The sequence below is a fragment of the Cryptomeria japonica genome, chromosome 9 (assembly GCF_030272615.1).
Source record: "Cryptomeria japonica chromosome 9, Sugi_1.0, whole genome shotgun sequence".
Classification (NCBI taxonomy): Eukaryota; Viridiplantae; Streptophyta; class Pinopsida; order Cupressales; family Cupressaceae; genus Cryptomeria; species Cryptomeria japonica.
In genome coordinates, this window is record NC_081413.1 from 460442594 (window position 1) to 460514682 (window position 72089).

At 34.8% G+C, this 72089-nt stretch overlaps 1 protein-coding gene across 1 annotated transcript; it reads left to right on the forward strand.

Annotated features, from left to right (window-relative positions):
• The first annotated feature begins 21584 nt into the window (after positions 1-21584).
• Positions 21585-34077, forward strand: LOC131071661 (UDP-glucuronic acid decarboxylase 6). The gene is made up of 14 exons (XM_058007595.2): positions 21585-21740; positions 22523-22647; positions 24536-24622; positions 24943-25030; positions 29131-29222; positions 31329-31393; positions 31508-31596; positions 31683-31760; positions 31889-31982; positions 32699-32765; positions 32999-33062; positions 33172-33212; positions 33476-33586; positions 33675-34077. Exons 2-14 carry the CDS (start codon positions 22546-22548, stop codon positions 33747-33749), a joined length of 1053 nt encoding a protein of 350 aa, XP_057863578.2. The 5' UTR covers positions 21585-21740; positions 22523-22545; the 3' UTR covers positions 33750-34077.
• The last annotated feature ends 38012 nt before the right edge of the window (positions 34078-72089 follow it).

Below are 72089 nucleotides of genomic sequence, written 5' to 3' on the forward strand. Positions count from 1 at the left end.
AGTGCACATTAGAAGAAATGGAGATAGTCAAGTGCGAATTAGTTAAAGCAAATGTACATCACTAAAGTCAATTGCACATCATTAAATTCATTTGGGCACTACTTAAAGCAAATGTGAATTAATAATATCAATTGTGCATTACTAAAGTCAATTGTGCATTAATAAACTCAATTGCACATCATTACATCAATTGTGAATTATTAAAGGCAATTGCGCAGAAATATAATCAATTGCGAATAGATCGAAAGGCAATTGCACATTAATTAAAAATTTTGGCTCTAACATCAACGTGGTTTTTTTTGGAAAAATAAGAAAAAATGAGCAAATTTTTTGGAAAACTTACCGAGCCTCTAGTGTTGGGTAGTCTCTGGTATGCACGCACTCGATCAGACATGTGCAATCTCTCTCTGTGGTCCGCCATCAGGCTCCAAAGTCACAAGAAAGCTCTAACATCAAGACAAGCTCCACAAAATCAAATGAATGCAAATGACCAAATGAAAGGGCTAATTCACTATTTATAGCTCACAATTAGGGTTTTTACCATTCTGATGGTCGTGGTCCCCTTGAACTTCAATGCACTTGTAGCATAGTCAAACGGACTCGAAATTGCACGAAACTTTACATGGTTGCTTACTACCATGGTATCGAAAAAATGGTCTCAATTTCATAATTTTCTGACCACTTTTTCTGAGGGGGCATATTTACACTATAAGCATCACCAGAGCATTCTGGGGCAGACTTTTTCATTTTCTTTGAAACAACATCGTCTCAACATTGTGTCAAAGAGGGGCAAATGTAGACATTGAAAAATATCTTTTTCATCATCACTAATTATTCGTCCTAATTAATTAAGTAATTATTTAATTAAGCTAACTCAATCATCACATTCAACATTACTAATCATTCAATTTCTATCCTTTAATTTATTAATCAATTAACCCTATCTCAAATATTAATTAAATATTATTTATTTAATTAATCATGATTTATTCCTTAGTTAAATAATCTTTATTATTTAATTAATCTCATTTATCATGTTTAAATAATTTCATTTAAATTAATTAACTTATTCATCCAATATCCCCAAATTCGAATTTCAAATAATTCCATCTAATTTCATTTCTCTCAAATTCACAATTCCCCAAATGTGGATTTCAATTAATTTCATCTAATTCCAAGTATCAAATTCACATTTCACCAAATCTGAATTTCAGTTAATTTCATGTGCATTTCAGCATTCGAAAAACAAAATTTAAATCCAAATTGAAAATGAAAATCAAATTCAACTTCAAAATCCTACAACACATGTTGAAATCATAACTGATTGATCAAATCAATTAACTAATTAGTTAACTGAGTTAACTCTTCAATCTCCCCTTTTCACTCCAAATCACTTTTTCTGACTGATCAATCAGTCTAGTCAACTGAGCAATCTATTCAGTCATCTAATCAATCTATTTAGTTGACTAGTCAATCAATCTGAGTTAACAAATTAATCAACTCTGTTAACTGATCAATCTAAATCAGTTCACTCCCAATCAGAACTTGAGTTCAAATCCCTCCCCATGTCTCATGAAAGTGTATATAAAGAACATCAATTTCTCATTTCAAGCTAGATCACACTCTTCGAAACAATTGTCAACTTATGCAAGAATTTTAGTGCAATACCTGAGAGCCACCTTCACCGACAATTTGGAGAAGAAGAATGGAAGCACAAATCTGGAATAGGGAGTTTGAATTTATTTAAATCTTTTGATTCTAGCATTTATTCTATTGCATTATGTTTAAAATCATGTTGGATTAGTCAAGTATCTGTGATCATCCTTATTTCCTAATTAGCATATTAGATTAATGATTTCGAGCATGAAACAATTTCTACTACCTTGAAGTTCTACATGACTTTATACTTGGTATATGTTATAGCTGCCATGAGGAATTTTCCAAGTTTGTCTACAGAAGGTGATAGAAGGTTTGTCCCTGTTTTGAAGTACTACCCACAATTGACTTTGAAGCAAAGTCAATATCATTTTAGAAAAATCAATAATTCTTTCTTTGGTCATTTCTTTTGTTTGTTCGATATATGTCTAGAAGATAAAAGCATTTCAGATCAGGCTTGGAAAATAGTCAATAAATATGGATGTATTTTTCTCCAATTTCCCACCTTCACTTACCTACTCGAGTTGGTTGTTTTGATGACCAACCATTCATGCTTCCCAGGTATCCATCTAACAAAATTGTCTTGATAGAATTGGCATGACAAATGATATATGTTCATTAGATGTAGTCAAGCTCACCTAGGTCAGGTTTCAAATTTTCTTTGTCCATTGGAAGGTATTCAATTGATTTAGTTTTCAAAGCTAGGGCCATGGATGAAGAAATGCGAAGAGTTAGTATGAGGTTTTTAAGAGATTGAAAATATTTTGATTGTAGGAGTATGAAGAATAAATTGAAAATATCTTATACTCATGTTCATAGGATTGAAGATATTTGAAGAGAGATCAAGAAACTTGACTATTGCCATTTTACCAAAGAGAAAATAATCAATCTCAATTTGACCAATGTACCTAAATCTCTTGATGATGATGAAAATATTCTTGAGCCTGTATATGAGGCTAAAAAAATTGAAAGTGCTCCCCTTTCTTTGATCCAATGGTCACAAAAGAAAGTTGTTTCTATAAAAAATATTTTTTAAAAGATTCTTGCAAATACAAATATGTGGCTCCCCTCAAAGGGCATTCAACTTAAGGAGTCCACTACAAGATCAAAAGAAGATATTGCTAGACCAATTGGGAGGAAATTAGAATCAAGGACAAAGAATAGACAAGATCCCAATGCCCCAACTATTGCTCCTAGATTCAAATGCATAGTGGAAAAGTACAGGTAAGGAGCAAGCTGAAACATCTACTCTGAGTATCCAGGAAGAGAAGGAGTTGGAGGTATTAGGTGAACACTTAGAATTTGAACCTCTTGATTTAGACTATGAAGCATTATATGGTGAAGATCAAAATGAAGACCAACCCATAGAGGAAGAGCATGGTGAAGGTCAAGAAGAAGAATTTGATGAAGAAAGCTTGCCAAAAACTTCAAAGGGTGTAGAGCCAAAGAATATTCTGGAGCAAGTTTCCCAAGTACCTAATATGGTAACAGTCACTTCATCCTCACATGTTTCTGTTTCTACCTCTACACCTTTTTTATCAACAATTTCATATGTACCCACAACTTCTGCTATTGAGTCAAGACCAACTATAATTACCCCTAGTAATGTTATTCATGTACTTGCTAATGAGTCTACACTACAAAGTCTTCAAGCTAACATTGTTAATGCTTTCTCATCTCTACTAGAAGTAACTTCCAATATGTTAGATGATTTTGATCAATTTTTGGTAGAAGAGCTATCAATTGAAAATCATCTATCTATAGTTGTTATCACTTCTACTTCACCTATAGCGGCCATTGTTTCTCAGAGTCAAGGGGTTTCATCTTAAACATTAGTTTATGGTTCTAAAATTGTTTTTGTACTTCCACCATGGCTACTTTCAAATACTCTTAAAAGGAAGAAACAAGAAAATTCTACTAATGATTTTAATTTTGGTCAATTAGTTCCTGTCAAGCCAAAAACTACCAAAAAGGCCAAAACTATCTCAAGAGTGAGAATTGACTAGGTTAGGAATAAGTATGTTGAGATTGCAGAACCTCCTTTGGATAAGAATGCAAATGAAGTTCAAGCAGAGGATTACACTATGAAAAGAATAGATCTTGGCAAAAAAACTCATGATGGTGCCAAGAAATATTCTTAAGAGGCCTTGTAGTCCCTCATTGTTAGATATGATGAGGAGAAAGTTAAGAAATAATAAGCTCAAATCTCAAGTAGAATTTCTCACGAATGTCTTGATTAAAATCAATGTCTATTGAGATAGTTGAGCCAATAAATTCATCTATTGATGAACGAGCTATTAAGCAAGTTGAGAGACTCACCTTAAGGGGCACAACAATAGGTGTGTGGATGGACATGATGCAAAATCAAGGAACACATCTTTTGACTTCAACAACCAAGTTGATTGACAACATTCAAAGCATTGAATCTAAATTCGATACAGTGTTGGAAATATTAACACGGGGTATTGAAACACATAAGAATAACTTTGAGTATTGGCTCAAATTGAGAGATTTCCCTTTGGATGTTCTCGTTGACAACAATATTGTCCCTTCAAGGAAATTCTATGTACAACATAAAAAACTTCTAAAACATAGAATGGAAGTTTTAGAAGAATTAGTTGAAGATATAAAAAAGGCAAGGAAAACCAATGAAAATACTATCAAATAAATCCTAGCCAAGATGACAGAATTTCCTTGTAAAATGTTTGATGAAGAGAAAAATCTACTACTCCTGGATTCATGTATTTAGATCTTTAGTTTGTTCATCGAGGAAGAAGTTGAGTGAGAAGATTTATCACTTGTCTCACTTGATAAGCTGGTAGCAATTCAAGATGTTTTGGATGATCTAGAATCTCTCTCAAAGAGGTCTAAGAAGAAATACCCTCTATTGGAAAACTTAGTCACCAAAATACAAGTTATCTCCAGCTATGAGAATGAACCTCATGATGCTGAAATTCAAGCTTCTCTAAGGAAGTATACAAAATTTCTAAGGAAAGATGGAGATGACGAGACACAAAATGGAGCTCCAACGACTTAGTCATTTTTATACATTTTTAGACTAGTGTCATTTTGTAGTTTCATTTGACATTTCAAGTGTCATTTTACATGATAGTTTTGCATTTAGGAGTGCATAAGTCCTAAGTCAAATCGAACTCTTTCTTTGACTTAGTCTTAAATTAGTTGCAACTTTCCTATTTTTTCTCATTGCACCACACCTATATATATGAGGGTACTCATTGTAATGAGTATCTTTTATTTTATGCAACAAAACTCTGCCAAAGTGGAAAGCAAAGTGAGACTTTGTATTCAAATTGTGATTTTGCAAGCTTAATCAAAGAAGAAGGCAGTTTTGACTCTCAAGCTTTGTGTTGAGATCATCTTTGTTCACGATATAGATGTTCTTATGTAGTTTATATTTTATATTCTTGGAAAGATTAAGTTGAGTAGTATGAGTTATGATATATCAAAGAGTAATTTGAATTTCTATGTAGACTTTGTGTTACTTTGTGAATTTGAAAGTAGGAATTGTGTATGGATCATAACTCAAAAACTTTCTGCTTTGCTTTATTGTTCTTGGAGAAAGTTACACATTGTATGCAAGTAGCAACTTTGAGATTTTGTGCTTCATTTTTTACTTGAAAAGTATTAGTTAAAAGGAGTCATTTGTAAAGGGTTGATAGGATAGTGGTAAAAAAAAGACTTTGAGCTTCATTATTAATTTCCCATCCCATAAGTTATTTTCAGAAAAGGAAGCAATAGGAGGTTTTGTACTCTTATGGACACTTTGCTTCTAATTAGTATATATTTTTGAATTATTGTAAGTGAGAATTGTTTTTAGTCTTAAGAAACAAAAATCCATTCTAGATAGTGTAATAGTGAAAACATTAGGGTTTCCAACATTAGATGTATGAAAACTACTAATATTTAGACTTAGGGACCATTACATTAAAAGAGGAGTGAACCTAATTGATCTTGTAGCATCATAAATTGTCACTAGGCCAATCTACACATCATGTTTGTGCCCCTACTTTAGCGAGTCTCCCCCTTATCTCCTATCCGTGTTCATTCAGTTCCTTTTCTCCAATTTTTATGCCATATGCACCTACCAAATGACTCTTTGGAGGGGTGTCCTCCTCTCCAAGCCTTTATTTTGGTCCCTGATTGAGGACCAAAGCGCTCGGCTCCCTGGTCCCCCTCAATGGGACCCACTTTTTAAGAGAGGGATGAGACCTATCTCTCTGATGAGAAATAAAATTGGTGGTTCTATATGACCTTTGGAGGTCGACATAATCGGTAAATTGACCTAGAATCTCACATATAAAGCATTTTATCAACCTAATTTCATCCCAATAAGCTTTTGAAGCCTCCATATCCAAGAAATCAAGCATTCAAGCATTGAGGCATTCATCATCAAGCATTTCAGAGATCTTCAAGGCTGCATATTCTTCATTCATTCATTGTGGAGAAAAATTACATCATTCATATGCAATCATGTGTGTATGATTAGGGTTTTGTCATGTTCATGCCATTTCATACAACATATGCACGATTACATTCAAGAAGGAAATAATCATTATCAGTCATTACAGATCTTAGGTATATATTTCCATTGTTTATTTCAGTATTTACAATATTTCATCCAAGGTTAATTTCTAAATCGAGGTTTGACTTACGAAAACCCCTATTCCCAACCTATTTCCCCTTCTTTCTGTGTGTAGGAAGCAAGTATGGAGCTGCAATCTTCAAGATAAGCTTTATTTATAGAGACAAACAAATTCTCCTTTGGACAACGAAAAGTGTGGAGGACTGGTGTGACGGGCATAATGGTCCTGACATTTTAGGAGCTCCTTATAGGAACAAATCCGAATACACTTACATTGCCTAGATCCATATTTGTGGCTCGATCCAATGATTGTAGCTCACCATTCACACATACTTACTTCAATTCCAACACATTTACCCTAATCTTAGCCTTTTCACAATTCAACTCAAAAGAGGGTAATCAATTCAAAATCTAGTAAATCCAATAGAACTCTCAGACCTACCCTTGCTAGTTTGTGGCTAGATCTATTGGGTTTACCTCTCTTTAATGTAATGGTCCCTAAGCTTAAATATTAGTGGTTTTCATACATCTAATTTTGGAAACCCTCATATTTTCACCATTACAGATCTAGCCTCAAACTAGCAAGGACAAGGCTGAGAATTCTTATTAGATTCACTTTGGGGCTGGTCCTGTTTTCAGTTAAATTATGAAAATGTTGAAATTAGGGTAAATATGCTGAAATTGAAGTGAAAACACATGAAGAGTGAGTTATAGTTATCGGATCGAACCACAAACCTGGATCTGAGAAATGCAAGAGTATTTAGATCTATTCATAGAAGGAGCTCCTAAAATGTCGAGACCAAAATGCCTGTCATTCTAGTCCTCTACACTTTTCACAGTTTAAAGGGGAACTTGTTCATATTTATAAATAAAGCCAATTATGAAGATCGCAGCTCCATACCTGATCTTGCACACATTAGAGAAGGGAAATAGGTTGGGAATAGGAGTTTGCCTTAGGTCAAACATCGGTTTTGGAATTAACCATGAAATAGAAATGAAATGTAATTGAATTGTAGTAATGGAAATGATCTCCTTCTGAGGGAAATGTTGAATAATATTTGAAACAAAATTTTGTGCCTTTCAATGGAGTTTTGTTTGTCTCCATAAGGAATTAAGGTTTCATGAAGTCTTCAGAAACATAGAACATGAATGTCAACTCCAATGCCTGAATCTTGACCTTACTTCTGCTCCAATGCTTGAAAGAAGACTAATTTCTTGCTCACTTGAATTTGAATGCTTGATTTATTGAATTGATTGTATAAATATCTTATGTGGTCTTTAAAATGAGAGGGGTAGACCTTCTTTTATACATTATTGTCGAAAAAAAATATTAATTTTCTAACATGAACCAACATGGGATCGAGATTCTCACCCAAATGATGATACCATTGAGGGGCACCAAAATGGGCCCTGATTGGGAGGGCACTTTAGTCCCTGAGGACTAGGGCACTAGTGCCTTGGTCTTGACTAATCAGGGACCAAGAAAAGAGGGGCAAAAAGGGTGCATTTTGGAAAAAATGAATTATTTGTATGGTGTGAGCAGAAGCAAGGTACCGATTAGGCCTTGGGACATGAACACCAAGGTGAGGACAAAATTGTAAGGGATTACAATTTAGGACACTATAAAAAGAGAATTATGAAAATAATTACTCTGAAAAAAGAGAGTGAAGTGATTGTACCATCTCGAATTAGTGTGAAGTTAGCAAGTAGAATAGTATTACATATAGTTTTCTATAGAAAGGGGGAGCCTTCCCTTATAAATAGGAGAGACCGTATCTAGCCTTTTGAGAGGTATTGTCTTGCATATTGTGGTGAAACCCACATTTTGTAAACCTGCTTGAGTTTACAAAAATTTCACCCAACAATGCCCATCATAATATTCAATCAATCTTACATTTTTGAAGTAAACTATTCTCACCATTCTCTTTTGTGCAAGTTATTTTTGTCTTACTAGGTTATTGGTGGTGTTGTGGAGTCACCTAGATCTACTTCAATAGTCAAATCAATGATGTTGTATTTTCAGTCAATTGTGTCAAAGGTTGACTTAGATGCGTTGAACCTTAGAGACATTTTTCTTGTTGCCTCGCTTCATGTTGTCGAGACACATATATTCGCCTCTTGATACACCTATTGCATGCACACTTTATTCATGCTCACACACTTCCCATATAAGCATACATATGTTGCACCTTTGGAGATGTAGTTAATTATTCAATCCTAGCTTCCCACCTCCTCTACTTTGCAAGGTTCATCATTGTATATTACACACTCTCATTTTTATATGATATACATTATATTATGCTTATTTTTCTTCACTAGGGAAAGGTTATTTAGTTGCATTTAGATCTTGTCTTCTCCAACATGATCAAAGTGTGTGATTGCTTGACATTTGTGGCTTGACAGATACTAGCATTCTGTGTAGAGATTACATTGATTCCAACACTTTGTAGTGTTGTATTCTCCTTCATTTTATAAATAAAGAGCACATGTAGTTGATAAAAATGGTTTTCTATAGTATACAAATGCATAGATACCCAAGAACTATTATATACTATTATAGCTTCATCTAAAGGTAATGTAATAAAAGTTGACTATTTAATTGTTCATATACATCCTATTTTTCTACTTCAACAAGATACCTTGCCCATTCTCATTCTCTACTTATTGACCAATATATATTAGGAAAGTTAGAAATTCCTATGTGAGATAGTAAAATACTATATCCCATGTAAATTGTCATAGGACACCCTCTTGTCAAATATTATGAAAAGAAAAACTCAACTAGAAATATTTTTTTCTATTTATGTTTCTTGCATCATCTTTTAAAATTAAGCTTTATTCATACCTCAACATGCATTAAGCTTCACCTTTGTTAGAATATACTTATCATAACCCATGGCATGATTACCATGAATAAATTCTTCTTTTATTGTCTATATTATCACTAGTTTTTCCTTTTTATCTATGATTGTTTTCATAAACTTTATCGACATTTTTTTCAATGGTGTCAAATTTTAGCTACATCTTGTCCCTGCCATATTTTCAACTACAAATCTTGTACCTATGTTCTATGGGAGTTTCATCATTATTTTCATTCTCCACTAGTTTAATACATGTGTACTTTGACACTAAATCAATCTAAAAATTCCTTGACAAATCCTAGGCGTGTTCCAATTTATATATACTCCCTTTTTGCACAGGATTTATCATCATCACTTTTTGAGTGGACTTTATTAATATTATCATTTTTCTCTATCCTAGGACTCCTCTAGAACATCATCATTGGCATTGTGAAGAAAATTATTAGTACTTGTCCTTAGGCTAGTTCTATTGCAATCGTTGCACTCAATTTTTGTTAACTTGTAACTATTCAATTGCGTTTCCACCAATTAAAACTATGATTTTTTTTCTTTTGATATTTTTTTTCAATTTTTATAAACTTAAGATGCATTATTTTTAAGTTTCCAAATTATAGAAATTATTTTTCTCCAATCTAATTAGCTAATTTAAATTTTACATCTTATTACCAGATTTCATGGATCCATTATCTAAATGAATTTTTTCAAGCAAATTTTTTAGGTACATTAACATAATATTTAGTACATTTAAATTTGTTTGTTTCTTAGGTTCTAGACTCAACAATGATGCCCATTTGGCTCTGATGCTCTATTAATAGGGTTGAGTGCTATATTCACCAAAATTTGGGAAGGAACTTGTTGTTCATGACTTTAATACCATGTTGAAACAACTAAAATACAAAAGCAAGTTCAATGATATCTTCCAAAAGTGAACAATGAACACAAAAAAATATGTCTATCAAATAAAATGAGAGTGTGTAAAATGTACAACAAGTGCCTTGCAAATGTTTGAGTACCCTTCCAAATGTGCAACACATGTTAGCTCATATGAAAAGTGTGAGGGCATGTGTTAAGTATACATGAGATAGGTGTATCAAGAGGTAAGTATATGTGTTTCAGCCACATACAATGATATTAAAAATAAAAAAGTTCCTAGGTTGATACTTAAAAAGTGTGAATAGGTCAACCTAGATAGAGTGATATGCTAACTAGTTTAATACTGACCCCATTTATGTTAAAAATTCCTAAGGAATTTTCTATTTCCCACCCAAATTTAGATTTGTAATTTACACAATTGACCCTATTAAATTTCTTAGCTTATGGAAATGAATAGAAAATGTTTTAATATCAAATACAAAATTGAGGTTAAACCAACCCTTCCTACTAACTATTATGTGTTGAATTAAAGTATAAAATATTTGATTTTCTACCTTTGGATTTGTATTGAAGGATTAGTTTCCTATTTCATTTATGCATCAAATAATCATTTTATGCACACATCATCATTCATGAAGCATAAAAACTAGAACATTCATTATTGCATTGCTTGCATCATTTTCTAGGACATTCTTTACATGGTTGAATGTTATTTTCAATTTTCTTAAATATCATTAAACTCAGTATCCTAGAGATTTTGACTAAATGAGATTCAATCATTGCCTACAAAAACCCCACAAAGGTGTTCCTAAACATCACTAGTTACCTAGAATAAGTCGAATGTAGGAAAGTCAATTTAAAACAAATATTAGAAAGTTCAAAGTTGTGAACCTAGGCTAGGTATATGCTAAATCATTTGTGTGACAACTCCTAATTTTTCTATACAATGTCAAATCAAATACATACCTTGCCCTACATTTTCAATTGATTGGATTCTAACTAACTATTATTTATTCATTTATTTTATTATATTACTCCAAGTAATTTTTGACTCAACTCATATATCTAAACTAATTATTTATTGATTGCTTCATCAATTTAATTAGTGTTAAATTTTTATGAGTGTTTTATCCTTTACAATTACTAATCAAAACTAAATTTGATACAACAGGAAAAAAACTTAAATTGTAAAATACAACTTACAATTGGAAAAACGCCATCAAATTCCAATCTTTAGATTACTTTACATTTTATTTGTACTAAATTGATTATAATCCATACAACAAAAAATTGAGTCATAAAAAGTACTTTATTATGTCAAAGGCATTCCCTATATGAACTCAATCTATGGAGAGACTTGCAAGACCATTGCAATGTCTAGAGCCATTTGATCATTTCAATAATAATTTTTTAAAATGATATTAAATATTGTAAATTAGTATGTATTTCTCTAATAAATATGATAAAATTATAGAAAAACTTGCACACAAAACAAAAATCTTAAGTTTATTACTAAATTAAAAAATAGTTTCTATATTCATATTAAAGTTGGATCATTCCAAAAATAAGTTTCTAAATTAATATTAAAACATAATCATAGTCTAATATTTGAAATATTCTAAAAGTAAAAAAAATATTATAATCTAAAATTAATATGTATTTCTCTAATAATTATAATAAAATCTTAAATTTACTATTAAATTAAAAATAATTCACTATATGAGGTTGACCCCGTGATATGATGGTGAAAAAGTGGCATTGTTAATGGTGCCATGAAAGTTGAAACCCCAGAGAGAACGAAGAGAGAAGGAAGAAAAGGAGGACACAATATAAGAGGAAGGAGAAGGAGGACGTGCCAGCCAATTTTCTTTTTCATTATATTAAAAATATTTAAGATAATATTTAAAATATTTTAACAATGAAAAAATTATTTATAATCCCATCTTTAAAAATATTTAACAAATATTATAATATTAAATATTATATTGTATTTACTTATTTAATTTATTTTTTTACGACATATATAATATTATAATTATAAAATTATATATAAAATATAACAAAACAAAATTATAGGATGTGGTTCAAAATTATAATATCTTTTAAATTAAACTTTTATCTTTTGAAGTCACAAATCTCTCTTATCATTATCACAATATTTATTTTGTTTTTAATTTCTTGTAAAAAATTTGGAAAATTTATTTTTATTTCTATTTCTCAAAAAATTAGAAAATACATTCTTACCATTGTATTTTTTTATTTTTATTTGAGTAGCTTTTTAAAAGTTACCAATAACATAATATTTTATAATTTTATTATTAGATTTTTGTTTTTATGAAGAGATCATATCGGTTTTATTATTATACTAGTTTTCATTAAGTAATACTATTGAAATGAGTTTTTGTTTAATTAATTACTACTAATTAGATTTTAAATAAATTAGAAGTTCAATTTTTATTTATTTGAATTATGTTAAAAATCATTTATTAAGAATTTGATTTGCTACTTAGGACTTTATTAGTACTTGTCGTAGCCAATACTATTGCATTCACTGAAGTCCAACTAATCAATTAGTTGGACTTCAAACGTTATCATTTTCGCTTTCAAAATAAACTTGGTTTTTGTAAAGTTGAGATTTATATTTTTAAATTTAAAATATTTTAAAAATTATTTATCTACACTATGATTGGTTTAAAAATTTTGGCATTATAGGAGCAAAATTTTAGGAATGATAGATTTTTTAGGTTTCTTTTGAATTTTCTTTGTATTTCAAAAAAAGAAATGTCTATTTTAAATTTTTTTTTTTGGTCGGTAATTACTTTTGACTAGAGCTTGAACTAATGAGACCACATTTTTTAGGGGTCTCATCCTCAGTTGTTACAATGTTCATACACCCTTATCTCTCCATGATGCCTTTCTCAACCTTATATCTTTGAGACCAACAATGCAGAACTGCGAGCAAGGTAGCCCAGTAGGGACCACAAACAAGTAGAGGTGAAAGACCCACGTGGGTCTGATACAACACCGCCAGTCATGAAAGACCCGTGTGGGTCGCAACACACGCCTATGAGTAATAGGGGTCACAAGCACACTAGCCCAACAGGGGTCAAGCATAGTCAGTCAAACCATGTACGCCCGCCAAGATCACCTGTATGTCCTCCAAGAACAACCGCCATAGAGTCCTCCTACCAATGTGGGATCAAATCGGTATATTCAGATACTGCTTTGGTCCAGGCATGGATTTGAACCTTGGTTGCACCACAAACAATGCAACCATTTCACTACCAATAGGTGATCCCCATTTTTTTTCATTTTTTATTATTTATAATATTGTGAATAAAATATTTTTTTTAAATAGATATATAAATTTTAATAATTCTTTTTCATCTCAAAATATAGATAATAAAATCAATTATAGGGATTTGATTTAGTTAAAATTAGATTAAACTAAAAAACTATTATATGTATTCTTTATAATTATATTTTATATATCTTTTTGAAATCATTCCATTTTTTAATACTTTTTGAAAGTTATAATTTTTTAATTATTTTAATATATACAAAATAATAGAATAACTTTTAATCATAAATTTGAATATTTTTCAATAAGTTATTTAAAAAATGTCTATTTTGACTTTGATAATTATTAATAGTTATTTAATTAAAACAAATTACAATTAATTTTACATAAACATAAAAAATAATATAATATTACACTACAAATTAATAATTAAATCTGAGATTAATTTTATTATTATAATAATTATTATATAAAATTTTAATTTATAATTATATAAAATTTTAAAATTAAATTAGGATTATGCTTTTAAGAAAATAACATATTTTCACTATAATATTTGTACTAGTATACCCATTTTTAGAGAAATATAGGTAAAATACATCGAAAGATATCATATTTGCTCATTATTCCACTTTAAAATTATTATATTATTATATTATAATTAATATTAAATTATTATTATATTATGAAATTGTAATCAATATTAAATTATTATGAAGATATTACTATATTTTTATATTTCTATTAAACTCTTCACCCAAGCAAAAAAAAATCTATTAAGACTAACTATTATTATTATTATATTATTATATTGAATGACATAATTACAAAGTTAACTATTAGTATGATGGAGATAGATAAAATTAATTATCATAGTGAGAGAGAGTGGTAGTTGAGAGTAGATAATAAATAAAATGTTTTTTTTTGCTTTTCATGCATTTAAGTATCACAAACACATCAAAATTAACGATTCTAGTTTTTATTAACACATATTTATGCATCCATTACGTGTGACTGTAATACGCCTTTGGCATTATTATATTATAATTATTTTATTTAAATAAGAGTTATAATTAATATTAAATATGTTTATACTAATTTAATTTTAAATAAAATAAGAGTTATAATTAATATTAAATATGTTTATACTTATATAAAAGTAACATAACAATGATTCAAAATTAAATATGTTTATACTAATATAATTTTAACATAACAATGATTCAAAATTATAATAATTAAAAATTAGACACATTTTTATTACAATTCATATTATAATAATTTAAAATTAGAACACATATTTTTATTACAATACTATGACGACAAGTACTCGCCACTACGTGACACTTGTTTATATGATTGTTATATTTTTTAATATAACATAATTTTTTGATATTATCAAAAAAATTTACACTTTATAAATTTTTTTTTTTTTTAAAAGTAAGAAATTGATTTGCTAGTTAGATTATAAAGACAAGTGCCTATTGTAATAAAATTATTTGCTGTAATTCTTAATTATTATAATTTTAAATTATTGTTATTATAAAATTATATTATATTTTGGTAATATTAACTATAACTCTCACTTCAATAAGATAATATTAATAGTTATAATATAATATAAACGTCGACATGTTAATGAGCCTCTCGAGGTTGATTTGGATTCCAAGGGGAAGGAAGTTGTTGATTGGATGAAACCGGATGTAGGACAAGCGAAAGTTAACTTTGATGGGGAATCAAGAGGGAATTCAGATCCTTCAGGTGTAGGATTTATGTCAAGAGATTGGAACATAAATGTTTTGAAAATTGGAACTAAAAGATTGAAGGAAGGTACAAACAATGAAGTCAAAATGCAAGTGACTTTATTAGCAGTCAAGATGGCCAAGCAATTATCAGTATCACAATTGCATTTGGAGAGCAATTTTGTAATTGTTACCAATGCCATTATCTGGGGTGAAATTCCAACATGAAAATTAAATAAATATGTTAAAATTATAAGAAAACTTTTAATAACTTTTAAGGGTTTAAAAATTACTCATGTGTTGAGAAATAGAAACATGGTGGTAGATAGGTTGTCGAAGTGGGCGTTGTCATTAATGGAGAAGCAAACAAAATATTAATGGGAGGATCTCTAAGAGATCCAACTTGATTAATAGTGATGGGTTGTACGCCATCAACTGCAACAACCATAATGGAAAGGTGTCTAGTTTAAATGCGATGGGGTGGATATTTTATTTTAAAGGCATTTTGGCTATTTTTTATCGCACAACTATTTCAAATTGGTGTAACGTGGCATGTAGAGGGTTGGTGGTGAAGAGTTGTACGATGGAGGCAAATTTTATCCTATTTTTGATATTAAAAGCAACCAAAACTAGGGGGCTGACCCAGATACAGTCACATTAATAGTAGATGAACAACTGTTAGCAGAAAAACAACAAAATCACAGCCTCCTAAAAATTTCCTCTATCAAAAAATTTAACCATACTACCCATATTAACAGAGTTTATAAGAATCATAGTAAACAGTAAAATATGCCATGCAAGGCTAGAGATAACCAAGTCCAAGATTAACTAGCAAGGAATATAACCATAACTAGAAATAGTTAGGCCACCTAGGCCATCCAAAAACTCAAAAAATCACCAAGTAGCTAACATCCCTACTTCTTTTTGCCATCACTCATCTTGGGTAGGAGCCTCCTAGCCTATTCTTTGGTGAGAAATTTAAAGAGGTCTTTGTAGTCCTCTTCCTCCTTCCTTTTTCCTTTCTAGGTGTTTTCCTGCAAAAGACACATGGTGGTCGCAGAGCTGTGCATGACTGTCAGCGTGAACCTGGTGACCTCATGCGGCCTTTTTTTGGTGAAATTAGCTCTGCTAACAATTTCCTGCATTTTCTCGTTCAGGGCATCCACTTTCTTCTCCAAATCCAGCAACTTGCCCTCTGCTTCCTCCTTGATACTGCTAGCTTCCTCCATAATCACCATTTTATCAAACCCGAGGGTAGGGGATGGAGAATTGGCCCAAGACTTGGGTTCAATATTCAGGTTCATAGAGTTTTTAGGGCTCTTAGAGACATGAGTAGAGCTATCATTATGAGGGGTTGAGGTAGAATGAGATGGGGCCGCATTACCAGAGGGGTTGGTATCCCCCGTATCATGGGATGAGGAGGGGTCCTTTAAGGGTTTCTCTTTTTTAGGGAGTTTGGACGCTAGTTTCACAGAGTGATGGGGAGTGTTGGCCACTTCATTAATGATCTCCACATTGGAGTCAATTTGTTGGATTTTCACTTTCTTGGACTCGAAGGGTTTTGAGTCCTTCGAGTGGTAGACACACTTTTTTGTTTTTCTTGCTGGAGGAGCCTAGTTCGAGCATAAGAGTAGGGATTTTTTTAGGGTTGGCAGTAGCCATGGGCGAGGACTTGTTTTCAGGCACGTTTTGGACCGAAATCGTGCGGGGAGGGCAAAGGGCCAGATGGAAATTATACAGGCGAAGGACAAGGCCTTGATGGAGAATAGTATAATCCTATTTTTTCTTCTTAGCTTCAACAACATCTCTCACATTAGCAACCATAGAATGCAATAGATAAAATGCAATAGAAATAAGATCCCTATTCCTAAGATGACTAAAAAAAGGGAGGTGGTAGTAATAGACAACCCCATACCACCCTTCGAGAGTAAAATATTTCATAATGATGTAGCACACCTCGTCCCATGGCAATGGAAGCTCCTCACGATTAAATCTACCAGCCCGCTTCACAGGATTCTCACCATCGTGGAATAATTGATTCAAACTAGTGGTGTCTGAGATACGACTCTGCTTTTTCCATTTTCGGCCATCCATGGAAAGGCCCGTCACCTAAGTAATAACCTCCTCGTTCACTTCAAACGAAATGCCACCCATAGTGACCCTTCTATCCTCCCAGGAAGCCACAAACTATTTAGACAATCTCTCGTCATTGCCTTTCATACTCTCCATGAACTTATCAATTCCTCCTTCTATGCACATAAACCAAACCACCGACCTGGCTTTGAAATCATCCGTTTTATCCGGTTCAAGTCTCAGTCTGTCACCCCCCATAATTGCTTCCTCCTAGCTTACCAATAGTAATGAGAAGCAGGGAAAAGAAAATACAGAGCCGCTCAAGAGCCAAAGTAAAGTCCAGAAATAGACCCAGCAAAATTTGATATAAAACAGTGAAATAATCATCGTGATTATTGCAAGTCATGTTTAAACAGATCTCCCAAGCCTAAGATCTATTTCGCTCATGTGAACCATCAATCCACCCAATGTTACTTAGCCGAGATAAGCTATTGCCTTCATCACCACCAATGTCATTCGTCCAGATGATTAAAAAAATATTGCTTTCCCGATATTGGTACTTCGCAAGTAGATAAAATCATTATTTAATCCCCTTAATTTATTTTGGGAATGATGACTAGGCCATATACAACTACGTGGCATATCCATCCCACAATTGGCGAGTTCCAACTCCAAATTCAAAATTTGGTAATTTATGATCCTCATCAGATTACAACTGATTAAAAGGTAAAGCAGAGGGAGGGGAGTCATCATTAGAATTTTATCCTGTTACTAATAAGCAACAATTGGCATTTTTGGGTCAAATCTCGGAGAAGAGACTACAAAGCATTTACAAGCATGATGATCCTTTGTTTGTGCAAATTTTGGGCATCTTGTTTGGGGAAGAATTTATTACAATAGAGCATTGATATCTAACTAATATCGATATCGTTTCATTGCTTGTGGCATGGGGTTTGGAGCAAGGAAGCAAGAAGGATGTCTAGTGGATCCTAAAGGAATATGTGGATGATGAGTGGAATTTTGGAATGAGGTTGATTCTACAGTGGATGCGTCTTAACTATAGTGAAGGTCTCATGGCACTGAAGGGCGACTGGTTAAAAATTGGAGATCAAAATCCACCGCTTCAACCTTTCATTCAGTGGAGTGAGTCAAGTTATATGGATGAAAAGAAAGTTGAAGCCCATATTGGTTGGAGGCTTTGAAAGATTATCTATGTGAATGGAGACTAGAATGAGATGGTGCTAGAGCAACAAAGGAGTAGAAAGGGAAAGCTCGTGTGAAGTTCAAACTTGAAGATTATTGGGTCAATGGACCCCTCAGCACAACCAAAAACTAGTCTGTAACAGAAATGGGCATTTTTATGGATACTCTATAGGTTTTTTACAGTTCATGTGTGTGTGTGTGTGTGTCTCCAATTTTATTGTGTATAGATGGCCAACTGTTGTAACAATCTCGATCTATATTTCATGTATCTATGAATAGGGAAGCCAATTGATATGGGGAATGTTGCAATGTGTTAGATATTGTTGTTGTTGTTTAGCGTATGGAGAGGTAGGTAGGGTTTGTAGTCCTTTGAAGTTTATAGTTATAGACTTATGAATACTTTATAAAATCTGAAATTTAAATATTAATAAAAATACTATATTACCCATCAAAAAAATATATAATATAAAAAGTATAGTGAAAATATATTTTTTCTTAAGAATGTATTCCTAATTTAATTATAAAATCTACATAATAATAATTATAATAATAAAATTAATCTTAAACTTAATTATTAATTATTAGTTTAAGATTATATATTATTTTAATTATATTAATTTAATATTAATTAATAATTGCTTTTAATAAAATAACTATTAATAATCATAAAATTATATAATATAAATAATAAAGTGAAAATAAGTTGTTTTTAATGACTAAATGAAAAGTATTTAAATTTATGATTAAATGTTATAAAATTATATTGTATATATTAAAATGATAAAAATAGATAGTTATTTTTTAAATATAAAGAATCTTAAAAAAAGCTTATAAAATCTATCATTTCTATAAATTTGATCTTATAACACCAATTTTTTTCATCCAACCATATTGTAGACAAATAATTTCTACTTAAAAAATATAAATCTTAACTTTATAAAATCCATGTTTATTTTGAAAACACAAATAATAATTACTTTTGATTGGTGCAAAAAATCGATTAATTAGGCTTAAGTGAATGCAATAGTACTAGCCTACAACAAGTACTGAAAATAAATCTAAATTTAATGATAGAAATAATTTTTTTTATTTAAATTTTTTTTTTTTTTAGCAAGATATCCTTATCAACAATTTATTATTTAATATTTTAAAGAAAGTTTTAAGAAAGATACTTTTATCCATATCATTCTTATACTTTTTAAATATTGATAAAATACTTACAATTTAAAAATAAATTTTTTAATTTAAGTAAACAACGACTAAACTTATTGATATATAAAAAGTAGACAAGTTTAAATTCAAATCGCATGGAGTTTTTATTGATAAAGGTTTTTCAATTCATTTTGTAAGTGTGATACACCTCTTGTTGTAATTGTGATGGACCATGTCAAAATCTATTAAAACAATTAGTATGACATATGATATCCAAGTTGACAATACAATATGGTCCAAGCTCTATACATCTTTCACCTTGCATGATAACTATTCTAATGGAATTGCATCATACACATGAATGAAATAGGATTTTACATGACTGCTAAATTAGGTAACAAATCATACCTTTCATGTGCACTTTAATAGTTTAATTTTAAATTAATATGAACTTAGATTGATTAATTGAGAATGAAATCGAATAATTGACAAAAGAATATATATTAAAATTAATTAATTAAATTTGATTAGATATACTTTGACTTTAATGTAATGTCAATCTTGATTATTTTGATGTTGACAAAGATTTAAACTTTCTCTCTCTCTCTACCTCTCCTTGCATCTCTATCTCTCTCTACCCCCTCTATATTTCCCATTATCTCTCTCTCTCTACCCCCTCTATATTTCCCATTCTCTCTCTCTCTCTCTCTCTCTCTCTCTCTCTCTCTCTCTCTCTCCCCCTCTTTCTAGCTCTTTGTTCTCCTCCCTCCCTCTTATTCACTCCTCTCTCTCTATCCATATATTTCACTACTTCTATCTCCCTATCTCTTTATTTCTCTCCCTATCCGTCTATATGCCTCCTTCTCCCTTTTTATATATTGAGCTATCTCTCCCTCTCTCCCTATCTCTCTTCCTTTATTCCCTCTCCTTGCTCTCCCTCTCCTCTAACCATCTCTCCCCCTCCCCCCCTCTTCTCTCCCTTTTTTTTCCATCCCTCTCTCTATCCACCTCCATCTCTAATTCCCTCACTTGCTCCCCCCCCTCTCTCTCTCTCTCTCTCTCTACTTCTCTTTGTTTGTCTATATCTCTCTATCACTATCTCACTCTCCCCTATCTCCTTATATCTCAATTTCTCTATATCACTTTAGTTCACCATCTATACATCTATCTCCCTCCCCCTCTTCCCATACATCTCTCCATCTCTCTCTATCTTTAGATCTCTACCTCTACCTCTGTATGTCTCTCTATCTATTTGTCTCCCTCTTCTTCTCTCAATCTATCTTCATCTCTACCTCTATCTTCCTCTCCTGCCTGCTATCTCTAGACATGTCTCCCTTTCTCTCCCTCTCCCTCTTCCTAGACATCTATATCTATATTTCTTTTAATCTATCTTTATGTATCCATCTTTAATCAATTCTCCCTCTATCTCTATTTGGTTATCTCTCCATTCTCTACCTCTCTCTATATATCACTTTCTACCTCCATCTTTAGCTTTCTATCTCTCTCTCTATATTTCTCTTTCATCTATATCTATCCCCTCTCATCTCTCTCCTCTTCATATCCCTCTCCTCCTTCTCCATCTCTATCTTCCTCTCTATCTATATCTTCATCTTCTTACCCCTCTTTCTCGCTTCCTCTCTCACCAATTGACCTCATGTAATACACAAATGTATGCAAAAAATAGACTAAATTTTTCTCTAATTGATGTTTCACACCTCTTTGACGTACCTATTGCACACCAAAATGCAATTACTAATTTTAAAATGTAAGACTTCTACTAATATTTAAATTGAATATACATATACTTTGATAATTTTTTTAAACATAATATATTATTTTTTTTAAATATATAATATAATGTAAAACTTATAATGATATTTAGACTGAATATACATATACTTTAATAAAAAACCCTTTACGCATTCTATTCATTTATTAAAAAAAAATGTAAATCTATTATCAAAAATAATAAAAAATTAAAATCAACCATACAAAAATTTAAAATGATTAAACCCACTCTCTCAACTAAAACCTTCTATTCTATTCTATTCAATCGAACAATTGGAAGGTACATTGGGGGCCATAAACCCTTCAAATAAAGCATATAAAACTCTTATATTTAGGTAGCTAACAATTGAGGTGACGTGTTACCGAGTGAGGATGATTATCCACCAGATCTCACTACAACGATAAATACAAACAAATTCTCCAACAATAGCTGAACCTTCTTCGGATCTGCAACAGGAATAGCAGAAAGCAGAACACCCAACTAGAAGGTAACAGACTCTGAAATAAAAGATATTTTTTAAGTGTTCCAGTAATCAGTCTGTCATATTGTACCTCGGATCTGTTAGGGCAATCGCCATGCATTAAATTGAAACTCTGTTCTTTTGATGATCGTTATATGAAAGTTTCAGGTATAGTTTTAGGTCGAATTTGCATTGCTTCAATTTGTTAAGTTAAATCTACGTAATTCTATTGAGATAAATCTCAGCACTTCTAAATCATAGCAGATCTAGGTAAGTTGGATGTATAGATGTGGGCAATTTGTATTCACAAATACTACATTAAGGTTAATTTTCATATCATGCCAAGTGAATGGTTGTTATTTAATCTTAAAGAATGATCTTGTGCTGAAATTGGGTCGATGAGTTTTACGGTTACTCTTATTTATGACATATTCAACTTAGATCAGTTTCGTAAAGTTTACCCACATTTTAGTCAGATTAGAGTATAGATTTTATCCATATTTTGGTCTGACGAATGCATAAATTCTAACCATATTCTAGTCTGTCCAGTCTGTAAACTTTTTACCCATTTTCAATTCAGATCACTCTATAAATTGTACCATATTTCACTCAGATCAATCTGTTTAATTTGGCCTGTTTTGGGGTTTTTTGAGGAAACCATGAGAATGTTCAACTTGCTGCGAATTTTCTGCTGTGGAAGTGTTGATATGTTTATAAACCTGCTGTTTTGGCATATAGTAGTGAAGAGATTCTATTGTATTTGTAGTGTTCTAATATGAGCTGTAATGATTTTCCTATTTAAAATTCAGGTACAATATAGGGGAAGGTAGCTATGGCTGCTGATTCATCAAATGCAAATGAAACAAATGCTTCTCAGACGGTGCATAGACCTCCTCCATTGCCCTCTCCCTTAAGATATTCAAAATTCTCACAGGTAAGAATTTTGTTTGCATGTTAGAAATTTTTTTTGTGTGTAGATCAGATTGAGGTTTTCTTTATCTAGGATTTAATATCATGTTCAGTTTATGGTGAATGGCTATGAGGCTAGATCATGTTATTCTGTATTAAGGGTCTGTTAGATAATATGTGATAATTATGGTAACATTTTATAATAATTCTTTAACATGATGACAGTTTTGTATTGAACGTATGCCCTGAGACTTGGAATTGCTCTTGATTAGGAATAAGATTTAGAAATATCTCTGTCAGTTGTGTACTACATTGGCAATGCAGCCGGAATGCTTAATCAATTATGTATATAGAATCTTTAGATCACCGGAAGGTGCTGATTTTCTGTCAAATAAATTCAATAGTACTCTAGAATTTGAAGTTGGAAAGCTATTTTCTTGAATTTATGTTGTGCGAATGGCTATTTCCCTGCAGTTTTGTGTACCCTGAGTTAAAGGTAAATCTTCTTTTATGTTGTGTATTGGGAGGAGCATGTTCTAAAAATTGTGCTTGTTAAGTCAGAAAACTGAAATTGCATTACATATTCACAATATATGTGAAACATTCACAGAAATTCCTTAACATTGTTGTTTAGTTCTTTTCAAGTTTGGAATGATCAATACCTTTAAACAACTTAAAGTTGGATGACGAGTAATAGTTTATTGGGATTGTGTTCTTGAGTTGCAATCCATTAAAATAAGAAGCAAATCATCTTATTCCGTGGAATAGTTTGTCTTATGCTTCTTGAATTGTGAATCTGTGATGCATTCCATTATTTTTTTGATTTACACCTTCAATTCCATGAACAAAATCTGTAAGCTGCTAATTTTTTATTTTCAAAATTTGAATTTTTTTATTAAGATATTTGGCTTTTGAAATGACAATAGATCTACTATCCTAATTATCACGCAAGCATTAGAATTTAGTGCCGTTAACTTTCACATAACGTTAGTCAATTCACAGAGACCAGGGAACTCCTGTATAGAGATGAGAAACCCATCCCTGTACCCACAGCTTCTGTTGACTATGTGTATACAGTATAGATGCACCCTAATATATTTACTCCTGTACTGTGATTTGCAATAGCATCTACATCCTGGCATGGGTGGACCTGCACCTGACACCCATGTTTCTAAGCGAGTGAGCAATTTACATAAATCCCTGTATAAATGTTTACCATTAGTAAACATTTAAAAACAAGAAAATATTGAAGATCTAGAGATTACGAATTCTTTCAATTGTTATGGGCTGGCGGAATTCACCTTGTTTCATATGCTTATGCTTGCACATGCTCATATTTGTGTCTCTAGAAAATGAGTTTTATTTGAATTATAGGCATATGAGGGATCACTACATGTGTTGCTTTAGGGAATAATTGTTTAATACATATATAAAATCAAATGTATAATTGTTTGCATTCTTAATCTTCATGCAAGCATCACCGTTGAGTAATCTTTACAATGCTGTACTTAACATATGTAAATCCCTATGTATAAGTGTTCAATATATAAAAACATGCTTGCTGACAATGGTGAAGAACAAGAGATTATAATTAATTCTAATTTCATAAACAATGATAAAGACCAAGAGAGTGTAACTAGCAATTCCAATTTTGTAATTGCATAAATTCTCTTTGATTTTTATATATGTGTGTGTAAGCACATACTCTCATTTGCGTGTACACTGTAAACAGAGCTATTATGAAGAAGCACAACAATCAGTCAATGAAATGCTTTGAGAAAAATCTATGTATGATGCATCTATGAGATTAAATATATGATTGTATATTACAAGTCAATGTTGGCTTGGTTTAAAGTTTGAATTATTTTTGTCTATGGACATTCTAAGAGTAAGTTTTGGACTCGTGATGACAGGCAAAGCTGCGAATTCTGGTGACTGGAGGAGCTGGATTCATTGGATCTCATTTGGTAGATCGGTTGATGGAAGCTGGAAACAATGAGGTGTCTTTTTTTAAATTCTCAATCTTAAATTATTTACTTTTCTACATACAGGACAAAGCTCATGTGCTGAAAACATGGCTCTACACATCCTTAGCAATTATATTGTCATTGTTGTCTTAGATGATATTGTGGGACATGCCTATTGTGGTCTCTAATATTGTTTGCATTTTGAAGCTTGAAGTAGTCTGGCTTTCTTCCTTGAAATTAAACTTGTATTTATAGAATCTACCAAATAATAATGATTTTATTGCTGTTCTTTATTTTTGGAATCAATTTGTGTTTTACTAACAATTTTTTTTATCACCATATCTAATGGGCAGGTGATTGTTGCTGATAACTTTTTCACTGGATCAAAAGATAACCTCCGGAAATGGATAGGACACCCAAATTTTGAACTCATCCGTCATGGTATGTTTTTAGTTTTTTGATGGGATTGAACTCAATTCTCAAGCATCCAGTTAAAATTTTGAAAGCATTCGGTATTTGTCTGTTTCATTTCTGACGTTAGCTTTTTGAATTGGAGTTCAGTAAAAAAATTCCAAAGAAAACCTAAATTTAATGACTTAAGCTATTAGATCAAGATGTGGCTGACCTCAGCCTTTCCCAAGCTTTGATACAATTTCAACAGGATACTCCTTTATAAGGGTGATGCAAATGTTGTTACTGTTTTTCAATTAGAGTTGTTCTACTCAGATGGTTCTTCTGTTCTTTCAGACACTTGGAATTCATGAAAATGGCTATTCATTATGGATGACCAGTTAATACTACATGAATTATCTAGATCGAAATCACTTTTTAGATTGAATATGGAATCAACAGCATAAATGACATCCAACCTTTAGGGTCTGACAGCCCGCAACTGGTGGGGTCAAAGCTTGTTTGTGCTATGTTCCATGGTGTTTCCAAGGTGGGGATGGAAGGAAATCCAGGAATGCGTTTCCAGGATGGCAGGGGCAGGAGGTATTTTTTAAGGGGACCTCAAGGGATGGCAATGTAAAAATTGTAGAAAATCTAATTTTTAAATCATTCATATTGCAAGGCAGTCATTATATTCATTATAGAACCACATTACATGAGTTGAACTGGGTATTCACATGATAATTGACAATACAATTAACAAAATTTCAAATGCAATCTTCACTGGTTGATGGGAAGAGAATTTGTGCTGATAAAGGAAATGAATCCAGCAATGATGAGTCTGTCCCTGCTTTTATGTTTCGAAAGTGACCTTCAGTTTTTTACTTTTTATTGTCGTTCAGATTCTCTTTGACAAACTTCTGGATTCAGTCTTTGCTTGGCGTATTTCTGGACCTTAATTGGAATGCATTAATCTACAGGCACAGTTTTGCCCATCTTCAGGCAAAACAGATTGCTACACTTCACAGAATTGCAATGCAGAAAAGATGAGATCCTTTTCTATTGTTCTACAGATATATTTCCCTGATTGTCCCATGTTTGAGGGTTTGATCTGTTCCAGGAATTGAACCATTCAAACAGGGTAGTGACAATATTTCAACACTTCACAGGTTTAGAAACAAATTCTCACTACCGTACATTAAAAAAAAGAAAAAGAGAAGAGAACAAAAATAGTAAGAAATTTTCTTTTGTTTCAATGGCCTTGCCTCCACCCCTTCTATATTTTTTTTTTAAACTACACTACCTTGCCCCCCATCGCTGAGATGGTTGAGGGTTGTCAGAGATTTCCCTGGATGTCATCAGCTTTCTTGGCTTGCCTCCTGGGTGTTTCCAAAATGTTTCTGGTCTGGCTAGAGGCTTGGGAATGGCTCTGGGGATGTTTCCAAGGCATCCCTGCATCCCAAAAATGTGACAGGGATGTGGAAGCCTGGAAAAAATTCAGGTTTTCATCCTCATGTACCACTTTATTTACACTCTTTCTCAACCAATGGGTGAGGGATGGATCAGGTCTATCATGTCATATTCTACTCGATTACATCATTGGAGTGTTGTAGAGCATTTCCATTGGAGCATAAACTTCAGTAGAGCAGTATAGGTTTCCACATAAATTAGTTTCTACTATAAAACAGAAGCCTGGCCAATAAATTACTTAGCTATTCTAGTCTCGACGACCCAACCAGGATTATTTCTTGACAGCAAGTAAATTCTCTTCAGCAGGACAACATCTGAGGACGACCACAGATGAAGATAGAAGTTGAAATTTGATTATTTGATTCTTTTAGAAAAATATGAATGGGTCAGCTTGTGGTCTTGGTCTTGATAAATTTTAATGCTATTCAGAGATTCACGAATATTTTGTATATTTTGTTCGTTAGTTTCTTGTACATTTAAAATGATCTTAGATTAGGTTGGAGCTGCACTTTGGGGCATATCTATTTAAAGTGATAAACAACACTGAGGATGACCACAGATGAAGACAGAAGTATAAGTGAAATTTGATAATTGACTCTTTTAGATAAATATAAATGGTTCAGCTTGTGTTCTTATAAACCTTAATATTCAGAGATTTATTAATGTGATACTCAATCTTCATGATATGAGGTTTTGTATATTTTGTTCATTAGTCTGTTGTCCATTTACAATGATTTTAGATTAGGTTGGAGCTACACTTTGGGGCATATCTATTTAAGGTGGGTAGCTTTTAAGGTCATTACTGTGTGAGACACCAGTTTTGCTCCTAGGTTTTGATCTTATGACCAAGCTCAATGGTAAACCCAAACCTGCGAAGCTGCCTACACCTGTGGTACATACATTTAGAGTGTGACCCAGCTTACTGTACATCGAGATGAGGGCACATCATCTATGCCTTTAACTGGTTGAACAAAGATAAAATAGGTTGCAAATATCTTCTAAAGTTCTGCATTTCAAACTTTTGCAGTTGACATACATGTCATTCTACATAAAAGTTGTTGGAAGTATTGGTATTATCTATATGGATTTCCATGTCATCTTCACTCGTGCCTTGGGAGCTCATTGTGAAATTGACACTGCATTTCACAAAATAAAAATAAAAATAAAATCAGCCTTGTTTAACAATATATTTTTAAATTTTTTTCCTATTCATCTCAAAATGTTTTGATGTTGAATCTTGAGGGCATCATTTTGCTCTCAAGATTCAACATCAAATCTCATTTTGAGTCTTGAGATGAATAGGGAAAAAAAAACCAAAAATGACATAGAACAATGAAAATAAGAAAGTAAAACAAAAAAAAAACAAGAAGTTGAAAAACCCTACCTTGTGCTTGAAAAATCTCTCCAAAATGTAGAAGAATCTTCTTCTTCCTCTTCTTCTTGTTTCTTCTAGCTCCTATCACGCTTGCAGTCACTTTTCTCACCCCTTCAATCAATCTTCTTCAAGTATTTCCTCCTCTTCAAGTTGCTGGAAAAAAAATCAGTTTTCCAAAATGAGAGTGAAATCCAAAATAAACATGCTTTTGTGTTGTTTTGGGGGGTAGGGTGGGGCTCACGTCCAATTAGGGTTACCCCTTAACCCCCCCCAAAAGGCACATGTTTTAAAAAAAACTTAAAAAAGTGCCTTTTTTCGCGTGGGAACGCGGGAGACGCCTGGGCGTCTCCCCGTCCCTCGAGAGACGCCTGGACGTCTCTTGAGGGACGGGGAGATGCCCAGGTGTCTCCCACAGAGACGCCCAGACGTCTCGACGTCTCCCTGGGAGACGCGGAGACGCGGGGACGTCTCCACGTCCCGGCGGCGTTTGGGTGGCGGTGGCGGGACAGCGAGGGACGTCGCGTCCCCGTCCCCCCGTCCCCGAGACGTCTCTGACAGGGGGATGCGCCCAAAAAGGGGGGGGACGCGTCCCCGTGGAACACTGAAATTAAGGAAATATTACTGTTTGTTTTGATTTGCAATCACCATTGAACAATTTGCTCTTTTAGCTTTTGGTTTGTAATTATCCTTTGATAGTTATTAAAGAAAGTACAAGGAGTTCTGATGCAATAGGATTTGGATGCTAGCTGGAAATTTTCCTAGCCTTGGCCCATAGAGCTGCTTTAACTGCTATAGATGTAGTTTTTACCACTGTATTCATAAACTTGTTTAGCAATTATAGGCTTATTAAGGATTTACTCTTAAATGTTCTAAGTTATGTTTATCTGACATATGAGAAAGCAAAGTGCAATCCTGCAATTTGTTAGTGTATACTTGTTTCTATTTTTCTGAAACAAAAGTCATGAGATTTAAAAAATTTTCATAAGAGAGGAATTTTTGTTACACTATGACACGCTATATTTACGTCAAGAGACATCTCATAATTTCTTAGTGATTTGCATGCCAGTTATTGGTTTCTAATTTTAGATCATGGAAATGATATCGTCTGTTTTTGAGCGTTCAAGTTATTCCGTGATTTCCTTTTTCTTTTATTTTGGTGCTAGATATAGGCCTAGATTTAGCTGGATATGTCATGATGTATTTCCAGTACATTGGTACTACTGATAATGAGCTAGAAGTTAGAAGCCCTTGGTTCCATACAGCTCAGATGGCATTTCTACTGTTGATAATGCTTTGTATTTAACAGATGTAACCGAGACCTTGTTGGTAGAGGTGGATCAGATATATCATTTAGCTTGTCCAGCATCTCCTATCTTCTACAAATACAATCCTGTGAAGGTATGTGTTATGGGTTTTTGCAAGGTTTTTTAATAATATACACTTCGAATTTAATTGCTTAGAACACAGGCAATGGTTCTTTTAACTATATATTCCTTGAGCTCTTTTGACCAGTTAAATATATCACTTTGTTGCAATTATCTGAAGAAAAATATGCGGTACATTAAAAAAGCCACTTGCAAAAATTTATCAATTATCATTTAAGACATACATTGCTGAACATCCTGTGGGCTTTTTCTACAAAGTACACTTCTACCATAGATGCTAGAATCCAGAACTTCGGTCAGCTCACAATTGCATCACTGAGAATATGAAAGGTGTTCCAGTTCAATAATTATTATTTGGCACTGCAATTATTTATTTAGTTTTCTTCATTGATGTGGATTTTAGTTTGCTCAGGTCCTATTAAATTTGTTCAATTGTGTGCTAAATTTCTTGCCCAAGAAAATATTGCTTTGGGTTCAGGGCTACCTTATCTGTCATTCAAGTTGGCTTCTAACTGGGCTAATTGAGAAAAGGTTCTTAATGGTTTTTATCCAGTCTCTTTTGTCCTAGTCAAAACTGCCATAACATCTGGAGTTTCATGACTATTCAAGATGCAGTTACCATATACATTCTTCTTCATCCTGCATTATCCAGATTAAGCATTACCAAGATTAAGCATTACCACTATTCTATATAGATATTTTCTTTTTCCTGAAAACTCTTCTATCTCCATTTGTCTAATTAAATTTTTGTGTTTGTGATCATTTATTGCCTTACTATTTTTTCTTTATGATCCTACTTTAATGTGTAAATAAGTACTGCTTCCTTTTTGATTTTGTAGTATTCATGCACACCATATAATTTGTATGCAAAAGAACTGCTCCACCTTAGCAAAATGCAATCAACTTTTGAACTATGACGCATTATGATTAATGACCAAATTTACCTCAATTGCCCCACATCTTATTTGATCTTTAGCAGCATCTCTGAATTCATGATTATCTGTAATTGCTAAACCCTGATCTTTAATCATACTATCATAGAAAGGTCTCATAGGAGTTCCAGAATGATCTGATTTGGGTAAAACCGTAAAGGTATCTTAAAATTTCTTGATAGGTTAACTACAAAATCATATCTACTTCATTGTGCATTCTTATTTAGTCATCTCTAAACAAATCATCTTGGCCCCTAATATCTAATGTCTTAAATTAGTTATTAGGTCTACCACCTTAGTTGTCTCATGTTTATGTGAGTAAATTTTTAAAGATGCAATGTGCCTCAAGGAATTTAGGCTGCACTATTTCTATGGTTCAAATTTTTATTATCCTGCCATCAATAATATCATTCATCTTATTTAGAATTATCCTCAAGTTCCCTTAATAACAATCCTCTTGCATCCAAATTACTTGAGTCTTGCATAAGACTGTCTGCCTCTGCTAAATTATTGATATTGATACCCTAAAATAATAAAATTCTAAATTCATTTGCATTTGTAGCTACTATTAGTTTTGAAGGTCCCTCAGCATCTTATTGTCTTAGATCACACATTGAGGAACCATGAAAGGCGAACTTCATGATATCATCATTCTAGGGAGACCAAGTTGACCTGGGGTGAAATCTTACCCTCTTGAACTGTCCTGGACCCTTCCTATAACCATTTCTATTAACGTTATAGAAGAATCTTCTGGTTATGTGAAATTCTAAATCATGAATGCTGTTAGGTACAGTCAGCTTTGACAGTATCTTAGTTGATTCTCTATCATCAGTTTCTTCCTACAGCAACTCTGGATAATTGGGACATAAGTAGCTTTTGAAGATTACATATATTCACCATTCTATGACAATTATGGGCCAGTGGGTTTGGTTAGAATGGCTTTTTCTTTAATTGTAATATTTTTTAGTCATAGTATAAGTATTCTGCTCCACGCTTGGCTACTGCATTGTGCTGATTGAGTCTTGTAAGATTTAAGTGGGATAGCTCCCTACATTTAATTTTAGTCCTTTAGACAGTTTGACCAATTAAATTGCATCAGCAAGAATTAACAAGATTTACCCTCATTTATGTTTGTCTGATGTAACTGATGAATTTGCTCTGTGCATATTGGACTTGCTTGATCACAGACAATAAAGACTAATGTGATTGGCACATTGAATATGCTGGGACTTGCCAAGCGAGTTGGAGCAAGGCTAGTTAATATATACCCTGATAGTTAGCTTTTGTGGAATATCAGTTTACAAGTTGTAGATACAGATCCTTAACACTAGCTGATTGTTAAAAACTAATAGGATTCTATCTGCAGAATTCTGTTGACCTCAACTTCTGAAGTCTACGGCGATCCTCTTGAGCATCCACAAAAGGAGGAATATTGGGGTAATGTTAACCCAATTGGTAAGCACTGCTTGCACAGATGGATTTCAAGACATATTTCCATATTGAGTTCTCAATCTTTGCTAAATATATTTTGGTTTGGACAGGAGTAAGAAGTTGCTATGATGAAGGAAAGCGTGTTGCAGAAACTTTGATGTTTGACTATCATAGGCAGCATGGTTTAGGTCTGCTTCAATGCTATCACTTTCACTTTCTACATTTTAAAGATTCTTTTGGTTTATGTTGCCAATGCAACCCAAGATCATTTATTTCTGTTCATTTAAAAATATATATTTTCTTGTTTGTGGTTTAGAGATCCGCATTGCTCGAATATTCAATACATATGGTCCACGCATGAACATTGATGATGGACGTGTTGTTAGCAATTTCATTGCCCAAGCACTGAGGTATTTTATTGTTTTAGTACAAATTTATTTTGGGGCAAGCTGATTGATTTTTAGTGCACTGTTGCTTTTGTGCCATCAATTTAGCCAAAGCACATTTTGGCCTGATCACAATTATTGCAACAGTGCTAACTTAAGTTTTCTACACTAACTTCTTACAAATTGACTGAATTCTCCTGAGATTGTATATGGTGTTTTTTTCCTGTTAGCTTTGGTGAAAATTGTTCATTGATCTATATATATTATAATTCAAAGGTGAAAGTTCAAAAACATGTAAAATTTCCTTATGCAAGAGAAGAATTTTTTTTTTTGTAAGAAATCTTTGCCTATGTAGATAAGCAACTGTTATCAGCATTAAACTTTATTGACAGCCATGGGACAAATGCCTTTTTTTCTCTATTATCATACCTATTGGATGCCAATTATTGAATGCTCAATTGTTGAAATGATTTATTTGTGGAGTCTATTCCTTCTCAAGGAGTGAGAACCAGTAATAAATTTGATATGGACTGCGTTGGTAATTAGGTTTTGATCTCACCTGTCACTCGTTGAGAAAATATTTTGTTTGTGTATAAAGGATAATGATTTTTTTTTTTTATCTGTCCAAGCTTGAGATATTTATATCCGATTCTTTATCTTATTATGTTGTCGTGAGTGGGTTATTGATTGCTTTTTTTAATTGTCTCTGCTTATGCCTTCAATTTCTTTTGTATTTGCAGAGGTGAAGAACTGACAGTGCAAGCTCCTGGAACTCAGACTCGCAGTTTTTGCTATGTTTCAGACATGGTATTCGTAGTTTCTGTTGGCTGGTAGTTGGTGAATTTTGTTGGAAACTAGACTTTTATAAGATGATGCTATAGTTCCCCGATCTTGTGACTCTCTTAAATCTTGAAACAATGATTGCAGTTTAATGCCGAGAATAGAAAGTTGAGCAATTTTCTTTCAACAGTCTTGTAAAAACATTGCTAACTTTGTTGTGATTGATAATTTGGCATTAATCAATAAATTTGAATTTACAGGTTGATGGGCTTATTAGGCTTATGGAAGGGGCTAATACTGGACCGATTAATATTGGGAATCCAGGTTCTTGTTTCGTCTTGGTTATGCCAATTTTTATGATGCTTACATAATTAATATGATTGGTTGAATTCTTCTCTGCTTGCCTTGATGTGTAAATTTTGTATTAAACCAGGGGAATTCACAATGTTGGAACTTGCTGAAACCGTGAAGGAGGTGTCTTTCTTTTCCTCAAATTAATTATTGTACATCCTCACTAGTAATGATTGATTTGTCACAGTTCACGTGTCTGCTGGGTTTCAATTTCAAGCAGAGTTGTAACTAAAAATTGTAGCATGCTTGAATGAAGTCATATTTTATAGACCGATATAGTATTCTTTTGAGTACATCTCAATTTCACTAGAAGGCACCTGGATAGAACAACATTTGTATGATGCCGTCCTCTGAAAGAATTTTTTCTTGTTATTTCTATTTGGCAGCTTATAGAGCCTTCTGCTCGTATAAAGATGACTGAAAACACTCCTGATGATCCTAGAAAGAGGAAGCCTGACATAACAAAGGCAAAAACACTTCTAGGATGGGAACCCAAGGTTCACGTTCTTGTTCTCCTCATATGTTCTTTTAAAAATAATTTTTAAAATTTGGTTTAAAGCTTCTGACGGGGTATTTTACTTTCAGGTCACTCTACGTGAAGGCCTTCCCCTCATGGCTGAAGACTTCCGTCAGCGGCTAAATGTCCCAAAGAAATCATAAATACGAGTCTTCGCATGGAGGAACAAGGATCAAAGGCAATGGGTGGCTACTAATTCATCAAGAGATTGGATTTTCTTATATAGGAACATTTTCTTGTTAAACATTCAGGATCTCAATTCTTTCATCAGTGCTTCATTTGACTTGTAGCACTAAGGTTTATAGCTATATTATACTTAGGCTAAGGGCAATTTTTTTTTAATTTTCTTGCCGGGTTTGTGCAGATCGGGTTTTCATCTAGAGCTATAAGTGGTCTAGATATGGATTTTGAACATTTGTGCTTTAGTCTCATGGTTATTTTTGTTGCAATATCTCAATCTTTTATTTCCAAGTGTATGTATGGTTTGCATTTAAAGGTTTTTGATACAATGAAGTTACTAATAAAGGACGATGTGGTGGAAGGGAAATAGTGCGGTCTATTAGAAAAGACAGAGTGATAGTTTAATAATAGCTTGGAGGTTGAATCCTTTCCCTCCTGAATTTAGTGCAGATCATTTAGAGAATGTAACCTACACTGTACCGTTGCTTAGAATTAAATGTTCATTTTCTTTTGGCAATAAGGCACATCAAATTTGGTCAGTTGGCTTGCTTGACCAACATAAACATGACAGTTTCAAGAAGAATACTCAGGTTCAAATCCCTGTGAACTGAGAACTACAGATGGATTTATAGGAATTTCACATCAAAAATAGATATCATGCATGGACTCTTCATATGTTATTTCATTGAGGAGGTTTGAGTCCTTCCTATCATGTATTTACAGCAGCAGATGTTTTGAAGGAAAGAAACTATGCCGGACTTCTGATGTCGGACTTTTGATGATAATTTAATGCTCTAGTTTTCTAAGGCAATATGAGATATGCTTTATGTTCATGTCTTATGAGAACGGAACTCATAGTATCTTTGCTAAATACTGATCGTTTCTAAATCAATTACTGGCATTTTTTCCTTCTTTATTTCTTCTCCCTCATTGCAACTGAGTGGGTAGAGTAGTTTAATGTTTTGGCAGGGAATGCTATACTCACTCTCACCATCTAAGAAGATACAAAATTATTAGTATCATCATAAATCAGAGACAACATTTTAATACTTCTTTAACACAAAACATGACTAACCATAAAACTCACACTTGCCATGAATTGTCATAAATTGCTCACCATTAGATGCTATTATTCTTGAAGACTATTTAAGTAAGAGACCATGCTAAATCCAGTTCAGGAGAGATCAATATTTGTTAATATAATATCCCTACTTTGATATATAATTTAAGAATAAATAATAATAATAAAATTAAAATAAAAAAGAATAAATATAAAATTAAATGAAAATATAAAAGAATGTAGTTAAATATAATTAAAATTTAATTAAGTTAATGAATGGTCAAAAGACATGGAAGGAAAATTTTGTCTCCCTCAAACATAATTTATAAAAGGGAGAAGAGAACCTCATTTGAGAAGGGGGAGAATTTGGGGAATGAGAAGTGCAGACCTGATTTAAATAAAAAGTGCAGATCTGATTTTGAAAGGTTGTGTCCCTTTCAAAGAGCAGAAATAATGAAGAAATAATGAAGAGTTGCACTCTCTCGACGGGTGTGTCTCTTGCCAAAGGACATATATGATGAAGAGTGGTGACTTCTCCCTCATATTGAGAGATATAAAGGAAAGGAATCAAAAGCAACCAATAACATCTCCATGGATTGGATCAGATCAGAACTGTTTTTAAGTTACAATTAGTACTTAGTAGCATCTTTGTTTTTGGTGGTATGCATGGGGATGTGTTGAATATGTATGCTTAATATATGAAGCCTTATAATGTTGTTATGTAGAATTTAGTAGTAATATTAATATAGACTGCAATATGTATGACAGTCATATTTAATTTCATATATATTTATAATACATAAGAAGTTAGTATACTTACAATCTAAATTATGTTATTACTGTCAATATTTAAGAAGATTGGATCGAGTTGTTTCCAAAAGGGGCAGTCTAAATCTAGACAATAGGGTGATTCCCAAGACAAGGTGGGGATCAGCGTCTCGAGAACCTTGAGGGATAGGGTCTCAATATAGGGTAAGGGCTTGGATCTGTAAACTTTGTGGGGACCTATTGTATTTGGTATTTAAGCGCTTGGGTAACATTCACATCCTCTTCTTCCTTAAAACTGAAGTAGTAACAAAGTTTGACACTTGCATTAAGAATTATGGATGTATGATAGATGAGCAAGTTACTCATTAATAAATTAATGAAATATCACTGGTTTGATACATGTTAAGATAGAATTGTCTCCTAATCAATTTAGTTTAAGTCACAAGTACATTAGAATAGGTTAATTATGATTAAAACAGGTCTAAAACATTACAATTAATTGAAATTCTGTTCCATCATAGGTATTCATGTGCGCAATTGAAACATTCTTCTGAACTATGAATAAATCTCCTTGTACCCCCTTATCGTCAACCATGCTATTTCGACTTCCACTCTTCACATTTTGTTCTAGTCTGCATCCCCATCCTTAAAGGTACTCTATTACTTCTTGTACTATGGTCCATTTTGATGGTTTGTGTGAGAAGAACTATGCTACTAATCTCTACCACCTCATGTCTTGCTACAACTGGCTCCACTATCACAAGAAAATACAAATTTCTTGGTAATACCTCGTGAGAGGAGCTTTGAATTCCTTATATTTTGTACCATACTAACTCGTCTTACCCCCATGGTTCTTGTTACAAGGATTGGAAGTCCTATGAGAGTATTGTATTTGGGTCGTAAATCCCATATCGAATCTTTCAGTCGTAGAGATAACTGTTGCCCTATGTAACTAGAGAAACAAGAGATTCTCTTCTAGGTGACATAAGCTCCTCCGCACTCTCCACAGAATCTGTAAGTCTTTTGGAAGTATCTCCTCCTTTAGAAAGTCTCTGATTTTAGAGATTGGCTCCTAGCCACAGTGTGTTAGTTCACTTAATGATTTGGCCGGCCGCTCTTAACCAGCACATACTAAGCAATTTTTTGCCTATTTAAAATAGGGGAAAATTTTAGCATTTGCGGATGCGAATAAGGTGACAGAGGAATTGGTAAGTTGCTACCTTGGAATTAGATAAGTACCAAGTTTGAATCATGACAAATCTTTTGGTACTTAAAATTAGTTTGTTTGTGTTATTTGGCTGGGGTTGATTTGGAAGGATGTGTCTATTTTGGTTTCAAAACGGACTTTTCATACAGTGTGTTAGCGATAGGTTAGTCAATCGCAGTCGTTAATTGCAAAATCGACGATGTAAAACGCGATCCATACAGTCATTTTGAATCAGAATAGACATGTCAATTTCGACTTGCTTTCCATGGGCGAATCATCTGAAGTGATAGGTTTAAGCAGTACTTGGTGAACTCTAAATTTGTCATTTGTAATCGTTGTCAATACGGTCTTCACTGTGCTGCCATGCCATCATTTTTGTTAGTACACGATGATGTCGATGGTGGGTATTGTTGATTCCACGAGTCAAGATTGACTGCTACTTGACAACTCACCTGTAGCCAACAGAACTGTCTACATGTAGAAGAGAACTTTCTTCCATAAAAGTTTATTCTACATCACCAATCTTTGTGTGGAATAAATCTACATCATATTAACTTAACGTCTTTGCCCTTTAGATGGATTGCATTTCATTAAAACACGGTTTTTCTTTTCCCTGGTTAAAATAGGCTAAATATTTATATTTTTGTGTATGAGGTGATAGGGAGATTACAATTTTGAATAGTTTTGAGAGAAAATAAGTGTTAGTTTACGGTCATGATAATGGCATAAACGAGGGGAATCAGTAGGGGTAATCCAGCAACGTGGAGCTTGCATCTTGAAAGGAAACTCATTGCTTAAGACATGGTGAGCCCTCTCCCATAAAACCTCTTGGCTGCAGAGTGGCCCGAACAAGCCTACAGCTAGGCAAAATCAAGGCTGAGAGAATTGATTTTGAGAATCCAAAACCTTTAGTCAATTAAATCATTCTTTCAAATTATTATGACTTTCATATTAATAAAACTTATGTTATTGACTTTTTTGAAAATTTTCAAAAAATCAAGGTCACAACTAATTCTACTAATCACGATCAATGATCTGTAATTTTTGACAAATTTGTGTTGGAGCCAGTTTAGCGGCAGCCCATCAGAGGTTCTCAACTATTCTAAAGTACAATCTAGATAGTTTTTAGTGATACTACATAGAATGTTTTTAATTTACATTGTTGTCTATAATTCTTCGAACTCCTTAAAAAGAGATGGAAAGAATCGAGAGGGGATATTGATTTAATATTAAAAATTATAAAATATTTTTTTCAAGAATCTTCATAATATATTAGAAAACTTGTTTCTTTTTTTTTTTTTTTTTTTTTTTGTTATTCACATTTTTGAATCACAACATATGTAAAATGTTTGTTATATATGCAACCTATACAATCTTTATTTCAAGTTATAATTATTTTTATTTCTATTTTTTTATTATTATTTTTAAACTTAAAGAGGGTTAAAAATCTATTAAAACATAAAGAAGGTACAAAGCAAGAAGGGCCAAATGCCCAACAAGGACACAACATTACACGATGATATCATCTTCTACTAAGCGGTCCAACAAATGTGACAAATCTGGAGCTAATTGTCCCATGTCCAAAATATTCCAGCCTTGTAGATGGTCAAAAGCCCATTTGGCCAAACAATCTGCAACTCCACTCCATTCCCTAGGAATATGATGAAAATAAACAAATTCCAAAGAACTACACAACCGAAGAATCTGTCTAATAACCAAAGCTAATTGCCATCCAACATCATCAAGTCGTTGGCTATTCAACAAAGTCACCATCACCTGAGAATCCGATTCACAAATTACCCCATTCCAACCCAGAATACAACTATGTTCCACAATATATAAAATGGCTAGAGCCTCAATGAAGTTATTAGTATGACGACCCTTATAAACTGAAAAATAATCTGAACATCTCCATAGCTGTCGCATCCAACTCCACCAATACCAACATGACCAGGATTCCCATGAGATGAACCATTAGTGATAATTTGTAAAACTTTATCAGGAGGAGGGGTCTAGTGACCCTCCCGATTTATCTTTTGCAAAGCTTGTCTGTATATGTTGTGCATGACCTGACCAACCCTCATCAGAACACCTCCCTAAGGAGGAAAATTGAGGCGATTACAAATATCAACCTCTCTAGGATCCACATCTCCAGCCAAGTCACTTTTAGCTGAGATAGTCTCACCAAGAGAATGAATTACTTTCCACCACAAAAGTTGAAAAACCATTCCAGCATCATGAAAAATTCTTTGATTCCTCTCCAATTAAAGATGCCAGATGATAAAGGTGGGGCCAAGAGCCCAGACAACTTGAAGGAAAGGAGTCCTAACAGGGGTCTTACCCCAAATAGCCCAAAATTCATCCAATGAGGAAACATGCCAACATGCCTATTTCAAAACTTCCCACCATAAGTACTAGATCTTCTTGGAGAAGGGGCATTGGAAGAAAAGATGAGAAAGACACTCCTCACTATTTCGACACAAAACACACTGTGAGGGTTCTTGGAAGCCACACTTACACAAATTATCCCAAGTAAGACAATGATTTTTAACCACCAACCACATGAAAAAGTTGCATTTGGGCCAAAAAAAATTGTTCCACACCTATTTCCACCAAGGCACCTCTATGCCACCAAACAACTGTCTATCAAGCTCCAAATACCCTGCATAAATCGAATACTTACTCGAAGACTCACAACCCCAAGCTAAAACATCCTGCCCCGACAAAGAACTGGACTCACAACAAGCAAGAATTTGAGTTATCTCTTTCCAATCCTTTGATCCAACTAGTGGCCATTCACATGAAGCCTTCCATCTATAACCAATAGCTTGCCCAAAATTTTGAGCAATCTTAAAGTGCTCCACATTGTCCCAACCAGCAATGGTAAAACTCTTGCAGAGGGGTTGGAGGTGAGGGTACACAGAAAGGATAGGCAAGTTACCATCCCCAAAATTGAGCCAAAATAGTGCCTCAGAGGCCTTATTACAATCCAAAAAATCCACTCTTAACCAATTGAGTCCCAGTCTTCAGAGTGTGCCAAATCATGGAGCCCCTACCCTCGAAATGATAACACAGAAAATCCAAGGAGTTAACACCATTAAGATACTTGTGCGTGAGAATCTGAGCCCAAACCTGATGCTGATTGGTACACCAACACTAATATAGTTAGGTAGCAAGAGCTTGCCCATTCAAGATAGTAGAATAGAGACCAAGTCCCCCTCCTTTTTTGGCCAACACACAGACTCCCACTTAACTAAGCTCCACTTAGAGGCCTAAAAATTACCACTCCAAAGAAATTGACGTGAGAGAGCATCAAATTCTTTTAGGATATACATAGGAGCCGTCTGAACAAAACTCCTGTAAATAGGGAGAGCCTAAATCATTGATTGAAGAAGAGTCACCCTAGCAACTATAGACAACCATCGATGTGTCTAGTGATTAACTTTTTGACGTAGCCTATCAAGCAAGTCCTGCCATAAAGGACAAAGATTCCTACCCACAACAAGATGAATACCCAAGCAGAGAAAGGGAAGAGAGACAATATTAAACTTATATTAGCAATCCTCCTCTAAATACGGTCTGGAGTATTGAAAAAAAGGATAGAAGATTTGTGCTCATTGATTTTCTGACATGAAGTAGCCAAATATATGTCCAGACCCCACACGAAAGATTTGGCCTCCTGAAGACAAGCAACCCCCATAAGAGTAGTATCATCCAAAAACTAGAGATGAGAAAGATTAGGCAACCCATGGCATCAACTCCAACCCTGAATCAAACCACGAGAAACCTGAGACTTAATAAATCTACCCAAGCCCTCAGCCATAATACTAAAAAAATAGGGGGACAAAGGATCCCCTTGACAAAGACCCCTGGAAGCTCCAAATAACTTAGATGGCTCACCATTAATAATAATAAAGAAGGAAGCAGACATAACATACCTCATCGTCCAACTAGCCCATTCTGGATTGAAGCCAAATGCTAAGAGAATTTTATGCAAGAAGCACCACTTAACTCTATCATAAGCTTTAGCCATATCCAATTTGATGAACATAGATTTCTCCTTGGAAGTCACCATCAAGTGAATTGCCTCAGAGGCAACCACCACCCTATCCAAAATATCTGCCTGCCACAAATCCCCCCTACTCCTCTGAGATCAAAGAAGGAAGGCAAAATTTGAGCCTCTCTATGATTAGTTTAGTAATAATTTTGTACACCACATTACAAAGAGAAATAAGCTTGAAGAAATCCAATTTATTAGCACCTTCCTTCTTAGGGACGAGAACAAGAAAAGTAGAATTCAAAGTGCAAAACATTTGTTTGCCAGCTCCAACAAATTCAAATTACTAACATCCCAAAATTCCTGAAAAAATTCAATGGGAAACCCATTTGGGCCTGAAGCCTTGCCCTTATGCATTCCAAAAAGAACCTCTTCCAATTCAGAAAAAGAGATTGGATGTATGAGGGATTAATTCATCTCATTGGTAATTAATGAGGGGATACATGCCAAGATCATATTCTCCTCAACTTCAGTAGGCAGTGAGTCCTCAGTAAAGAGAGTAGAATAGTACTGCAAAGCCTCCCAAGACAAAGCCTGCAGAGAGGACAACCAAGTTCCTTATGAGTTAACAAAAGAGGTAATATAACTCCTATTCCGACGAGCCTACACAAAATTATGAAAAAAGCAATGTTCCTATCACCTTCCTTAAGCCAATCTATTCAAGGCTTTTGCTTCCAAAAAATCTCCTCATGAAGTTCCTACTCTTTTAAATCCCACACAACCTAGGATTTAGCTCTAACTAAAGCATCTAAGAAATCAAAATCCTGAATTTGGCGAGTGATAGCATCAAGGCATGCCTGGACATTCCGCTTCATAGCATGAAGATTACCATAACACAACCTATTCCATCTTTTAAGATAAAATTTCACAAATTGTAATTTCTTAATAAAGGTATACATAGTAGTACCATAAGTAGGGCCACCATCTCTCCATTGAACAATAGCTCCTTTTAGACTTATCTCTTTCATCTACCTTTTTGTTTCTGTTATCTCTCCTTTAATGCTTTTTTCCCTTGTTATCATCATCTAACCTCTTATAGTTATCCTCATTGAAAGTACATCTAGAAGCATATTGACCAATTCTTCCACAATTAAAACATTTAAAGGGAAACTTAACTTTGTATTTCCTAGATCCTTTCTTTAGTCTTCTCACAAAGTTTGCTTCCATTTCATCCATGTCATTGACATTCCTTGATTCAAGTTCATCCTCAATCTTATTGGTAACTTTAAATGCCACTTCCTTCTTCTCATTGCATTGCTCACTAAGTTCTATAATCTCAAATGTAGAGAGTGATCCATAGAGTTGTTCCAAGGTATATTTATCCATATCATGACTTTAATCAATGGAAAACTTCTTAGGCTTATAGCTTTTAGATAGTGTTCTCATTAATTTTCCTATAACTTCACTTTCTTCTATTGTTCCACCAATACCTCTAATTGCATTGACTACCTCATTCACTCATTGCATGTAGCTTTCAATGTTCTCATCTTCAGACATCCTTAGTGTCTCAAATCCTTGCTTTATATATTGCAAATTGACTTTCTTGATCTTCTCATCTCATTCATAAATGCTACTCAATTTTTCCCAAATTTGTTTTGCACTTGTGCATCCATTTATCAATTTTTTTTTGAGTCATTCAAACTACTAACATGTATATTGGTTTCCTTGGCATTATTTTCATAATTCTTGATCTCATTCAGTGTAGTAGGACCACTTGTTGGAGCAATATAACCAGTCTTGATAATGTCCCTTATTCCAAGTGATAAAGAGTTCAAATGATATTCCATCTATGACTTCCAAGCACAATAATTTGTGCCATTAAAACCTTGATTCCTTCAAATGGACTTCCTCGGGCATCTCAAACCTTCCTCAAGTGCTTAATCTTATCTTGGAGGAACCTCGCTCTTATACCAATTGTTCAATACGCCATAGGACCTAGAGGGGTCGCGGGGGGGGGGGGGGGAGGTGTGAATAAGTTTGAACCTTAAACCAAATTACTTATAATCCTTTAAAATTCAAACCACAATTAAATTATCTTTGCAAATATGAAACATGAAAGCACAAAGCACAACACACACAAGAAGATCAAATTTATGTGGAAAACCCAAGAAGGAGAAAACCATAGTGAGAATCACACTCACAATATGAATAACTAATTACAATATTTTAGGATTAAGGCCAAGAAGCTCACCACACCTGATTGGACTTGTAAAGTTAAGGTGCATAACCTTAGGGCAAGATACAAAGGACTTGTATTACTGAAGCACATTGTTTTAGGGCAAGATACAAATAATTGCATAGGCTGCCAAATGACTCACTGTCTTCTGGTATGTATAGGAAATAATGAATTGTAATGAACAAGAGATCTTGATCATGAAACTATCCTTGAACCACAGTGTCAAGCACAATATCACGACAAACATCTTTGACTTTATACACTATCTCAACACACTATTGCATTGAAGATATGATTATCAAGGCTCATCACAAATTAAAATTCACACTTACTGCTTGAATATCATTTACATCTAATTCAAAAAAATCCATACACCAAATCACTCATCCACATTTTTATTTATACAAGGTTATACATTGAAATCCTCAACTAGGTCTACCACACACAAATTATACATGAGTTACATAAAGTTGGCCACTCGGACCAAAAAAACACAATGTGGTCCACTCCAAGAGATAAAGGGGACCCAAATTCATCATAATACATCTTCCTAAGCTAGTTCCGACAAAACACACATGCTAGAACATCCTCCAAAGTTGGCATCAACTATAACGTGTAGAACAACAATGAACATGCTTATTAATCAGCCCAAACACATTACCCAATACAAAATACTTAATGTGGATCTACACACACCATGGTGAGACCCATATAAACATTCCAACTCAACCTCCAATGCATATACTAACCAAAAATGTATGATCCAAATAATATGTACTAGCTGAGTTAGCCAAAGGCCAACATAGCTGATAGAATTGGTCACATAACAACATATTTTCACTTGCCAGTAAAAAAAGCACTAGAAATATAAATTGGAACACTTCATGAACCATATAAATAAATCCTCCAAGATGCACCACTTGAATCACTATAGCGGAGCAATATAGAGCATTCTCTAGACCAATCCCGATAGACAACCTCACTATTAGCAAACCATCACAATCAACTACATCATTTGAGCAACTGAAAACCCAAATACATGATAGTGCATCATCTAAAAAGTCTAGACATTATACCTAGAACTGTAGGCCATGAACACCAAGAACCAAATTAATGTAGAGCATTCTTCCATAAAGACATTTAAATACTGTTTTTTGCATATTAAAACTTCCACTACTCTAGCCTTTTGGAAAGACCTCATACATACTTAATATCACTAATAGACATCATAGAAACATTTGAACACTCATTTTCGGATCATCTACAACATCCACATAGCTTAACACTGCAACTACCACACATAGTGACATGAATGATAACACTAGACATGTTGACATTAATGACAACATGAGAAACACAACTCAGGTTTCCAATATATGGTTCCATATCCATTGCATTGTTTGAGGTATTATATTTGATCCATCACAACACATTTATTTATGATTAGTTAGTGCTTTCAAGACTACATGGGTTGGGCTTCCCTTTGCTCACATTGATTAGGCCTATTGCAATAGTTTAGGCACTTTGCATGGCTTTTTTTGCCAGTTTCTATCATTGGCTTGAGATTGCATAATTGTCTTGGAGAAATTCATTTATTAGGACTATGCATTTCCTATTACTCACCCATGACTTTAGCATATGCATTATTAGTTTCATCAAGCTCATTAGTTGATTAGGAGTTGGTGTTTTTCACTCCTTGATCGGTATTCATTTTATCATGTATCTGAGAAACTTTTAGAGCTGTTATACATATGTTTCGATCATCTTGGTTGGCATTTCCTTTATGCTTGGCAAAACTATTGATGTTTTATCCCTTCACATAGTTGGCTTTATTTTTGAGGTACAAAGCTTGATGACATGGTTTATTGTGCATTGGCTGACATATATTATTTTTGGGGTTTGGTACATATACATGAGCTTATAGCTCGAGGTGGCGTGACCTATGGCCCACCACCCTATCACTCCTATTAGTGCCACTAGCCTTGGCACCCCTTGCCATTAGTGGTAGGATAATTCTTTGTTTCCCATTAGCATTGAGGGTTGCATGGGCATCTAGGGGGCCAACCCCTAGGTGCTAATATTTTCATTTTTGAGTAACTTTTGCCCATTCATACTAGGTGGTCATGTATGTGACCAAGGTCCAATCGGCCCTAGATCTTAATCCAACTTTCTTTTTCATTGATTGGGATTCATATCCGTGATTCATTCCATAGCAGTTGAGCAAGTCAATTTGTTTGATTTTTTTCATAGTGGAGCAGTTTCATCCGACTGATTTTGATGGTTAATTAGGTCAATGTACTTGATTTGTCTTTCATATTTAATGGAGAACATATTTATTAGATGACTTAATTCATTTGTTAGTTCATCTTTGGAGCTTGTTCTGCATCAATTCTAGTTTGTCACCTTCTTCATTGATTAGGCATGCACCTGATTGGATTGTGATTTCATCAACATGGATAGGGAGACATGAGAAATTCAAAGACATCATCTTCAACTTCCTACTATTTCCTATCTAGATTGGGAGTAAGTGCACAAAGATGGTGTGCAGAAAAGTGGACACACACCTGAAAAACCTTGAAAAAACAAGCACTGTGATCGCGGTACTTAAAATTCAAATCACCTTGTAGGCGCTAAGGTTCGTTGTCCCCAAGCCTAAAGGGACAAAAGCACGTATGAGGTTCCTTTATAAAAATGACCACGTAAGCGGTTCTTTAGTATAGTGTACGTGGTACCTGTCAATAATTTTTTATTTTGGCCGACTGTGTCTTATTTTTCATGCGGCCACAAGTTGATAATTTGGGGTTTTTCTCACTAAACTGTGCATGGGCTCCCTCTTTTCTCACCCAAATGCCATGGATCAAGGTTGGTTTTGCTTTATTTTTGTTTTTCTTTCACATTTGTTCAATTTTTTTTTACGTTTTGAATTTAAATTCGTTTATTTTGATTAGGTTTTTTTATTTTTTGTAACACAAACTAGATTCTGAAAATCTACAACAACAACAACAAAAATATGTACCTCCTCAAAACCCTGAACAAAACCCACAAACTACACCTCCAACTCCTCCTTTTAACCGTACACCTGATACACATGAGCAATTGCTTAATCAGTTAGGGCAAAACATAACTAAAATAAATAGACTAATTAATAAATTGAAAATATATGAGCTTGAGCATCATAAATACCTCACCACTAGCCTAGAAACTTAGCTAATGGTGTCACTGTAGTTTCCACTCAAATTACAAAATGGGGAAACTATAGGGATATGTGTCGTCAGTATTATGCTAGTGGGTTATCATATGAGGGAGTGAAAAACAAAAACATTAGTAAACAACAAATATGTGCCCTTTTTGTTGATCCTATAACTGGTGAGTTGTTACCTCTCAATGTAAAGAGGGTTCACATACATTGGTGTACCAATGTGCAGATGAAGAATCTTTTTTGGCAGAGGTGGTGGATGGTCTTTGACGAATCACCTTGTAATAATTTTGAGGTGCCATTGTATTTTTTGAGGAAAGTATACTATGAGTTTGTCCTCAATGTGCCGCCTAATTATTTTGACATGAGAGAGTTCCATTGTAGAGGTTGTGGCTCTGCCCAAGATAGACCTGGAGCCCGTAGGAGAGTAGCCCAGGAGAGTCATCGTCCCCTAGCACCCAAACCCAAGGTGCATTTGATTATCCCAGTAGACCTAATAGAGTCGATGGAGCTACAGACTCTTCAGGTGGCCACAATATTGACTGATGCGATCATCCAACATGGGACACAGTTAGCACACCCTCTTGTACCGGATGATGAGCCATTAGTTGTTGTAGGTGGCACTAGTGAGCCCATTTAGCATGTGTGTGCCACTTGCTTAGGGATATGAACGAGGACGAATGACGAGGCCATTGAAGATGGACCCACATCTCATTTGTGCATGATTTGTGGGAGTAGATGTCAGACCCGCACGACTAAGGATGTGGCATTGACATATGAGTTGATCGACATGTTGTTTGGTAGTCATCTGCAGACACAAGTGTGTTGATTTGAATTCATAGCATTTTATTTATCAATCACTTAAAATTTGTAATTGTAAATGAATTTTCATTTATAAATCAATTTAATTTGATACAAATAATATGCATTTTAGGATGCAATAGCGATATCTGATATTCCTCCCACAGTTACTGTAGCAACAACTTCAACGTCTAAGGTATACATTTTGTAACAAGTTAAAATAGAATAGTACACTTTGAATTCAAAAAAATTACAAGATATACTGCTTGACAATTTTTTGTTTGTAGGCATTGTCAGGGGACCAAATGTCCCAGATTGATGATGTCACGCTCTCAATGATCGATTTTGGCCTACAAGGCTATATGGTATCATATTTTGTACACCTTATTTTATGTATTATTTTGATGGAATATAAAAGTCATTTCATTTTAGATTTGTTAAATTATGTTTAATATTATCTGTACTAATATCTCATGTTAATTTTTTTTTTTTAGGGTACACCCTCTGTGTCTAGGCCTTGTCCTCAGCAAAAGAAATACTTGAGGACGCCAAAACGTGGGAAGAAGGTAATTGAGCACATTTTTAGTTGTACAATTGTTTGAAAATGTTGAAATTGTCTTAGTTGGGATTTGTAGATTGGTCAGTGTTTTTTGTTTGTTTTATATGTACAGTGGCCATTGAGCTATGTAGATATGCTGAATGCACCTGATACGCTCGAGGATCGAGAGAGGGAAAATGTATGTATCTCTATTTTATTTTCTTTATTTGATGATTATACACACGTGTACATGTGAACTTGTGATAAATTATAATCTTATCATTTTTTCATACAGGAAATATCCATAGCTACTTCATCAATGGCGAGCCCTCCTTTGTGTATTGGAGAAGCATCTCAGGCCCCGGTACACTTTTGTTGGATATATTATATTAATTGTTTTTAACCTACACTACTTATCATTATATTAATTGTATTTAATATTTGATTATTTTTCGTATAGGTAATAGCGACAATCGCTCCATCAATGGTGAGCCCTCCTCAGTCTATTGGAGAAGCATCTCAGGCTCCGATGCACTTTTGTTCTCTATATTATATATTTTTAGTGTTTTTGATGTATATATGTTACTACATTGTATTAATTATATTTAATCGACAATAGCCCCCTTCGCAGTTTGGCCAAAACTTGGAGGCTTTGAAGAAGGTATTCAAGAGAACTCCTAAGGCTGACAAGGAGAAGACAGAGAAGATAGTAGATCCTAGATCAACAGATGAGGTAATCTATATTTCTATTACACATAAGTTATAGTTAAATGCATAGTTATGTTGATAATGGTGAACTATTTTCTACAAAAGGATTCTAACTTGGCTTTTGAATTATGGTTTTGCAACCATCTATAGAGCCGCGTATTGCATTGAAGAGGCTCGATTTTGATGATCCACCACAAGTATAGGATCATATAGTGTTAGTTGTGGTCATTGAATGACCAATACATGTAGATAAATTCTACATTTTATTGTATATCGATTTGGACATGGCATATGCCATAGTTTTGTAATACTTGTATTGACTTGGCATATATGCCTTTTTTGATATATATAAATGTTGATATTTGATCCAATAAATGTGTATTGAGTTCATTATTGTGTATTCGTTATATTTGGTGGCTGCCCTTTTATAAAGTTAAATTATTATTTGCCTATGTAATCAACAATATGAATATAAACACCAAAAATCTATGATATAAAACATTGCAATCGTGGAATATGATTTGATAAAATTTCTAAAATGTTGAATTAACCCTACAAAACTCCTTGTATTGAGTTCATTATTGTGTATTCGTTGTATTTGGTGGTTGCCGTTTTATAAAGTTAAATGAATATTTGCCTATGTAATGAACAATATGAATATAAACAACAAAAACCTATGATATAAAATATTGCAATCGTGGAATATAATTTGATAAACTTTCTAAAATGTTGAATTAACCCTACAAAACTCTTTGTTTCAATGAGAATGAAATTCAATGGTAATGGTCAGATTTGATCCATTGTAATGATCAGTAGATTCTTTTGATTCCTTTCATTTACATTTGTCAATGTGTGTGGTGCAAGAGCACCCTCATGCTCGCAATGGTCAAATTTTGTTTCTTGTCTTGTTTTACCATTGTTTTATCTAAATAAGGTAATTTGGGACCATTAATGATCATTTGAAGACATTTATGAAAGTTTGGGGTCATTTGGATAAAAGATGTAAAAGTTGCTCAATTATTGTCAAAGTTGCTCAGTTGTTGTCAAAGTGTTCAAATTTTGGGCTCATTTGGATAAAAGATGTAAAAGTTGCTCAGTTGTTGTCAAAGTTGTCAGAGTTGTCAAAGTTGCAAGATAAGATAGAATTGATTCTGTTCATCGTGTGCACAAACCAACATCATGAGCATGTCTGGGTGCGCAGGTTTATGCTAGGCATGCTCCTGTCATGCCTCCCAAAGCACCATAACGTCGAGAGCCATACCCTACTGACGCGATCTCTCAAGTGCCCTTAGTCTAAAAAAATGTCAAACTTTGATGAACTATTTCTCCCAATCCAGGACACATATGGTCAATTCATTTGAACTTGTATGGTCATGTGAGGCTCATCTACAATGACCTATCTCGGTTTGTGATGACTCAGAGCCATTTTCAATTGGTAGCATTTTTTCGCCTGCTGCAAAATCCGTTAGTTGCATGCAATGCAAAGTTGCAAGATAGGCTATAATTGATTTCATTCATCATGTGCATAAACCAACATCACAAGCACATCTAGGTGGGCAGGTTTATGCTAAGCATGCTCCTATCGTGCCTCCCAAAGTGTTGGAATGTCGAGAGCCATACCCTACCGACGCGATCTCTCTAGTGCCTTGAGTCCAAAACATTTTCAAACTTTGATGGATCGTTTCTCCCAATCCAAGACACATATGTTCAATTTGTTTGAACCTGTAGGGTCATGTGAGGCTCATCTACAATGGCCTATCTCAGTTTCTGACGACTCAGAGCCATTTTCAATTGGTAGCAAACCGTTAGTTGCATGCAATGCAAAGCTGCAAGATAGGCTAGAATTGATTCCATTCATTGTGTACACAAACCAACATCACGAGCACATTCAGCTAGGTAGGTTTATGCTAGGCATACTCCTATCGTACCTCCCAAAGCACTGGAACATCGAGAGCCATACCCTACTAGTGCAATCTCTCAAGTGCCCTGAGTCCAAAAAATCATCAAACTTTGACAAACTTTTTCTTACAATCCAAGATGTATATGATCGATCCGTTTGAACCTATAGGGTCATGTGAGGCTCCTCTACAATGACCTATCTCAGTTTCTAATGACTCAGAGCCATTTTCAAATGGTAGCATTTTTTCACTTGCTACAAAAACCTTTAGTGGCATGCAATGCAAAGTTGCAAGATAGGCTAGATTTGATTCCGTTCATCATGGGCACAAACCAACATCATGAGTGTGTCTTGATGGGTAGGTTTACACTAGGCATTCTCTTGTTGTGCCTCTCAATGTGCCAGAATGCCGAGAGCCATACCTTACCGACACGATCTCTCAAGTGCCCTGAGTCCAGAAAATTGTCAAACTTTGATGGACCATTTATCGCAATGCAAGATACATATGATCGATTTGTTTGAACCTATAGGGTCACATGAGGATCATCTACAATGACCTATCTTGGTTTCTGACAACTCAAAGCCATTTTCAAATGGTAGCATTTTTTCATTTGCTATAAAAACCGTCAGTGGCATGCAATGCAAAGTTGCAAGATAGGCTAGATTTGATCTTGTTCATTGTGGGCACAAACCAACATCATGAGCGCATCCAGGTGGGCAGGTTTATGCTAGGCATGCTCCTGTTGTACCTCCCAATGTGCTGGAACGTCGAGAGCCATACCCTATCAACACGATGTAGAAGTTGCTTGACAACTTTTTTGATAGCTTTTTTGATAATAATGACAATTTTTGCTCAAATTGTATCTAGACTCAATCTATGAATCTCATGACCCAATAATGACTCAAATAATTCTCCATGATTATACAAGAATCAAGAATGTTCATGATTGACCTTATCAAGAATGGTCATGATTGACCTTATCACATCACATAAACTCAAAACATAGTCACAAAACATTGTCACATATTATTAAAAAATTGCCTCTAAATATGGACAAATCAGCTCTTGGCTATTTAAATATACAAAAAAATGTGTTACAAATCATCTCATGGGCTTTTATACAAAATTTGACATTTAAATATGTGTGATTCAACTCATCACCATTTTAATATACAAAATTTGGCATCTAAACATGTATAAATCAGCTCATGGCCATTTAAATATACAAAATTATGCCCCTAAACATGTACAAATCAGCTCATGGGCATTTATAAATACAAAAAATGAATATAGAACAATTCGCCGATGATATATACAAAATTCTTAAAATCATTCTACTCTGAACCATAAAATCAATCAAGTGAACTTCCAGGAGCAGCACTAACCTGTATTGTGTCAAGTATTTCCTCGTGGTCAAATTCACAAACTTTCCATAAAATCTTGTTATGAGGTCTACCACAATACTTCATCAAATGAATATTTGTTGCAACAACAAGGTTAGAGAAATGAAGAATATGTCCGTGTGTTTCAAAGTCCTCGAACAACCAAACATCAAAATTCTTGATAGGGTATCTCTTAAGCCATGTTCCTATCATGACAACAAACCCTATTGGGTACTCAATACCCTCTCCATCAATGATTGTGGTTGTCAATTTTCTTTTAGGCTCAACACAATGACACAAAAAGTAATCCATTCTTCTTCATTGTTCTCTTCTGCAACAAGTGCATACACATGACCTGCATTTTATAAAGTGATAATTAATACCAAAAATAAAGTGTGATGTACAACAAAATGAACCAAAAAGAATACTTGCAAAAAAATTAACTCAAAAAATCACCTGAATTCACTAGGTCGGATACATGGTCAAAATTTGTTGATGTTTCCATTTGGCTTAATTGTAGTGCTTTGGGAATTTGATATGTATCAATGGGAACCAACGGTCTACAAGTCCATTTGTCAACCCACTCTTGTAATTCACATTCTTCCCAAAAAAAATACATGCATGAAGAGAAAAAACATACCATCTGTCTCAAATAAATTACTAGTGAACTTGCATTTGAACTCATAAATGAGTGCATGCCACTCAATCCTGCAACTGTACAACAAGCTAGATAGTTTTCAATGTTAGATTCAGTGATCAACCAAAAATATCTACGAACCATTGACCTACCTAGATTACATGGACCCATCGTAGAGTTACACCATCGCACAATTGTTTCTGCATCTATCAACTCATCACCACCTTCATACTTCAATTATTCTCTAGATAGGGCTCTTTTTACACATGCTCCTGCAACATTGTTCTCTCCCTTACCATGTCCATCCTCAGTGAAATTCCAAAAATGTTGTAACTGCTTGTCATATGCATCCTTGTCAACCAATAAAACATCCTTGCATTCTTGAATTGTGCGGTGCAATTATTTGACCATATCAAGTGTTGGTTTTATTGTATGTTTCTTTCCTTTAAATTATCATAGAAAACTTTAAATCATCCTTGTACAAACTCTGATGAATGAGTACGATCATCACTTATGTAGAAGTGATACTCTATTACAACCTTTCTATCATCCTCTGTGCTATCATCTGCATGCATGAATGTTATGTGTACAAACATAGAAACTTGTGTAGAATGATAATACATAGATTACACTTCATTTCGAGGTTGTAGTGTATAGTTTTTAGAAAAATCAACGATAGAGACAATGGTGCCAAGAGGAAATGTGCCCTTACATAACTTGAATTGCTCATCTAACCATTGAGCTCTATGTGTATGCATTATATACTCATAAACTAGTTTCTCTTGAAACATTTTCATAAATTTAGCTACACATATATCATTTTTAACTAACTCATATCTCTTCAAATTTTTTCTATCTTTAACTCCATATGTGTCTGTCTTGTATTTTCCAAAAGAAACTAGTTTCGTACCAATTTAATGTGTGCTCTCCAAATGTACACATCTTGGTAAACGTTGCAAACCACCACATATAGCACAAGAACCTTCCAAACTAGGCATCATATAATAAATGCAATCATCATGTCTATTACATAGCACACTTGAAATTAATTCTCTTGCCGACTTAGGAGGTGCTTGTATATTACATTCTTACAAAACATCGTTAGTGTGCAAAGTAGAACAAATATGACAAAAAATATCATAGTGCATGGAAAATTCAATATGCATCCTACAACAACACGTTATGCATACATGATTAATCTTAATATAAAAAGGTTTTTCAATTTCAAAAAATCTTTGACAAATTCTTATTTGAGGAAAATTTTCAAAGAATCTTTCATAAAATCTTGTTTGAGTCATATCCAAAAAGTGTTTGGCATGTGGCTCACGATTTGTAGACCTGATTCGCCCTCTAACAAAATCTCTTTGGTTGGGTGAAACTCGTGTTGTCATGCCAAAATTTTTCAATTAATGTTCTTAGTGCATCAAGAACAACCTTGTCTTTGCGTGGTAGTCTACCTGAGAATTCCCAAAGAGAATTATTGTTAGGTTCCTCTATTTTTTCCCACCTCTATAATGCTTTACTTAATGTTTTCCTACTAACGTTTAATGACTTACTTGTTTTGCTTATCAAACGATCTTTTTTTATTCTTTCTCATTATGGTTGATGTAATGACACGTCGAGTAACATTAGAATCTTTAGTACGCAATTTTGAACCAATAGCTTGATATGCATCAAATAGATTTCTCACAATAGTTCTTTCGCTCTTACTTTCAAATGATTTTAGGCCTAGAATTTTCATTGTCTCTCTAAAATTCAAAATTTAATCATTTGAACAATTAATTGACATCTTGTGGTTTGATTTAAGTTTTCAAAAGAGTTTTTCCATATTATTTTAACCATTCTCCTACAAGTTCGTTCATTCATTTTATCGGGCGTTGGCTTCAATATATTCTCATCAATGCCAATTAGATACTTTGGTTTCCTACAAATGATTCTATGAGGTGTTAACATCGGTGCATTGAGTGCATTGGGTACATTCAATTAATCAAATAGAGTAGGTGTATGTTCATCATTTAATTGATTATTCAATGTGGTCTCTTCTTCAATTGCATTAGGTTAATATGGTAAATCAAATATCTCTTCTTCAATTGCATTAGGTCCATTATGTTCGTTTGGTAAATTGAATTGAGATATTGAGGATGACATACCTTCTTGTCCCATTATTCTTATGTCACGTAATTTCTTCATACACTGCTTTTGTCTTTCCTTTTCAGCCTCTCGTTGTTCCATCGTTCCTCACTTGTTCTTTACCATGGTTGATATCAGTTGTCCTAAATTGAATCATATTACATATATCTGTAAACAAAAGTTCATAAACAATCAAATAACCATAGATTTGAGAATTATCATTGTTTTTTTGAATCAAAACTATTAAACAATCACAATAACATTGACAAAACTAATAAGAACAACAATTCAATCATTTGAAATCATGCAAAAACAAAAAATTCACTTACTTCTATGTATAAAACAGTCACAGAAGCACAAACACAGTTGCAATGGGGCCTTCAATGACCTCAAATATTTCTTTTGAGGCTATTGGGCAACTAAAAGTATATGTCCCAGTATTGCGTACGCGGTCTTTTTAGTAACCTCGTATGCACTGTTAGGCCCTAAAAATGTTTGCAGACCAATGCTAATATTCCCGGTACCCCTACGCGCTTTAAATGTATAAAGACCCTGTACGTGCTGTTAGGCTTTAAAAATGTTTAGCAGACCAGTGAAATAATAGTCCTAGTACCCCCCATATGCGCTTTTTGTAGTAAAGAAAATGTGAAGGAAAAGGGAGGGAGGGAGAGGGAGAGGGGGAGGGATTGGGAGGGAGAGGGGGAGAGGGAGAGAGAGAGGGAGGGTGAGGGGGAGAGATGGAGAGAGAGGGAGAGGGAGGGAGAGAGAGAGGGTGGAGAAGGGAGGGAGGGAGAGGGGGAGAGAGGGAGAGAGGGAGAGGGAGAGAGGGAGAGAGAGGGAGAGAGGGAGAGAGGGAGGGTGGAGAAGGGAGGGAGGGATAGGGGGAGAGAGAGGGAGAGAGGGAGAGAGAGGGAGAGAGGGAGATAGAGAGAGAGGGAGAGGGGGAGGGAGGGAGAGGGGGAGGGAGGGAGAGAGAGGGTGCAAAAGGGAGGGACGTAAAAGGGAGAGAGAGAGGGTGGAAAAAGGGGAGAGAGAGAGAGAGAGAGAGAGAGAGAGAGAGAGAGAGAGAGAGAGAGAGAGAGAGAGAGAGAGAGAGAGAGAGAGAGATTAAAGTTTAATTATTATTAATAAAATATCTATACACACATCTTTTAAAGTACTCTTATTTATTTGACATAACTATAAAATGTGAGAATATTTATTTGACGTGACTGCAAAAATGTGAGTATTTATTTGAGACCGTTAGCTAGACCGTCAGCTTGGAAATAACTCTGTCATGTGGCTCTTAGTATTCTGAGAATTGTAGGGGAACAAATTGGAAAGAAAAAATGTGCATTACCAAAGATTTCCCAAAGCCCAACAACATGCAGAGTGTGGTTGAGGGATGATGCACAATGTGTTTTGTACATTGATTCAAATGCTAAGAATATCAAGCAAAGCATAGACTCTGCTACTCAAATTGTGGACCTTGGGATTATTAGGTCTACTGTTCATGCAAATGGTGACCATTACATGGAAGAACTAATTGCAATATAAAAATACTAAGTAAGGGAGATAAAGGGAGTAGGGGGAGGGAAAGAGTGGGGAGGGAGAGGGGGATAGGGAGAGAGAGAGAGGGAGGCAGAGGGGGAGATAGGGAGAGAGAGGGAGAGGGAGGGAGAGAGAGGGAGAGAGAGAATGGAAAAGGGAGAGAGAGAGAGTGGAAAAGGGAGGGAGGGAGGGAGAGAATGGAAGAGAGAGAGAGAGAGAGAGAGAGAGAGAGAGAGAGAGAGAGAGAGAGGAAAAAATGTGCAACAATAGGAGGAGTGTGGTTGAAGGATGATGCACAATGGGTTTTGTACACTAATTCAAATGCTAAGAATATCAAGGAAAGCATAGCCTCTGCTGCTCAAACTATGGACCTTGGGATTATTAGGTCTATTGTTCATCCAAATGGTGACCACTACATGGCAGACCTAATTGCAATACAACAATATAAATTAAGGGAGATAAAGGGAGCAAGGAGAGAGAAAGAGTGGGGAGGGAGAGAAGAAGAGAGAAAGTGATGGGGTATGGAGGAAGGGAGAAAGGAGGAGCATGCTGGTTTGTTATTATTTTAATTAGTATAGGTACTGCTTTTTATATTGTAATAATGGTTCATCTTGCCAACTTAGGATATTGTATGACCCCTTAGGACATAATATGCTCCTAAAGGGTCATGTGGTGTTATGTGGGGTCATATAATGTCCTATGACCCCTTAGGACATGATATGACCCCTTAAGTGTCATTATGGGCCACGTTGTTATTGTGAGGATCCAATTATTACTGAGAGGGGGAGAGGGTGAATTAGTAATAGCAGTATACTGAAATATTTTATCAATCTGAAAATACTTCTCAAAAACAGTACATAACCAGTACCGGTAGCTACTCAATCAATCACTTGAAGATTTACCAAACCACTCATTCATGTGTTCATCAACATGTAAGCAATATAATAATATCAAATCCACACATAAAAAAATCAACCACCATATGAAAACAAATATTTTTCACGTGGAAACCCAAATGGGAAAAACCACGGTGGGAATTGGTACCCACAAAATTTGCACTCTTTTGGAATGTGCCCTATTAAACGTCTACCTCAGTTAGGAGCTTTACAATAATGCTCGGTTAAGAGCAGACCCTATTAGGAGTCACCCGGTGAAGGGATTTTAACCTCAACCCTGTTAGGAGCTATACCCTATTAGGAGTAACCTTGCTAAAGTATTTAAACTCAAGTTAATGAGTCACCCGGTGAAGGGATTTATAATATCAGGCCTGTTAGGACCTACCCGGTTAAGGGATTTTAATACTGTTGTAACTATTAGGGAACAACAGGTAAATGACCCAATCACAACACTCTCTTCTTTCTAGTACAGATCCATTTCAACTCCAATCTTCTTCACACATGTAGACATCTCAATCTAGTTTGGCACACTCTCCTTCTCTGATCACCGACACAAAATCTCTTCTCAAACTCGACCTAAATACACTTTTCAACTAGGTCAGTTACATAACCCTAACTCATCAACAAGATACAATGAATTTATATCATGGATCATATCAGATCATTATAAATCATTACAGATCATTACAACAAATTTCAAGACAATTACAACCTTTAAATAATCATAACACATCACCGCACATCGATTTGATAAGTTGTCAAACCCTTAACACATTTTGCTAAGAACTTCGCTATTTCCTAGGACATTTGCTCCTTGTATGTGCTTAAATACAATCTTATCATCACACATGATTTCTAACACGTCATCACTAAGTCATGAACATGATAACTTTCATCTCCAAACCATAAATCATTACCAGTTAAAGATCTTGACATCGGTTCTTAGACCCTACACTGAATATACAATAGTCAATTACAAACATGATACATGGTTCTCCAAACATGATGCAGTTCTAGTCATAGACTTATTACAATGTTATAAGCATACATTCCAAAACGCAACACCTAACTCAACACAGATCTCTACTGCAACCATCTCCTTCACTGTTCCTACTTAACGGTTCATTGCAACTTAGCAGTTTTTCTATCCAACTCAACTCATTACCAGTTAGACTATATTGGTAAAATTAGACAACTTAGATGATATAACAAACATAAACAAACATGGTTGCCATCAATGAAAACACAAATAAATGATCATAAAGCATCATATCACAATTATATCATCACCAATACTCCATTAATATATTATCACCAACAGTCCATCAATATATCATCACCGTCCTTTACTAGTACATCATCATCTCTATCAGTTATGCCAACATGCCAACATTCTCTCCCTTTGGCATTGATGGAAATACTAAAAGAATGCAACACCAAAATAGTCATTTGATGACAAATACTAGGAACTCATCATGCCATGCTGTACTGATATGTGCTTCACTTGATCTTCTCCTCCTTTGCATTACTTCTCCTTGTCATTATTCTTCTCCTTGTCATTGTTCTTCTCCCCCTTTGACAACAATGTAAAAGGTGCAAAGGCATCTTCTATCATCATTTTTGCTTCTTCATCTCTGCTACCCCCCCGAGGAGTAGCCCACTTCTCATCAATCCATAGTGAAAGATATTCAAGAAGTCCACTGGATTGATGCATCATTGGCATCCTAGTTGATCTTGTGTAGGGTTATAACCCATAGCTTGCCTCTGAGATATTCAAAGGTTGCCTTAGGAAATGGTTTGGTGAATATATCTACCAACTGCTCCTTACTTGACACATGTTCCATCCTAACTTGCTTTTCCTGCACCCTTTCTCTCAAAAAATGATACTTCAATTCAGTATGTTTAGTCCTAACATGCAATACCAGGTTTTTTTGAAATTTTTATTGCACTTGTGTTATCACAATATATTACCACCAATTTTGTTATTGTCTCCTTGAATCCTTCCAAGACATGTCTCATCCATATAGCTTGTGTACAATTCATGGATGCGGCTACATACTCTGCTTCTACTATAGATTGAGAAATACAAGTAACTCATTTGCATCAGCCACCTCCTTGGTAAGCTCCTCATTCTTCTTTGTAAGAATTTCTCTAAGAGACATCACCATGTCTAGATCAACTTGTACTTCCTCTTTTTCCTCATGAAGTTGTGCATGCAAGGTACTAATCTCCTGGTTCAACTTTAAGATCTCATGATCTTTATCTCTTATTGTGTCTTCAACTATCCTTCTGGCTTCCAAGTCTTGACTCATCCTAATGGTAAGGGATTCCAGCTCTCTCCTTAGATTTGTCTTGTCATCATATAACTTTTCCACCTCATTAACCAAGGCATCAATGTTTTCTTCCTTAGATGAACTATTTTCACTGAGTTCCCACAATTGTTCAGCCAACTCTTTTATCTTAGCCAATGAAGCTTTTTATTGACCTTTAGTTCATCATAGGCTTCTTCAGATTCTGCAAGCTTTTGTGAAAGCTCTCATTGAACCTTCCCCCATGTTAGCCTTAAGGATATTTACCTCAAGCGGTTAAGCTTCTGCATAAAGAGGACCTAGTTCTTTGATACCAATTGTTATTGTGAGGATCTGGTTATTACTGAGAGGGGGAGGGGGGGAGGGGTGAATCAGTAATAGCAGTAAACTGAAATCTTTTATCAATTTGAAAAATACTTCTCAAAAACAGTACATAACCAATATGGGTAGCTACTCAATCAATCACTTAAAGTAGATTCACCAGACTACTCATTCATGTGTTCATCAATATGTAAGCAATATAATAATATCAAATACACACATAAACAAATCAACCACCATATGAACACAAATATTTTTAACGTGGAAACCCAAATGGGAAAAACCATGGTGGGAATTGGTACCCACAAAATTTGCACTCTTTCGGAATGCACCCTGTTAAAGGCCTAGCCTGGTTAGGAGCTTTACAATAATGCTCGGTTAAGAGCAAACCCTGTTAGGAGTCACCCAATGAAGGGATTTTAACCTCAGCCCTGTTAGGAGCTATACCCTGTTAGGAGTAAGCTTGCTAAAAGATTTAAACTCAAGTTAACAAGCCACCTGGTGAAGGGATTTACAATATTAGGTCTGTTAGGACCTACCCGATTAAGGGATTTTAATATTGGTATAACGGTTAGGGAACAATAGGTAAATGAACTGATCACAACACTCTCCACTTGCTATTATAGATCCATTTCAGCTCCAATCTGCTTCACACATGCAAACATCTCAATCTGGTTCGGTACACTCTCCTTCTCTAGTCACCGACACAAAATCTCTTCTCAAACTCGACCTAAATACACTTTTCAACTAGGTCGGTTACATAACCCTAACTAATAAACAAGATACAATGAATTTACATCATGGATCATATTAGATCATTACAAATCATTACAAATCATTACAATAAATTTCAAGACAATTACAGTCATTGAATGATCATAACACATCACCGCACATCGATCTAATAAGCTGTCAAACCCTTAACACATTCTGCTTATCACTTCACTGTTTCCCAAGAAATTCATTCCTTGTATGTTCTTAAATGAAATCTTATCATCACACATGCTTTTTGACATGCCATAACTAAGTAATGAACATGATAAGATTCACCGCTGATGCATAGATCTTGTGCCTAGCTCTCCAATTCACCCTTACTCACCCCAACTCCTCAACTCACCCTTCTACTCAAGCTCCTTCAAGGTAACTTGTTAGGGTACACTCCTTAGACCTCTAAGGTCCAAAATATATTGGATTTCCTCCTAGATATAGCCTCTTGAGGTTTCCTTTTGGTTTTGACCCAAATCTCTGATTTTGAGATAGTCTTCTACTAGTTTCCCAAAACTCCAGCTAGGCTCCAAAGACCTTCGCCAAGGATCTTCACTCTAACCATTTTTAAAGTTTGTGGTTATGTTTTGAAGGTATTTTCAAGGTAATTTTATTCATTATAAAGGTCTGCACCTTCCTCCCAAGCCCTAGGCTTTCAACTTGCTTCTACCGGTTGCTATTAGGCCTAAATGACTAGCCCTTTTAGGACTGTTTTTTGGTCTTTTCCCCCAACATTTACTAACAACCCCTAGATATTTTTACATATTATGATACCCATTTGGAAGTTAAACAAGATCACAAATTTTTCCATCTGGGTTTGTTGTAAAACTAGGGTAACTCAAAACAAGCTATTTTTAAGGGGTTTAGGGCTTCCAGGCAGTTTTGGAAGATGTGCTCCAAACTCTTCACCAGTAAAAATATACAACCAGAAAAATCTTGGATACTTTTGGTAAAAACATAGACATTTCTAAAACACTATGGGTTGCTAAGGTATCAGTTCTCCATGGCTCTGAAAATGAGCAATCTCTACTGCCCCCACACACTAGCTACAAGCTTGTGTGTTGTTCATCTCACCCATTCTCCTCCTTGTGGCCTGAAAAAACACCAAATGCCTAATATAAAAATATTTACAGAGCCTACCCAATCCATCCAATGGATTACAACTTGTTCCATTCATGGATGCTCAGGTAAAATGCATTTTTACAATCAAAACCCCAAATTTCAAGGGTTTGTGAGCAACTATTACAAAAACAGTGATAACTTTTCATTCAAAGCACTTCAGACCTTCATATTATACTTGTTGGAAAGGTAAAACAAATTTATAACTTCCTATGCTACTATGAGCACCATACTAGATAGTACAAGTTGTACAAAATCAGAAATTCAAAGCAAAAATAGTCCAAATGTGAGAAAAAGCATAGGAAACCCTTGGCAAATGAATTGAATGCAAACAAAAAGTTGATTAACCTTGTATTGGAGATGTTTAGAAGGTTTTATACACAATTTTAAGTTTTTTACAACCAACTTCCAACGCCATTTCCTTCATGGACAACTTTTGCCTAAAAATGCAAAAGTTGTCATGACAATTTTGACAACTTTTACCTATGAGTGCAAAAACAGACTCCAAGGCTCTCAAGGCCTTAAAAATCACTCAAATGGCATCCTAAAATGGATTTAAACCATTTACAAACATTATAGAAAGTTTCCAGGCATCCACCTGGTACAAACCAAAAATTGATATTTTGACATCATTTTAGGATAATGACAATTTTGGATCCTGAGCACAACAAAAGTGTGGACAACCTAACTATGGCTTCAAAAAGCATCAAAGGATTTATTCCACCTTATTACAACATAAAATAACTTGAAATCACACAAGAACTCTAAAATGCAAGAAAAGACAACTTTTAGCTAGGTGCCCTGCACCATACTCCCCTGGGGCAAGGAACTCAAGTCCCTTGAGTTATCAGGTCTGCTAGTTGCACTCCATGATGATTTATGTCAGCTTCTGACATCCACATAGCCTCTGAATCAGGTAGACCTTCCCACTTCACAAGATAATGTTTGTAGATGCCCTTTCTTGTCTTCTTGATCACTTTGGTATCCAAGATGCTTTCCAGCTAAACCGGTTGACTAACTGGTAAATCCTCCTCCCAATGCTCTTCAGATTGCAATGTGGTATCCATTTGAGAGGTCTAAGATTATCCTTTATAGGGATTCAAGTCACAAATATTGAAAATAGGAGATATGGCCAAAGAAGGAGGTAGTTCAACCCCATAGGCATTTTGGCCAAACTTATGCACAATCTTGAGTGGCCCAATCTTCTTCATCATCAACTTGGTTGGCTATCCTTTTGGAAGTCTTTCCTTTTTGAGATAAGACAAAAATAAGTCTCCAACCTTAAATTGCAAGTTCCTCCTTGATTGATAAGCTTGTTCCTTATATTTTCCTGATTTTTGTTGCAAGAACTGCCGTACTTTGTCATGAATTTCCTTAATACCTTCAGCAAAACTCTCTCCTTGAGAACTCTTGTGGGTAATTGTATTAATATCACTAAGTTCTAAGACACCTCTAGGATGCATTCCATAAACAATTTCAAAAGGACTTCTACCTGTGCTCCGGTTGACTGAATCATTGTATGCATACTCTGCTTGGTTGATCACCAAGTCCCAAGTATGACCATGCTGCTTAGTGAGACACCTTAGGAGATTACCCAAGGACCTATTGACCACCTTAGTTTGACCATCTGATTGTGGATGGTAGGCAGATGAAAATGAGAGTCTAGTACCTAACTTCTTCCATAAGGTTCTCCAGAAGTGACTCAAAAACTTAACATCCCTATCACTCACAATGCTAACTGGAAGTCCATGGATTCTTACTATTTCTTTAAAGAAAAGACCTGCAATATAGGTGGCATCATTGGTACTCTTACAAGGGATGAAGTAAGCCATTTTTCTGAACCTATCTACCACCACATAAACACTATCAAATCCTCTTGGTGTTCTTGGTAAACCCAACACAAAGTCCATGCTCAAACATTCCCAAGGCCTTTGGGGTATGACCAAGGGCTGATATAAACCTAAATTACTTGCTGATCCTTTTTCTCTTTGACATATGGCACATTGTTCAACAAATCTCCTTACTTTTGATTGCAACTTGGGCCAATAGTAGAACCGACTAACCTGCTCCATTGTTTTATCATTGCCAAAATGACCTCCTAGACCCCCTTGATGTTTCTCTTGAATGATGTTTTGTCTCATAGAGAATTGGGGTATACAAAGGAGATGTCCTTTAAATAACAAACCTTCCTATATCATATTCTAAGTAGGAAACATGAGAAGTGTTAGAAAAATCAAAACATGTAGCATATATATCAGCAAAATCTTTGTCTTCTTTGTAGAGGTCTCTCAAGTTCTCCAACCCCACACTGTGCAATTTAATCTCTTGTATGGTCATGACTCTCCTACTGAGTGCATCATCAACTTTATTTGAGGTTCCCTTCTTATGCTTGATAGCGAAGGTGTAAGATTGTAGGTATTCTACCCACTTGAGGTGCTTCTGATTCAACTTCTCTTGTCCATTGAGAAAACTAAGGGCATGGTTGTCAGTATAGACCACAAACTCTTTGGGTAGAAAGTAATGAAACCACTTCTTCAAGGCTTGCACCATGGCATACAACTCCAATTCATACACAAAGTACTTTTGTTTTGCTTCATTCAACTTTTCAGAGAAAAAGGCTATGGGAAGACCCTCTTGACTCAAAACAGCCCCTCTTGCTCTTTGACTAGCATCACACTCAACTGTAAATAACTGATTGAAATTAGGTACCCTAAAGGTAGGTAACTCAACTATCTTCTTTTTCAACAAATCAAATCCCTTTTGGGCCTCCTCTGTCCACCTAAACCGACACTTGACTCCCCCTTTGATAGTATTGAGCACAAGAGCACACACATGACTAAAGTTTCTTACAAACTTCCTATAAAAGGATGCTAACCCATGAAAGCTCCTAACATCACTGATATAATTATGTGTAGGCCAACTAAGGATTGCCTCAACCTTACTAGGATCCATTTTTAGACAACCTTGTGAAATGACAAAACCAAGATATACAAGTTCAGTCTTGACAAACTCACACTTTTCAAGGTTGATTTTGAGTTGTGCCTTTTTTAGCTTCTTCAAGACCATCTCCACATCCTTGAGATACTATTCTTTGGACTTTCTAAATATTAGAATATCATCAAGTTATACAATCACAAATTTACCTATGAACTCATCCAAGACTTCATTCATGAGCCTTTGAAAGGTGCTAGGTGCATTGGTAAGACCAAATGGCATGACCAACCACTCATAGAGGCCGGCATTGGTCCTAAAGGCTATCTTCCATTCATCCCCTGGTCTGATTCTTATCTGATGATAACCTGATTTTAATTCCACCTTTGTAAAGTAGCTTGCACCCCCAAGATTGTCCAACAAGTCTTCTATCCTTGGCATAGGGAGCCGATACCTTATAGTGATCTTATTGATTGCTCTGGAATCTGTACATATTCTCCATTTTCCCCCTTTCTTGGGTGCTAAGACAGTAGGTACAACACATGGACTCAAACTCTGTTTGATGAATCCTTTGTCCAAGAGCTTCTGTACTTGTTTGGCAATTTCTTCATTTTGACTAGGTGTCATTTTGTAGGCAGCCTTGTTAGGCAAACTTGCCCCTGGAATCAGATCTATTTGGTGATTTACATCCCTCATTGGTGGCAAAGAATCAAGTAGATCTTCTCCTATTACTTCTGCATATTTTTTGAGTAGACCTTTCACCTCTTGTGGCACTTCTTCCATTGGATCTGCCTTACCTTCTTCACTAGGTTTGAGCACAATAGCATACCCTTGATCTCCTTCTTGTTTTATCACCTTAAGAAAATATTTCCCACTCATCATCATCACACATGATCCCACTTTTGTTTCCTCTTTTGGATCAGGTAATGGATCCATTTGATACCTCTTACCATTCTTGATAATGATATAGTTATTCTTTTCTCCATCATGCTGAGCCTTTACATCAAATTGCCATGGACGTCCCAACAGCAAATGGCAAGCATACATAGGCAATATATCACATAAAATATTGTCCTTATACTCACCAATCTCATAGTCTACCCATGCTTGCTCATCAAGTAAGACATGTTGGCCCTGGTTGAGCAATGACACCTTGTAGGGAGTGAGATGTGGATGCCTCTTTAACTTGAGTTTATCCACCATTTCAGTTGAAACTATATTCTCAGTTGAACTTGAGTCTACAATCACTTTGAAAATCTTTCCTTGAGACTTACAAGTTGTTCTAAACAAACTCTTCCTTTGTGGTGGCTCTTGAGCTTGAGGAATCTTCAACAAAGACCTTCTTAGCATTAAACTTTCACCATCTGTCACTGGGCCTGCCTTGCTGAGAGGGGAAGACACACTTTGATTGTCTTCTTCCTACACTAATTGTGTTCTTCTCTCACCCATGTATGAGTGTGAAGAGTTGGTTGCCTTCTCTGGACACCTTCCCATTGTGTGGCCAACTTGATTACAATTGTAACATCTACCAGTGAAAACTAAATTTCCTCTTCCTGAGCTTCCAAATCTGCCCCTAGAATTGTTTCTTCCTCTAAAGGATCCTCTAAATGCCCCCCTTGAAGAGTCTCCACAACCTTCTTGCCTTGATTTTTCTTCATTCCTTGATGTTTTCTGTCCTCTATTAAAAGTGCCCCTTCCTCTAAAGGATCTGCCACCTCTAAACTTTTGATTTTGTTCACTCCTCCTCTTGATTTTGTCTTCTGCCCTTAATGCTAACTGAAAACACTTATGAACGGTATCAAGAGTAAGGATACTGATTTCATCTTGTATATTTTGTCTCAATCCATTCATGTATCTAGCCAATTTCTCCACCTCATTCTCATGCTTCTTAGCTCTGAGGCTTAGCTTATGGAATTCTTCCATGTAAGCATTGACATCTAGCTCCCTTTGTTTCAGATTTTGCAGTCTCTTGTGAATTTGAACTTCATAATCTCCTAGAAGGAATTGTGCCTTAAGTCTGATCTTCATACGCTCCCATGAAGTTATCTTCTTTTTGCCTTCTTGTATCCTTTCTTCTTGCATCATATTCCACCAAACCAATGCTGATCCTCTCATTCTTTATTTGGCCACATTAACTTTTTTTTCTTCTGCTACCTCTTTGTAATCAAAGTGATTATTGAGAGCTTCTATCCAATCTAGCAACTCTTCTCCATTGAAGTTTCCTCCATATGTGGGTAATCCATCCAGATTGTCCTTAGAAATGGATTTGACTACATCTAGGAATAACTTTTGGTCTTGAGGCATAGCTACTGCTGTTGGTTTCTCTCCATCTTCTACTTCTTCATCAGTCTTATCACCCCATTCCGTCTTAACCTTTCCCTTCTCCTTCTTTGCCTCTCTGGTTCCTCTGCTTCCTTCTATATCCTTCAATCCTTCTATCATCTCTGTCACCATATGCCGGATGGCTTCTGGAGTCATTGCCTTTGGAGGCATTGAACTTGCTTCTGACTCTTCACAATCTAACATACACCAAATCTTTCAAAGAATGGCTTTGATACCATTCTGATGCAAAGATCTTGTGCCTAGCTCTCCAATTCACCCTTACTCACCCCAACTCCTCAACTCACCCTTCTACTCAAGCTCGTCCAAGGTAACTTGTTAGGGTACACTCCTTAGACCTCCAAGGCCTAAAATCTATTGGCTTGCCTCCTAGGTATAGCCTCTTGAGGTTTCTTGTTGGTTTTGACCTAAATCTCTGATTTTGAGATGGTCTTCTACTAGTTTCCCAAAACTCCAGCTAGGCTCCAAAGACCTCAGCCAAGGATCTTCACTCTAACCATTTTTAAAGTTTGTGGTTATGTTTTGAAGGTATTTTAGAGGTCAATTTTTTCATTATAAAGGTCTGCACCTTCCTCCCAAGCCCTAGGCTTTCAACTTGCTTCTACCGGTTGCTATTAGGCCTAAATGACTAGCCCTTTTGGGACTGTTTTTTGGTCTTTTACCCAAAAATTTACTAACAACCCCTAGATATTTTTACATATTCTGATACCCATTTGGAATTTAAACAAGATCACAAATTTTCTCATCTGGGTTTTATAACTAGGGTAACTCAAAACGAGCTAATTTTAAGGGGTTTAGGGCTTCCAGGCAGTTTTGGAAGATGTGCTCCAAACTCTTCACCAGTCAAAATCTACAACTAGAAAAATCTTGGATACTTTTGGTACACCCATATACCTTTCCAAAACACTATGGGTTGCTAAGGTATCAGTTCTCCATGGCTCTGAAATTGAGCAATCTCTGCTGCCCCCACACACTAGCTACAAGCTTGTGTGTTGTTCATCTCACCCATTCTCCTCCTTGTGGCCCACAAAAACACAAAATGCCTACTCTAAAAATATTTACAGAGCCTACCCAAGCCATCCAATGGATTGCAACTTGTGCCATTCATGGATGCTTAGATAAAATGCATTTTTACAATCAAAACCCCAAATTTCAAGGGTTTGTGAGCAACTATTACAAAAACAGTGATAAATTTTCATTCAAAGCACTTCATACCTTCATATTATACTTGTTGGAAAGTTAAAACAAATTTATAACTTCCTATGCTACTATGAGAACCGTACCAAACCGTACAGGTCGTACAAAATCAGAAATTCAAAGCAAAAACAATCCAAATGTGAGAAAAAGCATAGGAAACCCTTGGCAAATGAATTGAATGCAAACCATAAGTTGATTAAACTTGTATTGGAGATGTTTAGAAGGTTTTATATACAATTTAATGTTGGTTCCAACCAACTTCCAATGCCATTTCCTTCATGGACAAGTTTTGCCTAAAAATTATAAAGTTGTCATGACAATTTTGACAACTTTTACCTATGAGTGCAAAAACACACTCCAAGGCTCTCAAGGACTTAAAAATCACTCAAATGGCATCCTAAAATGGATTTAAACCATTTCCAAACATTATAGCAAGTTTCCAGGCATCCACCTGGTACAAACCAAAAATTGACGTTTTGACATCATTTGAGGATAATGACAATTTTGGATCCTGAGCACAACAAAAGTGTGGACAACCAAACTATGGCTTCAAAAAGCATCATAGGTTACAACATAAAATAACTTGAAATCACACAAGAACTCTAAAATGCAAGAAAAGACAACTTTTAGCTAGGTTCCCTGCACCAACCGCCAAACCATAAATCATTATTGGTTAAAGATCTTGACATCGATTCTCAAACCCTACACTGAATATACAATAGTCAATTACAAACATGACTTTCGGTTCTCCAAACATGATGCAGTTCCATTCATAGACTCATTATAATGTCATAATAATACATTCCAAACCGCAACACCTAACTCAACATAGATCTCTACCACAACCATCTCCTTCATTGTTCCTGCTTACCAATTCACTACAACTTAGCAGTTTTGCTGTCCAAATCAATTCATTACCAGTTAGGCTATATTGGTAGACTTAGATAGCTTAGATGATATACCAAACATAAAAAAACATGGTTGCCATCAATGACAACACAAATAACTGATCATAAAGCATCATATCACAATTATATCATCACCAATAGTCCATCAATATATCATCACCAATAGTCCATTAATATATCATCATCATCCTTTACCGATACACCATCATCTCTATCAGTTATGCCAACACATGTAATGTGTCCTTAGGGGTAATATTGTGTCCTACCACCCTTTAAGACACCATATGACCCCTTAAGACACCTTATGGTGTCGTTATGGGTCATATGGTGTTCTAAGGGGTCATATGGTGTTCTATGACCCCTTAGGACACCATATGACCCCTTAGGCGTCGAATTCTTTAAGCAGTATTGGAACTACTTTTAATATCTTAATAATGGTTCATCTTGCCACCTTCGGGCACCGTATGACCCCTTAGGACATCATATGCTCCTAAAGGGTCATGATGTGTTATGTGGGGTCTAGATGGAGGGAGAGGGAGGGAGGGAGGGAGGGAGAGGGATAGAGAGAGAGATGGGGGAGGAAGGGAGGGAGGGAAAGAGGGAAAGAAAATGGAGGGAGGGAGATGGGGGGAGAGGAAGATATGTCACATGATGTCATTAGGGGTCACGTGGGGTCTTAATTGAGCCACACATGTGTTACAACACCATATGACCCCTTAAGACACCATTTGATCCCTTGAGATATATACATGGTCCAAAGAGGTCATTAGGTGTTATGTGGGGTCCTGAGGGAGAGTGAGAGAGAGGAATACAATACATTACAATAAGATATCAAAATACAATATATATCAATATACGTACATACACATATACATATAATATACATAAAATATCAAAAGGCAATACACATACATACACATATGTGTGTGTATATATACATAATATATTATATACACACACATATATATACACACACGTGCACAAATTATATATACATATATACATATATACATGAAATATCATATTTTACATATTATACATATTATACATATACATATAAGTATGCACACACCCACATTTTAAACATAGGCAAAAGCATGTACGCGCTATTTTAGCTTTAACACCACATACGTGCTGCTTATTGTAAAGACACCCCGTACGTGGTTTTGTTTTAAAAATACTCCGTATGCGTTGTTTATAGTACATGGAGCCCATACATGATTTTGACTGTTTAGGCTTGTGAATAGGCCTGGATGACAAAGCTGTGGGTTGGAAGTTTGATTTCCCTCCATTTCCCTCCTTTTTGACGTGTTTTGTTTTATCAACTTGGTTTCTCGACTTTGTTATCATCAGGTTTACACTTCATCAAGTGGGTATTTCTAAAATTGCCACCATATTTTCACCCATCTTTTGAGCTTTCTAACCATATAATATTTTTTAAATTTGAATAACAATAACATTATTATTAAATTTCGTTTACCAGTGTCTCCATAGTTCTCAGAGACATACGTGTATGATTTTTTTAATAACTTTTGATTTACTTATAAAAATTTAGAAAAATTTTTATATTATTGTAGTGTAGTTGATTCTTTACAATTTAAAAATAAATAAATTGTATTTTCGATTGTTTTGGTGCAAGTTATGCTTCATGCACGAACAGGTACCTGATTTTCAGGATGTGATCGATTGGAAAAATCATAAAAAACAAAATACTCAATAAAAAGTTACAAAAAAATACACAATTTCTGGTGCTCACTCTCAACTATCTTTCTGCCAAAGGATTTGTCAAAATACTAAATCTAACTATGAATTTTTTGATGTGCACGTTAGACACTATGTTATGTTTTTCAAAAACAATAAGGGTCTGTTTTTTCGTGTGCGAAGGATTTGACCCCCTTAATATTATCCAATTTTAATTTTTTTAGTAGTTTGCAGACTAGTTTCAGAGTACTATAATATTTTTTGTTTGATTATCTTCATATCTTGAGTGGATGACTTTCAACTTTCACCTCCAAGTTCAAGTTCAATCACCTAATTTCAGAAAAAAATTTGTCCACTTATACCCCCCTTTTTGCACACCATCTTTGTGCACTTACCCTTGGGATACATGGTTTGTTTCTTCCTATAGGAGAAAATTTGTTTGTATGCATGACATCATGTTAAAATACTTTTCATTTTATAGATTATTATTCATTATGGGGGGGGGGGAGGGGGGGGCTACACAGTCTCTCACTTTCACTCTAATGGGAGAGACATCATTTGGATATTCATGATGCATGTAGTTCTTAAGGGTTATTGATGTTGAGACCTCCATACATCACTCATTCTATCACTTATCTTGATTTGCATCTCTTTTTTGGATAAGAGTTTTTTCCCATGAGATTTTCTCCCTTTTCTCAATTTCTAAGAGATTAGTTGCATGATTAGTTGTACATGGGTACCTAACATGACCTATCTATCAAGACCCATCATCATATCACATTGCATACTAATTCTTCTCCCTAAGTTGCATTTAGGGGGTTGTTAGAGCAAATAGTTAAGTTTATTTACAATTAATTAAGTTTAACTTAGGTAACAATCATATTTTCTTAATTGTATTGTATGTTTCCTAGGTTGCATTAATATTGTACCTAAGTAGTTGTAGTTTACCTACCCTACCTACCCTTGCATATGATTGGGACATGTCTCTTTTTGTGCCCTGCATTTAGTCTTGCCTTTCATATATAAGCACAACATATGTGCATAGTTTTTCATCTCAAATCAATATATTTTATCTCATCTGGTGATACATTTGTCTCTCTTTGTGAAGGTTTTTGTAGGTTGTGATGCTAGCTTTGGAGTTATTCTCCTACATTTTTCAATCCCCACAACTTGTAAGAGACATGAATGTCTCCCCTTCATCAATCTTGAAAAGTCTTCTCATTCATACCTCCTTCACCTCTACAAATCATTACACCAATAATTTTTGGTCCTACCATTCTTGCTTAGCTTGACATTTCATCTCCAATAGTTAAACAAAACAAGCCATCATTAGATATCATATATTCCCTAGAAGTCATAATTATTTGTGAAAAAACTCGTGAAGTGATGCTTACTTCCTTGTGGAAATTAAATTGCAAACTCCCAACCTTTCCATCACTGATAGTATGAAAGGAAAGCAACCATTCCTCTCATCAATTTTGCTAGTCTAGAGACATAATTTCCCTCATGCCAATCTAGGAATCTGGACTATCATCCAATATTGAAATCACATGTTGAGATCCCCTTGCATCATGTTTTATCAATTGTTTTGAAATACCATCCAACCCTTATGAGACTCTCTTTATTCATTTATTTAATTTCCAATTGGCAATCTCCTTTCTTTTTTAATTGTGTTTATGCATATTAAGGAGTCTCCATCTATTTTAATGTTTTTTAGATTTTTCTCTT

What these genes read in the sequence shown, in the direction of transcription:
- LOC131071661 (XM_058007595.2), top strand. Translation starts at nt 22,546, where the DNA reads ATGGCTGCTGATTCATCAAATGCAAATGAAACAAATGCTTCTCAGACG. An exon ending in TCATAGGCAGCATGGTTTAG is followed by an intron (nt 31,761 to 31,888) that starts GTCTGCTTCAAT and finishes TTTGTGGTTTAG; the next exon opens with AGATCCGCATTGCTCGAATA. An exon ending in TTTGCTATGTTTCAGACATG is followed by an intron (nt 32,766 to 32,998) that starts GTATTCGTAGTT and finishes TTGAATTTACAG; the next exon opens with GTTGATGGGCTTATTAGGCT.